At 47.6% G+C, this 72,089-nt stretch overlaps 2 protein-coding genes across 3 annotated transcripts in view; both read right to left on the bottom strand.

Annotated features, from left to right (window-relative positions):
• Positions 1–1,441, bottom strand: part of LOC134354138 (serine protease 27-like) — a 49,782-nt gene extending 48,341 nt beyond the window's left edge. Inside the window, exon 1 of one of the 2 annotated variants that reach the window (XM_063062940.1) lies at positions 1,093–1,441. In XM_063062940.1, coding sequence (XP_062919010.1) covers positions 1,093–1,132 — 40 coding nt within the window. In that variant the 5' untranslated portion in view covers positions 1,133–1,441. The remainder of the gene's footprint in view (positions 1–1,092) is intronic. The other variant, XM_063062941.1, reaches the window with a different exon arrangement.
• A 13,529-nt stretch (positions 1,442–14,970) lies between these two features.
• Positions 14,971–69,473, bottom strand: LOC134354137 (3 beta-hydroxysteroid dehydrogenase type 7-like). Its single transcript, XM_063062939.1, has 6 exons — positions 69,249–69,473; positions 27,727–27,882; positions 23,186–23,294; positions 21,329–21,428; positions 17,919–18,081; positions 14,971–16,951 (listed from the first exon to the last, which is right to left on the bottom strand). The coding sequence occupies exons 1-6, from the start codon at positions 69,403–69,405 to the stop codon at positions 16,533–16,535; spliced, it is 1,104 nt and encodes a 367-aa protein (XP_062919009.1). The 5' UTR covers positions 69,406–69,473; the 3' UTR covers positions 14,971–16,532.
• Positions 69,474–72,089: the final 2,616 nt, after the last annotated feature.

Raw genomic sequence — 72,089 nt, 5'->3', positions numbered from 1 at the left:
ATAACTGCCATCAGGGTCCTTTTACCCTTACAGTTTCTCAACCCAACCACAAGGATTCAACAACTTCTGATCCTACGTCACATCTTTCTATTGATTTGATGCCATTCTTTACCAGTAGAGCCACACCACCCCCTTTGCCTATCTTCCTATCCCTCCGATACAACGTCCCCTCCTCCACCCTCGACCCTCTCCCTTCCCCTCACACTCCCCAATTCCCACTCCTTTCCTCCATCCCACTCTCTCCCTTGATTGCCTCTTACTGCTCTCTCCTCTCCTCTCTCCTCCTTCTTTATTTCTCTCTCATGCCTTCCATCTCCCCTTTCTCTTCCCCATTCTACTTCACTCTCCCCTCTCTCCAACATTCTTCTCTCTGCTGTCCTCTCCACCCCATTCCTTTCTGCCCTTCCCCTTCCCTTCTCTTCACTGCCCCTCAACCCTCCTATTCCCTCCTTACTTCCTCTCCCATTCCCCCTTCCCTTACACCTCTCCTTCTCCTCCCCTTCCCCATACCTATTCCTCTCCCCCTCTCTCCTTCCCCTCCCCTTCCCGTTACTACTTCCCCTCTATGCCCCTTCCTTCTCTTCCCTCCCTCCTCTCGCCCTCCCTTCCCCTTTTCTTAACCCCTCTCTCCCCCTCTTCTCTCCCCCTCCCTCCCCTTTACCCTCTGTTTCTCTCCTCCCCCTCCTTCCCTCTCTCCCTCTCTTCCCTCTGTCCTCTTCTCCCTCTCCCCTCCCTCTTTCCCCACCTTCTTTCCATCTCCTCTTTCATCCCCCCCCCCTTCCACTTTCACTCTTTCCCCTTACTCCCGTCTCTTCTCTCTTCCCTTCCGGGACAACTGCTCCCCTCTCTGCCATCATAATCTTGACGGACCAGGAACATGGTCTCGTTGCTCTTAATTTTGTACTATCTGGTAACCCTCAGTGATTTTCATGTCTTTGCAGTGTTCTGCAGTTTCACATCATGTTAAGACAGTGACTATAAATGGGATTCTTCACCAGTCCCTTGAACTGCTCCCCCCTCCCCACCGACCCAGCCCTCTCCCTCACTCACATCTCACCCCGAGTGACAGAAAGGTAAGACAAGAAAACTCACAACAAGCCGCAGCAGACAGCAGGAGGAGGAAGGTGTTCATGGCTGGATACGGATTTAGTGTTCTCCAGGTGTTGGTTTCGCTGTAAGAGGTTTCCCCACCTCCGCCTCTGGGAGGAATGAGGGAGGGGCAAGAACAATGTAGTCAGCAGGGCTGAGGTATCAGTCACAGGAGCGGGCTGTTTAGACAGCTCGAATTTCTGTTGCCGGCTCAGTCAAAGCCTGGTAAAGTTTTCCTGCGGCTTGGTTCCTGAGCAGGGCTCCCGGCTGGTCCCAGGGGTCGGGGAGGCTGTGTGGCCCTTTGGGTCTGTCCCACTCATAACGTGTTGGCTGATTTCTTCTGCAACCACCCCCCAGCACGTTCCCTTCTCCCTGTAATCACCAAATTTCAAATTTACGACTTACGTCATTGACAATAAACAAAACAATCGGAATCAGGTTTGCTCAAGGTTCAACGTAAATGTATTATCAAAGATCATCTACAGTACGCTCCGGTATGCAAAGCTGAGATTCATTCACAACCCGTGACAGTTACAACACAGATGAAAGAACACTACAATACAGAAACAGGCCTTTCGGCCCAGCTAATGAGCAAATCTAAAACACCAAAACACTAATCCCTCCTCCATATCCCTCCGTCTTCCTCACATCCATGTGCCTATCTAAACATCAAGCCTCTAATGTATTTGCCTCCACCGCCATACCAGGCGTCCACCTCTCTGAGTGAAACACTTACCCCTCACATCCCCTTTGAACCTATCCCCTCTCACCTTCAGTGAATGCCCTCTGGTATGAGACGCTTCTACCCTGGGCAACAGATACTCGCGTCTACTCTATCTCTGCCTCTCATGTTCTTGCAACCCTCTTTCAGACCTCCCCACAGCCTCAGCTGCTCCAGAGAAAATAACCCAAGTTTATCCAGCCTCTCATGATAGCCCATGCCCTCTAAACCAGGCAGCATCCTGATAAACCTCTTCTGCACCCTCTCCAAAGCCTCAACATCCTTCCTGTAGTTGGGTGACCAGAACTGTATGCAATACTCCAGATGTGGCCTAACCAGAGTTTTATAAAGTTAGGACTCAATGCCTCGACTAAAAAACAATCATTCCATAAGCCTTCTTAACCATCCTATTGACCCGTGGAGCCACCTACAAGGAGCTCTGAACTTGGATCCCACGATCTCTCTGCTCAGCAACACTGTTAAGGATCTTGCCCGTAACAGTGAACTGTCTCCTTGCATTTGCCCTACCATAGAATGACTTGGGATTCACCTTAATCCTACTTGCCAAGGGCTTTTCACACTCCTCATGAGCTCCAGTTGATCCTGACTTCTGAAGCTTTATATTCTTTTCCTTTTTCTTCTTGTCTAAATTCATCACCTCACTGGACATTCAAGGTTCTTTTACCTTTCCATCCTTGTCCTTCCTTCTGACAGGAACATACCTTTCCTGTACTCTGTGTAATTGATCTTTAAACACCCTCCACACATCTGATGTGGACTTCCCAGAAAAAAAGGAGTTCCCGGTTAACTCTCCTTAGTTCCTGCCCAATGCCCTTGTAATTTGCCCCACTCCAGTTCAAGACTCACCAGCAAGGACCATTCCTATCTTTATCTATAACTATCCTGAAAGTTAAGGAGTTGTGGTCACTGTTCTGTAACTGCTTATCCACTGAAATCTGTAGCAATTTGGAAAAGGACTTATTAAATCTCCCCAGTCTCCCACTGAAGTGTAGCCGCTCTCATGCTTTCTTCATGATTGCATCAAAACGTCTGGCCCAGGACAGATCCTCCAACATGTTAACACCCAGCAAATTGAAGCTTGAGCGGGAGCTCACCCTTGCCATCGCTGCCCCCTCAATGAGAACAGGCGTGTTCTCCCCACCGCACCTTCCAGAAGTCCACAATCCATCCCTTGGTCTTGCTGATACCGAGTGCAAGACTTGCTCCGACAGTATTTGACCAGTGGTCCTCCGCACCCCTGTACACCTCCCCGTGGAAGGGGGCAGGTTCAAAGGAGATGTGCGGGGTGAGTTATTGCTTTTTACATAGAGAGTGGTGGGTGCCCACAATGGACGCCGGAGCAGTGGTGGAGGTAGAGATAATATCACCATTTTTTAAATTAAAGAAACAACGTGGAACAGACCCTTCTGCCATCAGATAGAAAGTACAAGAGTCTCAGGACTCACGCCACCAGGTTCAGGAACAGTTACTACCCCTCAATCATCGGGGGATAATTACACTCACTTTCCCATCTATTGAGATATTCCCACAACCAATGATCTCACATTAAGGACTCTTTATCTCATTATCTCATGTTGTTGTTATTTATTGCTATTTATTTATATTTGCATTTGCACAGTTTGTTGTCTTCCGCACTCTGGGTGATCTCCCATTGATCCCGTTATAGTTACTATCCGATAGAAAAAGAATCTCAGGGTTGTATATGGTGGCATAAATGTACTTTGATAATAAAATTTATTTTGAACTTTTGGCCCAATGAACTGCACCCCCCCCCCCAGCAACCCACCTATTTAACCCTAACGCCTAATCACAGGACAATTTACAGTGGCCAGTTAACCTATTAACCCGTGTGGCTTTGGTCTGTGGGAGGAAAGCAGAGCACCCGGAGGAAACCCACGCGCTTCACGGGGAAAATGTACACATTGCAGGTGATGCCGGAATTGAACCCCAAACTCTGGAACACCGCGAGCCGCAATAGCGTCGGACAACCCGCTAAGCGATCATTGTTTTAGAAAGGCACATCATCAGGCAGGGAACAGAGTTATGGACAGGCAGGTGGGATGACTCTAGACCAGGGGTTCCCAACCTGCGACCCGCAGACTCCTCGGTTAATGGCAAGGGTCCATCGCATAAAGAAGTGGGGAAATGCCGGACTGGACTGTCATTGGGGTTAGCACAAATATGTGGGGCTGAAGGGCCTGCTCTTGTGCTACACTCTTCTCTGTTTTGTGTTAGCACCCTGGGTTGCACTCTCTGTAGCTTCCAGGATTACTCAGTAAAGAGAGGAGTGGGGTTAAGGTGTTTATTGATTACAGCTTAGCATCCCCTCAGTATTAATGAACACACTTCAAAACCAGGGCCTCTGTACCTCACTCTGCAAATGGATCCTCGATTTCCTCATTGGGAGACTCTAGCAGGGATCACAGCAGAACAACACTGGCTGGAGTTCCTGCAAGCAATTCAGAAGGGGTAGGATAGATTCTTCAGTCTCTCACCACTGCACCTGGAGGTTTCCATCTGCCCAGGAAGAGCATGGTGAGCAGCCTCTACAGCTATCACCCAGTGACACTCACCTCTATTGTGGTGAAGTGTTTTGAGAGGTTGGTCATGGCCAGAATCAACTCCAGGGATGAAGGGGTTAACCTATGAGGAGAGGTTGAGTCGCCTGGGACTATACTCTCTGGAATTCAGAAGAATGAGAGGGGATCTTATAGAAACATACAAAATTTTGAAAGGGATAGATAAGATATAAATAGGAAAGTTGTTTCCATTGGTAGGTGAGACTAGAACTAGGGGACATTTGCCTCGATGTTCAGGGGAGAAGATTTGGGACAGAAATGAGGAGAAATTGTTTTTCCCAGAGAGTGATGGATCAGTGGAATTCTCTGCCCAGGGAAGCAGTTGAGGCTTTTTCACTAAATATATTTAAGAAACAGTTAGATAGATTTTTACATAGTAAGGGAATTAAGGGTTATGGGGAAAAGGCAGGTAGATGGAGCTGAGTTTATGGACAGATCAGCCATGATCTTATTGAATGGCGGGGCAGGCTCGATGGGGCGGATGGCCGACTCCTGCTCCTATTTCTTATGTTCTTATGTTCTGCCTAAGCAAGGACCTGGACCCACCGTGATTTACCTATCACCTCAATAAATCTACAGCGGATACAATCTCACTGGTTTGCCACTCGGTGCTAGACCATCTGGACAACAACAGTACCTATGTCAGGCAGCTGTTTATTGATTACAGCTCATTGTTCTGCACCATCACCCCCATAGTACTAATCAACAAACTTCAAACCTGGTCCTCCCTCTGCAACTAGGTCCTGACTTCCTCACCAGGGGATCACAGTCTGTGCAGATCTTCTCCTAATCGACAATCTATACCGGCACACCTCAAGGAAGTGAGCTGAGTCTGCTGCTCTACTCCCTCTACTCTCATGACCACGTAGCTAAGTGCTACTCGAAGCTCGTCAATAAATTTGCAGGTGACATCACTATTGTTGATAACGTCTCGGGTGGCGTTGAGGAAGTGTACAGGAGTAAGATAGATTGGCTGGGTTGAGTGGTGTTGCAACAAAATCATTGTACTCAACGTCAGCTAGGTCAGAGAATTGATTGTGGACTTTAGCAAGGAGTGTTTGGGAGAACACACACCAGTACTGTTTGAGGGGCCAGCGATGGAAGAGGTGACAGCACTTCGGAGGATGTGTCCTGGGCCCAACATAATGATTCAATAATGAAGGAACATCGGTAGTTCCAACTTCATTAGGAGATTGACGAGATTTGGTACATCACCATAGACTTTGTAATTTTCTACAGATTAGATTCAACTTTATTGTCATTGTGCTGAGTGCAGATACAAAGCCAATGAAGTGCAGTTAGCATCTGATCAGAAATGCAAAGAATAGTGCTATTACAAAATAACTGTGAGTATAAAGTAAGTGCTACCGATGTACGGCAGAGAGCATCGTGACTGGTGTGGTGGTTCCAATGCACAGGATGGCAGGAAGCTTCAGAGGACTGTGGCCTCAGCCAGGTCCATCACAAGCCTCCCCAGCATCGAGGACATCTTCACGAGCCAGTATCCATCACTAAGAAGAAGGTGACATCCACCCCTAAGGACTTGCATCATTTTCCTGTTACAACCACTGGGAAGGAGAAAGGCCACGGCTAAGAAAACTCACCAGTTCCTCTACTTCCTTAGAAGGGCTGAAGAAATTTGGCACTTCACCAGTTCTTTGTCCTTGCACCGTGGAAAGCATCCCGCCTAGACACAGTACAGCTTGGCACGGCAAGCGCTCTGCCCGTGGCCACAAGAGGCTGCAGATTTGTGTGGACGCAGCTCAGCCCATCTCGGAAACCAGCCTCCCCCCCTCCCACAGACTCTGTCATTCGCTGCCTTAGTAAAGCAGAACCCCCTCCCACTCTGGGCATTCTCACTTCTCTCCCCCACCTCCCACCACCACTGGGGAGAAGGTAAAAAAGACCGAAAGCAGGTCAAAGGCCAGCTTATACTCCACTGTTACACAAACTGCAAAATGGTTCCTGAGCACAATATGTCCGTGCGATTTATTTCTTTTTCTTTGCATGTGGGGCGGTCTTGATGATTTTCCTTGAACGACTTCCATGGTTTTCTGAGTTTTGTGGCTATCTGGAGAAGATGAGTCTCAGAGTTGTATACTGATGAGGCCTCCGTCAGTCAGGGTCGACCATGGATGTTGCATTCTAGCAGTACCGGACAGTACGATACGGAGAGTGAGCTGTTGTCCATGTAGAAAGCTCCCCGTCTCTACGTATCTGATGAACCCAAAGGAACGGCGGAGACCGATACGGTTTGGCAGCAGCAGCGTCACAGGAGTTGCCAGTCAGCGTTGAACTCTGTAGGACTGCCTTGGGGACCCCAGCTCCAGATTTTTCCCCGCGGTTTACCTCCAAAGCCTTCCCCATGAGTGGGTGTAGCCGAAAGAGATCAGAGCTTCCCTTTACCTAGACGAGCTGCCAACCACGGCTGATGAGCCCCATCTGCCCAAAGCGATTGGTTTTAAGGCGCCACTCACCTGCCTTTGCCCCTTCTCCTGTCAGTAGAAACTGTTCCACCAGGCTTACTAGCTAAGCCACACGTGATGGCCAGGAGCTGGACTTGGTGGTCAGAGGCTAGTTGAGACGCACGCCATCGGGAGCATTTAATAGGCAGTGGGATCTCATACCCAACGCCATCGGCTGTAACAACCTTGATATGGCATACATACGTTGATAATAAATGTACCTTGAATCTTGAGCAATCTATGTCATTATGATCTTATACCTTTTTTTTTACTGGCATCGTACATTCTCTGTAGTTGTTACACTTCATTCTGCATTGTTATTGTTTTACCTTGTTCTGCCTCAATGCACTGAGTAATGATTTAATCTGTGTCAACAGTACGCAAGACAAGTTGTTCATTGTATCCTCGCATGTGTAACAATAATAAGTCATTTCTAATTAGACCATAAGATCATAAGATACAAGAGCAGAATTAGGCCATTTGGCCCATCGAGTCTGCTCCACTATTTCATCATGGCTGATCCGATTTTCCTCTCAGCCCCAATCTCCTGCCTTCTCCTCATATCCCTTCATGCCCTGACCAATCAAGAATCAATCAACCCCTGTCTTAAATATACCCAATGACATGGCCTGCCTAGCCACTTGTGGTAACAAACTCCACCAATTCACCAGCCTCTGGTTAAAAGAAATTCCTCCTCGTCTCCATTCTAAAAGGACGCTCCTCTATTCTGAGGCTGTGTCCTCTGCTCTTGGGCACCCCCACCATCAGAAACAGCCTCTCCACATCCACTCTAACAAAGCCTTTCTAGATTTGTTAGGTTTCAGTGAGATCCCCCCCTCACTCTTCTGAATCCTAGTGAGTACAGGCCCAGGGTCATCAAATGCTCCTCATATTACAAGCCTTTCAATTCTGGAATTATTTTCGTGAACTTCCTTTGAATTCTCTCCAATGTCAGCACATCCTTTAAGGGGCCCGAAACAGCTCTCAATATTCGAAGTGAAGTCTCACCAGTGCTTTATAAAGCCTCAGTGTTACATCCTTGCTCTTATATCCTAGTCCTCTCGAAATGAATGCTAACGTCACATTTGCAATTAAATGATTCAGGAACAGCTTCTTCCCCCCCGTCATCAGATTTCTGAATGGTCCATGAACCCACGATCGTTATTCATCTTTTACACTCTATTTATTTATGCAATTGAATTTTGTGGCTTTAGTGTCTTTGCATAGTGGGAAGCGTCCTAACATGCTACATTAGAGCCTGGTACGAAACTGCCCTCTAGTGGTCAGGAAGGCTCAACAACAGGCAGTCAAAACTGCCCAATGCATTACCTGCATCCACATACAGTATATAGAGAAAGGTGCTGAAAAAAGATCAATAACATCATGACAGATCCCACCCACCCTGCTCATGGTCTGTTGTCCCACTCCCATCAGGGAGGAGACTACATAACATCCTTGCCAGGACCACCAGACTCAAAAACAGTTACTTTCCCCAAAAGCAGTAACGCTGGTCAACATCCCCACCCACCAATCCAGCCCTCCACACCCCCCCCAGCACTACTTTACCATTTCCTGTCAGTCACCCTATGTGGGAGGAAGAGTTAACAGGCTGAAGAAGGAATCTGATTGGAGAGGAGAGTGGAGCATGGGAGAAAATGTTGGAGGAGGGGAGGCGATGGGCGGGTTAGGAGAAGGGAAGGGGTAAGATAGGAGCCAGAATGGGGAATGGAAAAAGAGAGAAGGGGGAGAGGGGATGAAGGTGCAGCACAGGAGGCTGTTAAACAAGTTAAGAGCCCATGGTATTACAGGAAAGACACTAGCATGGATAGAGCATCGGCTGATTGGAAGGAGGCAAAGAGCGGGAGTAAAGGGAGTCTTTGCTAGCTGGCTGCCGATGACTAGTGGTTTTTCACAGAGAGCTGTATTGGGACCACTTCTTTTTACGTTACATGTCAATGATTTGGATGACAGAATTGATGGGTTTAAGGCCAAATTTGCAGGCAATACGAAGATAGGTGGCGGGGCAGGTAGTTTTAAAGAAGTAGGGAGGCTATAGACGGATTTAGGCAGATTAGGAGAATGGGCAGTGTCGGGAAATGTATGGTCATATACTTTGGTAGGAGAAATGAAAGGGTTGACTATGTTCTAAATGGTGAGAAAAGTCAAAAATCTGAGGTGCAACGGGACTTGAAGTCCACGTGCAGGATTCGCTAAAAGAAAATTTGCAGGTTGAATCGGGGGCGAGGAAAGCAAATACCATTAGCATCCATTTCAAGAGGACTAGAGTAGAAAAACAAGGATGCAATGTTGAGGCTTTATAAAGCTCCAGTGAGGCTTCACTTGGTGTCTTGTGAGCAGTTTTATCTAAGAAGGGATGTGCTGACATTGGTGAGGGTTCAAAGGAGGTTCATGAAAATGATTCTGAGATTGATGGCTCTGGAATTCAGAAGGTGGATCTCATTGAAAACTATCGAATGTTGAAAGGCCTTGACAGACTGTATGTGTAGAGGATATTTCCTATGGTGGGGAGGTCTAAGACCAGAGGGCTCAGGCTCAGAATAGAAGGCCATTCATCTAGAATGGAGATTAGGAGGAATTTGTTTAGCCAGAGGATGGTAAATCTGCAGAATTCGTTTCCACAGTTGGCAGTGGAGGCCAGGTCATTGGGTGTACTTAAGGCAGAAGTTGATAGATTCTTGATTGGTCAGGGCATGAAGGCAGGAGATCGGGGCTAAGGGGGAAAATGGATCAGCCATGATGAAATAGCGGAGCAGACTTGATGGGCCAGATGGTCTAATTTTGCTCCTACCTTCTGGACTAAGTTGATATTTGTGCCTTCAGGTTGGAATCTATCCAGACAGAACATAAGGCGTTGCTCCTCCATTTTGAGAGTGGCCTCATCATGGCAGTGGAGGAGGCCATGGACCGACATTTCAGAATGGGGAAGGGGATTGGAATGAAAATGGTTGGTCACCAGGAAATCCTGCCTGTTGTGGATGGAGTGAAGGGGCTCTACAAAGCAGTATCCCAATCTATCCCATTGGGTCTGACCAATGTTGAGGAGGCCACACCAGCAACACTGGATACAGCAGACGACCCTAACAGACTTGCAGGTGAAGTGTTGTCTTGTCTAGAAGGACTGTTAGGGGCTCTGAACGATGATGGGGGAACGTGAGTGGGCAGGTGTAGCACTTTTTCCACTTGCAGGAGTAAACACCAGGAGGGAGATCGGTGGACAAGTGATCCGATTATACCGGGAGTCACGGACAGAGCGATCCCTGCATAGAGTGGAGTGTGGAGGCTGGGGGGAAGTAAAGATGTGTTTGGTGGTTGGATCCTATTGAAGATGGTGAAAGTTGAGGAGAATGATGTGCTGAGTGTCACGGCTTGTGGGGTGGTAGGTAAGGACAAGGGGAACTCTGTGGTGGCAGGAGGATGGAGTGAAGGCAGGTATCTGGGAAATTGAGGAGACATGGGAGAGGGCAGCATCAATGGTGAAGGAAGAGAAACCCTGTTCTTTGAAGGAGGAGGATATTCTGGAATGGAAAGCCTCGTCCTGGGAGCATATGGAGTGGAGGCAGAGGAAAGGGGATAGCAAAGAGGTATAGTCAAGATAGATGTGAGAGTAAGTGGGTTTATAAAAGATATCAGTAGACAGTATGCTTCCAGAGGTGGATAAGGAGAAACTGGGAAAGGGGAGAGAGGTGTTAGAGATGGACCAAGTAAATTTAAGGGCAGGGTGGAAGTTAGTGTCAAAGTTGATGAAGTCAACGAACTCAACACGGGTGCATGAAGCAGCACCAATGCAGGCATCAATGTCGTGCAGAAAGAGTTGGGAAGCAGTACAGTGTAGGCTTGGAACATGGAGTGTCCCACGTAGCTGGGACCCATGTGTGTTCCACGGCTACCCCTTGGGTCCGGAGAAAGTGGAAGGTGTCTAGGGAGAAACTGTTGAAAGCGAGGACCAGTTTCACCAGACAGAGGAGGGAAACTAGTTTGGTCTGTGGTCTAGAAAGAAACAGAGAGCTTTAAGGCCTTCCTGATGGGGAATAGAAGGGTGTAGGGGTTGGACATCCATGGTGAAAATAAGGTGGTCAGGGCCAGGGAATTGAAAGTTAGTGAGGAGATCGAGAGCATGAGAAGTGTCTTGGGTCTTGGTCAGAGGGCACCGAATCAAAGGGGAACAAAATAGAGTCAGGGTATGTGGCTTGGGTTAAGTGGGGCAAGAGTAGACTATCCAGACAGTCAGGTTTGTGGATCTTGGGTAGGAGTTAGGGCAAGGAAACTACGAGGCTGGTGGTAGTGTTGGGAGAGTTCCAGGGTTGATGAGGTTGGTAATGGTGTGGTGTTCTGATCGTGCTGAGCGAGATCCTTTTTAAAGGGTAAGTAAGAGGAGGTGCCTGAGAGTTGCCACTTGGCCTCAGCAAGGTTGAGGGCATCCTGTTTTGTGCGGGTTTGGGATTGGTGCGCAGAGAGTGGAGGGCAGTGTGTTCAGAGGGGGTAGGGTTTACATTGGAGAGGGGAGTGCTGAAGTCGAGATGGTTGATGTCTCAGATGAAAAGGGCTAGAGCAGCGTGTCCAGGAAGAGGAGGAGGGATGAAGACAGGACAGTGCTGGCGAACCCTTGTCTAAGGAGTAGGCTTGCAGATGCCGGTGACGGATGGCGTGTTCGACACCGTGGCAGGCGTGGAACTCACTGAGGTGCGGGCGCAGAGGGACAAAGGTGCGGCCCTGACTGAGGACAGAGCAGAGGGGAGGGTCAAAGGGGATGGTGTTGGACCTCCAGAGATAGCGTTGCAGTCACATCTTTATTCGATGTGCTGGACGGGGTGGAGCCTCTTCCCACACTCAAGATCCACTGAGTGGATCTAACTCCAGTGTCAAACATTCCCACAGCAGTACGTCTTAGCTTTAGATGAAAAACAGTGTTCATATCAATACTCTGTAATATCCTGTGTATGAAGCATGCTCCTCCAACAACACAGTCAGATGAGTTTGGGTGTGGTTATATCTGGATAATCAAGAACACCAAGAATTAATTAATACTTAATGAGCAGAACTGGAACTTGCCTTCCTCTCATGCCAGGGCTAAAGTCCTCACAGATATACTGTATCACTTTATAACTTCAAAAGCTCCATGACCCTCCCTCCCTGTTTCTGTAACACCCTTCCTCTCCTATATAACTCCCTGTCTCTGTGACCCCCCTCCCTCCCTGTCTCTGTAACCCTTCTGGTTCCAAACCACCACCCTCCCTCCCCTACAGCTCTCCCTGTCTCTGTAATCCCTCTCTTCCCAACATCCCTCTATATCTCTGTAATCCCCTCCTCCAGCCCCCACATCCATTAATATCTGAGCAACCCCATTTCTCTGGAAATGACTAGGTCTTTGCACTAATCCATTCCATGGGGACATTCTGCTAATCCAGGCCAGGTTTTGCAATAAACCCTTTCTCCAATTAAACAAAAGAGGACAAGATTCCTTCGCGTGTGTCAAGGTTAATTTAAAACAGTCAGCTTGGGGAATGCTCCTTATGTAATCAACACATTCGGAGGATAAGCTGAAGTACTGTGCCCTTTGCTTGATGGTCACAACTTTAAATATTATTTATTGTTTTTTCAGTATGACAGTACATTTAAAACATTGGATAGATCCCTTAAACAGATGGGGAGGGGGTTACAGAGATGGGGGGGAGTTGCAGGGAAGGGAGGGTTTACAGAGTTGAAGACCATCAGCAGCTTTAAATTCCTTGGGGAAAGCAGGTAAATGCCCTTACAATGAAGCCATGGCAGTGTCTCTGCATTCTTCTGAGTTTGCTCAGTTTTGGTGTGCCATCTGACAAACTATGGATGCAAGTGGAGAGTATGCTGGCTGGTTGCATCACAGCCTGATGCGGAAACACCAATACCCAGCAACGGATAAGTCTATAAGAAGTAGTGGATACTGCCCAGTACATCTCCGGGTGAGCCCTTCCACCACTGAGCACATCTAAAGGAATGGAGCCACAAGAAAGCAGCAACCAGCATCAAACAACACCCACCACCCAGATCATGCTCTCTTCCCACTGCTGCCTTCGGATAGGACACACAGAAACCTCAGGTCCCACACCACCAGGTTCAGGAACAGTTATCACCCCTCAACCATCAGGTCCCACACCACCAGGTTCAGGAACAGTTATCACCCCTCAACCATCAGGTCCCACACCACCAGGTTCAGGAACAGTTATCACCCCTCAAATATCAGGTCCCACACCACCAGGTTCAGGAACAGTTATCACCCCTCAAATATCAGGTCCCACACCACCAGGTTCAGGAGCAGTTATCACCCCTCAACCATCAGGTCCCACACCACCAGGTTCAGGAGCAGTTATCACCCCTCAACCATCAGGTCCCACACCACCAGGTTCAGGAGCAGTTATCACCCCTCAACCATCAGGTCCCACACCACCAGGTTCAGGAACAGTTATCACCCCTCAACCATCAGGTCCCACACCACCAGGTTCAGGAGCAGTTATCACCCCTCAACCATCAGGTCCCACACCACCAGGTTCAGGAGCAGTTATCACCCCTCAACCATCAGGTCCCACACCACCAGGTTCAGGAACAGTTATCACCCCTCAACCATCAGGTCCCACACCACCAGGTTCAGGAACAGTTATCACCCCTCAACCATCAGGCTCCTAAACCAGTGTGGATAACTTCACTCACCTCAACACTGAACTGATTGCACAACCCATAAACTCACTTTCAAAGACTTTACCACTTACCATTTAATTGATTAATTAATTAATGATTTATTTATTTGTTTATATTTGTGTATTTGCAAGTTCGTCTTCGTTTTCACATTGTTTGCTTGTCAGTCAGTCTCTGTGTGTAGCTTTTCATTGATTCTATTGTATTTCTTTGTTCTACTGTGAATGGTTCTGTAAGAAAATAATCTCCAGATGGAGATGCTTGCCCCATACCCAATCCTTCTCCTCTCACAGCCGGGTTTAGCACTGTCCACAAACACAATAAATTCTGCAGGTGCTGGAAATCCAGAGCAACACAAACAAAATGCTGGAGGAACTCAGCAGGTCAGGCAGCATCTATGGAGAGGAATAAACAGTCGATGTTTCAGCCGAAACCTTTCTTCAGGACTGGAAAGGAAGGGGAAAGAAGGGCAATTGGGTGCCAATAATCCACTGGGCAGTTTTCACCACACGCTGGAGTGCTTTGCGGTCCGATACGGGACAATTGCCATACCACACTGAGATGCAGTTGGTGAGTATGCTCTCAATGGTACAGCAGTAAAAGTCCGTCAGTATCCTGGGACAGAGGTGAGCTTTCTTGATGCTCTGCAGGAAATAAAGGCACTGTTGTGCCTTTTTGATCAGGATGGAGGAGTTCAGATTAACTTTATTGTGGGCATTCTCAGTAAATCCCTAACAATAACCATTATAGGATCAATGAAAGACCACGCCAACTTGGGCATTCAACCAGTGTGAAAGAAAATAAACTCAGCAAATATAAAAATAAATAATAATAATAAATAAATAAGCAGCAAATATTGAGAGCATGAGATGAAGAGTCCTTGAAAGTGAGTCCATTGGGTTGTGGAAGCATTTCAATGATGGAACAAGTGAAGTAGCTGCTTTGGTTCAAAAGCCTGATGGTTGAGGGGTAGTAACTGCTCCTGAACCTGGTGGTGTGAATCCTGAGGCTCCTGTACCTTCTTCATGATGGCACAAGCGAGGAGAGAGCATGGCCTGTGTGGTGGGTGTCCCACAGTAAGTGTGCTTGCAACACTGTGTGTCCGACAGAGTGATCAGCAGCACTGGGGCTCCACAGGGGACTGTCTTGTCTCTCTTTCTCTTCACCATTTACACCTCGGACTTCAACTACTGCACAGAGTCTTGTCATCTTCAGGAGTTTTCGGATGACTCTGCCATAGTTGGATGCATCAGCAAGGGAAATGAGGCTGAGTACAGGGCTACGGTAGGAAACTTTGTCACATGGTGTGAGCAGAATTATCTGCAGCTTAATGTGAAAAAGACTAAGGAGCTGGTGGTAGACCTGAGGAGAGCTAAGGTACCGGTGACCCCTGTTTCCATCCAGGAGGTCAGTGTGGACATGGTGGCAGATTACAAATACCTGGGGATACGAATTGACAATAAACTGGACTGGTCAAAGAACACTGAGGCTGTCCACAAGAAGGGTCAGAGCCGTCTCTATTTCCTGAGGAGACTGAGGTCCTTTAACATCTGCCAGACGATGCTGAGGATGTTCTACGAGTCTGTGGTGGCCAGTGCTATCATGTTTGCTGTTGTGTGCTGGGGCAGCAGGCTGAGGGTAGTAGACACCAACAGAACCAACAAACTCATCCGTAAGGCTGGTGATATTGTGGGGATGGAACTGGACTCTCTGACGGTGGTGTCTGAAAAGAGGATGCTGTCTAAGTTTCATGCCATCTTGGACAATGTCTCCCATCCACTACATAATGTACTGGTTGGGCACAGGAGTACATTCAGCCAGAGACTCATTCCACCGAGATGCAACACAGAGCGTCATAGGAAGTCATTCCTGCCTGTGGCCATCAAACTTTACAACTCCTCCCGTGGAGGGTCAGATACCCTGAGCCTGGTCCTGGATTTATTTCATAATTTACTGGCATAATTTACATATTACTATTTAACTATTTATGGTTCTATTACTATTTATTATTTATGGTGCAACTGTAAGGAAAACCAATTTCCCCCAAGATCAATAAAGTATGACTATGACTATGACTATGACTGATGATGGATGCTGCTTTCCTGCGACAATGCTCTGTGCAGATGTGCTCAATGGTGGGGAGGGCTTTACCCGTGATGGACTGGGCCATATCCACTACTTCTTGTAGGATTTTCCGTTCAAGGGCATTAGTGTTTCCACACCAGGCCGTGATGCTGCCAAGCAATAAAGTGTGGCATGTTTGCTTTTATCAGTTGAGACACTTGAGTTCAAGAGTTGGACTTTAACTTACAGCTGTATAACACTGGTCAGTCCGCACCCAAAGTATTGGTTGTCCCATTGCAGGTAGGCGTGGGGGCTTTGGAGAGTGTGTGGGGGCTTTGGAGAGTGTGTGGGGGCTTTGGAGAGGGTATGGGGGCTTTGGAGAGGGTGTGGGGGCTTTGGAGAGGATGCAGAAGATGTTCACTAGGATGCTGCCTGGATTAGAGAGCGTGAGCTACAAGTGGGGTGGTGGGGGGGGGGGGAAGACTAGGGTTGTTTTCTAGGTAGAAGGTGAGGGGAGACCTGATTGAGGTTTATAAGAACATGAAAGACAGTATTTCTACCCCAGGGTAGAAATGTCAAGAAATAGAGGATGTGCATTTAAAGCAAAAGGGAGAAAGTTTGAAGGAGATGCAGGTGATACGTTCTTCTTTACACACAGTGTGGTGGCTGCTTGGAATGTGGTGCTGGGGCAGGCGTTGGAACCAGATATGTCAGAGGTGTTAGAGGCTCTTAGATAAGCAGAGGGAAGGGGGCATTGTGCAGGTGGAAGGGTTTAGTTCAGTCCGCTTGCTTTAACCAATTAGCTTGGCGCTGCATCACGGGTGAAGGGCTGTACTGTCGTCGGGAGAGTCCGGTTTAGGGAGAAGACAGAACCCAAAGCGCAGGGAGGTGTGGAGCGAGGGGCTACCCGACATGTGTCCCTGCCAGGGTTTGGACCCAGTCGAGGGTTCGGACCCAGCTCTGTGCCCAGGGCACCAGTGGGCTGTAACCAAAGTGACGGGCGGCCTTGTTGGTGTGCACGCTGAAGGAGGTGGTGATCATGGCCAGGGTGTAGCGGTTGAAGATGATCTCCTTCCTGGCCAGTGGCCGCATCAGGAAGTGCAGACCCTCGCCCAGCAGTGCCAGCAGATACAGGGCCCAGTAAGGAAGCAGAGGGGTCCGTCCGATCAGCTGAACTCCGACCGGGCCCAGAAACAGCGCGTCGAAATCCTCGTAGCACAGGTAGGGCGAGTCGTCATAGCAGAAGTAGACCTCACCGCCCACAATGGCGGGTGTCTGCTGGAGGGCGCGGGCTGCCAGCACGTGCATCCACGCAACGTTGCCTGTGGGCAGAGAGGGCAGAGATGGGTCATTGCCTGTGGGCAGAGAGGGCAGAGGTGGGATCATTGCCTGTGGGCAGAGAGGGCAGAGATGGGATCATTGCCTGTGGGCAGAGATGGGTCATTGCCTGTGGCAGAGAGGGCAGAGGTGGGATCATTGCCTGTGGGCAGAGGGGGCAGAGATGGGTCATTGCCTGTTGGCAGAGATGGGTCATTGCCTGTGGGCAGAGAGGGCAGAGATGGGATCATTGCCTTTGGGCAGAGAGGGCAGAGATGAGTCATTGCCTGTGGGCAGAGAGGGCAGAGATGGGTCATTGCCTGTTGGCAGAGATGGGTCATTGTCTGTGGGCAGAGATGGGTCATTGCCTGTGGGCAGAGAGGGCAAAGATGGGATCATTGCCTTTGGGCAGAGAAGGCAGAGATGGGTCATTGCCTGTTGGCAGAGATGGGTCATTGCCTGTGGGCAGAGATAGGTCATTGCCTGTGGGCAGAGAGGGCAAAGATGGGATCATTGCCTTTGGGCAGAGAGGGCAGAGATGGGTCATTGCCTGTGGGCAGAGAGGGCAAAGATGGGATCATTGCCTTTGGGCAGAGAGGGCAGAGATGGGTCATTGCCTGTTGGCAGAGATGGGTCATTGCCTGTGGGCAGAGAGGGCAGAGATAGGTCATTGCCTGTGGGCAGAGAGGGCAAAGATGGGATCATTGCCTGTGGGCAGAGAGGGCAGAGATGGGTCATTGCCTGTGGGCAGAGAGGACAAAGATGGGATCATTGCCTGTGGGCCGAGAGGGCAGAGATGGGATCATTGCCTTTCTCAGGGGCCCCGAGGAGATGGTGTGTCTGACACCCAGTCCCGGGGGAGTGGGGAAGAGGACGATGTTGAAGCCTGCTCCCGGGAGTGGGGGGGGGGGGAAGAATGGTGAGTCAGAGGCGGGGCACAGGACAGGGTTTCCCTGATCGGCCAGTACTCACCCACGTAAACTCTCGCGTGCTCCACCCCCTTCCCTGCCAGCCGCAGCCTCCAGCCGCCGAAGCTCATAATCATCTGATACACCTTTGCCATGATGGGGTTACCCTCTCCGTAGATTCCTGTGGGGCGGAGCGAGCACGTGACTAGGGTCTTCCCGCCTGCAACCTGAGAGAGTTTCAGAAACTCTGTCAGTTCATGTACGGACCCTCCTTCACTCCCCCAGACCCTCATCTCTCTCCACCCCCTCTTTCATCTATCTTTATCACTCTCTCTATCCATCTCACCCTCTCTCTATTTCTATCTATATCTATCTCTCTGTCTATCTTTATCTATCTATCTCTCTCTTTCTATTTCTCTAGCTATCTATCCATGGTCCACTAACACCACAACAGTAGTTAAGAAATCACAGCAATGCTTGTTTTTCCTCAGGACGCTGAAGAAAGCTGGTCTACCTGAACAGATGCTGGTGACCTTTTACCACTGCACCATAGAGAGCATCTTAACATACTGCATCTCTGTGTGGTATCTCGGTTGTACAGCAGCTGATAGGAAAGCACTTCAGCGGGTTGTCTCTAGCGTACAGAAGATTTTTGGGACACAGCTCCCAGCCCTGGAGGACACCTACAGCTCTCGCTGCCTAAGGAAAGCTACAAGCATCTGTAAGGACAATACACACCCATGCAATCATCTGTTTGAGCTTCTTACGTCTGGCAGACTTGATAAGATTTTCTATGCCCGCACTTCCAGACTGAAAAATAGCTTTTTCCCCAGAGCTATAATTGCTCTGAACCAATCGATCAAGCATCATCCATAAATTTGTTATATTGCCACTTTAATATGGTTTTATGGCTGTCATGTATCTGAGTTGTGCTTTTGTACTGCTGGACGTTGCTTGTACTGGCTGGTTACTTGATTTTATTTATTGTTTATTTATTTTATTTGTTGTTTTATAGCATTGAGTACGAGAGATGCAAACTCATTTTCGCTGTATTGGTGCATGACAACTGTACTATGCAATAACAATAAAGATATTTCAATTTCAACTTCAATACTGCCAGAGGAGGTGATGGAGCATCCATCTGTGTATACATACGATATTACAATATACTCCTCGGGGTGAGCAACACCAACAATTTGTGCTTTTTCAAACATATTGATCCAAGATAGCCCACCGACGCCTCTACTTCCTCAGGAGCCTAAGGAAATTGGGAGTGCTCCTGTTGACCCTCGCCAATGCACCCTCGGTAGCATCCTGTCTGAACGCATCGCCGCTCGGTGCAGCATCTGCTCTGCTCGTGACTGCTAGACACAGCAGAGAGTTTTGGACATACGGAAACTGGCCTCCCCTCCGTGGACTCTGTCCACACTTCCTGCTGCCTCGGTAAGGCAGCCAGCATCATCAAAGACCCCTCCCACCCCAGACATTCTCTCTTCTCCACTTCCCCTCCTTCCCCCACTTTCCATCATTCGGCAGATACAAAAGATTCAAAGGTTCATTTAATATCAGAGAATGTATACAGTTTACAACCTGAAATTCTTACTCTTCACAGACATCCACAAAACAGAAAAAAAACAAGAATGGATGACAGAAACATTGAAGTCCCCCCTCCACCCACCACACAAGCAGCAGCAGAATTATCGACCTCACTCCCCCCCCAACCATGCATGCAACAGCACAACCCTGAAAGCATAACTGTGTACTACCAGGCTCACGGACAGCTTTTACCCCATGTAACGGCCCTGGTTAAGATTTGTTCTGCTATGCTGTAGGCATTTCATTTGGGTAGTCCTGTAAGAGCAGTCTATATTGCTCTCAGCTAGCTTGGGTTTGAGCTGAGATAAAAAGCTTTGTTATTCGACTTAGGATTGTGGTGTCAGCCAATCAGGATGGTAGACTTGGGGGGGGAGGTTCTAGAGGATGCGGGTGGAGAGGCATCTGTCGGCAGGACCTGGAGGAAGACAGGGGAAAAAGATGGCAGAGGATGCCCTCCGTGTTGCACAAGGTGCTTCATGCAGCTGAACGTCTTCAAGGAGGAAGAACCAACACTCCTGTGGGAGACTGTTTGTTCGAGATTTCACTTCTTTATAATAGTAGGCAGTGTACGATTTGTTATTTCTTGCTGGGGCCAGTAAATCACACAGCATTCACACAAACACGAGGAAATCTGCAGGTGCTGGAATTTCAAGCAACACACATCAAAGTTGCTGGTGAACGCAGCAGGCCAGGCAGCATCTCTAGGAAGAGGTACAGTCAACGTTTCGGGCTGAGACATTCCCACAAACCGGGTTTGGGTGGGTGAGACATCCCAACCTCATAGGTCTGGCAGGACCACAGTTGTATATGTCCTAGACGTACGAAGCCAGAGAAAGGTGGGTTTATCGCCACGGGATCCCGTGGCTGTCAGCGAGGGGTTAACCAGCCGGATTTCCAGGGACGCCCAAAGAAAGGGGGTTTTACCCGCATTTGTAAGACTTTTAGGATGGACTCGATCTCACAATCTACCTCGTTATGGTCTCGTATCTTATTGCTTGCCTGCACTGCACTTTCTCTGTAGCTGTTACACTTTAATGTGCATTTCATTGTTGGTTCCACCTCAAAGTACTGTGCGATTTATTTATTTATCAAGCTACAGTGCGGAATAAGCCCTTCCGCCTTTCGAGCCATGCTGCCCAGCAACCCCTGATTATATCCTAACCTCGTCACGGGACAATTTACAATGACCAATTAACCTACCAACCAGTACGTCTTTGGACCGTAGGAGGAAACCAGAGCATCTGGAGTAAACCCACGCAGTCACGGGGAGAACGTAGAAACTCCTTACAGGCAGCAGTGGGAATTGAACCTGGGTTGGGGGTACTGTAAAGCGTTGTGCTAACCACTACGGGGACAAGATCTCATCTAACATTTGGGAAGGTCCCAAAATACCTGGGTCAGTCTCAAAATCAAAGCATTCTGATATCTTTCCTGTATCGTGGTTAGGGAGGGGAGTCGGGGTCGGAGGGGCTCACAGACATGGGGAGGAAGCCACAGAGACAGGACAGAGTGTAGGGGAAGGAAGGGGTCATAGGGACGGTGTGAGGTATAGGAGAGGAGAGGGTTATAAAGTCTGGGCGTAGGAGAGGGAGGAGGTTATAGAGACAGGAGGGGTGTAGGAAAGGAAGGTGATACAGAGTTATAGAGGAGGGAGGGTGTTATAGGGAAGTGGGGGATGTAGGAGAGAGTTGGGCTAAAGAGATGGTAGGGTGTAGGGGCCAGAAGTGGAGGTTACAGAGACAGAGAAGGGCAGTGCTGAGGAAGCATCTGTGCTGGGATCCTATAGCGTTGACCCCAGCTCACCGAACTGATCCACAGTCACTGTCCCAGGACAGATCTCCTTGTGGTCTGCCTTGAGAATACACAGACGCTCCTCACCCTCATCCCGTTGGCACTGAGAGCCAGCTTCTCTGCTGCCGCCTTGCTCTGCGCGTATGCACCCTCGTGGTAGATTCTGTAGTTGGTGTCCTCGTTTCCCCTGGCGAGGTGGAGAGTAGAGGGACAGTGAGGAAGTGGGCAAGGTGTGAACGATCCCTTTAAGTGCTCACAGGCTGCAGACTAATCGTGTCTGTTTCCTGTAAACGAATGGACTGTCCACAGGATCAGGGTCTGGAATGAGCACAGAGCTCTCAACATGATATTCAGTGACTAGAAATGCACACAGGGCTCTCCGTGTGGATCTGACCCAGGGGATACAGAGATGGGAACTGTGCACGGTTCTGTCGGTGTGGGTCTGATCCAGGGGATACGGAGACGGGAACTGTGCATGGTTCTGTCGGTGTGGGTCTGATCCAGGGGATACGGAGACGGGAACTGTGCACGGTGCTCTCGGTGTGGGTCTGACCCAGGGGATACAGAGATGGGAATTGTGCACGGTGCTCTCGGTGTGGGTCTGACCCAGGGGATACGGAGACGGGAACTGTGCACAGTGCTATCGGTGTGGGTCTCACCCAGGGATACGGAGACGGGAACTGTGCACGGTGCAGTCGGTGTGGGTCTGACCCAGGGATACAGAGACGGGAACTGTGCACGGTTCTGTGGGTGTGGGTCTGACCCAGGGGACATAGAGAAGGGAACTGTGCATGGTGCTATCGGTGTGGGTCTGACCCAGGGGATACGGAGACGGGAACTGTGCACGGTTCTGTCAGTGTGAGTCTGATCCAGGGATACAGAGACAGGAACTGTGCACGGTTCTGTTGGTGTGGGTCTGATCCAGGGATACAGAGATGGGAACTGTGCACGGTGCAATCGGTGTGGGTCTGATCCAGGGATACGGAGACGGGAACTGTGCACGATTCTGTCAGTGTGGGTCTGACCCAGGGGATATGGGACAGGAACTGTGCATGGTGCTATCGGTGTGGGTCTGACCCAGGGGATACGGAGACAGGAACTGTGCACGGTGCTCTCGGTGTGGGTCTGACCCAGGGGATACGGAGACAGGAACTGTGCATGGTTCTGTCAGTGTGGGTCTGACCCAGGGATACAGAGATGGGAACTGTGCACGGTGCTCTCGGTGTGGGTCTGACCCAGGGATACAGAGACAGGAATTGTGCATAGTTCAGTGTGGGTCTGATCCAGGGATACAGAGACGGGAATGGGGCATAGTTCAGTGTGGGTCGGACCCAGGGATACAGAGATGGGAACTGTGCACGGTGCTCTCGGTGTGGGTCTGACCCAGGAGATACGGAGACAGGAACTGTGCATGGTTCTGTCAGTGTGGGTCTGACCCAGGGATACAGAGATGGGAACTGTGCATGGTTCTGTCGGTGTGGGTCTGACCCAGGGGATACGGAGACAGGAACTGTGCATGGTTCTGTCAGTGTGGGTCTGACCCAGGGATACAGAGATGGGAACTGTGCATGGTTCTGTCGGTGTGGGTCTGATCCAGGGATATGGAGATGGGAACTGTGCACGGTGCTCTCGGTGTGGGTCTGATCCAGGGGATATGAGACAGGAACTGTGCACGGTGCTCTCGGTGTGGGTCTGACCCAGGGGATACAGGACAGGAACTGTGCACGGTGCTCTCGGTGTGGGTCTGACCCAGGGGATACGGAGACAGGAACCATGCATGGTGCTCCTGGAGTGGGTCTGACCCAGGGGAAGATGAGATAAGACGTGTTCACGGTGCTCCCATTGTGGGTCAGTCCCAGGTGGAGAGGTCAGAGACAGACTCACTGAATTCCAGTTCCTGTCCTGGGACAACCATTGCCCTCTTTCCTCGTGGCTGACGCTCACCTGATGAAATGGTCCCCCTTCATGTTTGGTCCCACCACCTCCATACTACTGGTGTACAGTAGGTACCTGATGCCCAGTTCCTTGCAGGCAGCGAGGACATTCTGTGTCCCTGTGGATGGAGAGAACATTTTAGTCAGGATGGCCGGGGTCTGGCTGGGCACAGGGTAGAGTTTGATAGAGGGAGGTTCTGTCTCTCCCACTCTCTACAAGAGCCAAGACCTAGAAGCAGAATTAGGCCATTTGGCTCATTGTGCCTGCTCTGCCATTCCATCATGGCTGATTTGTTATCCCTCTCAATCTAACTTCTCTGCCTTCTCGTCGTAACCTTTGACAGTCTGCGTCCACCTTAAATGTACTCAACAATGTGGCTTCCACAGGCGACTGTGGCAAAAAATTCCACAGGTCCACCAGCCTCTGGCTAACGAAATATTTCCTCATCTCTGTTCCAAATGGGCGTCCCTCAATCCTGAGGGTGTGCTCTCTGGTCCTAGACTCACCCACTCTTGGAAACATCCTCTCCACATCCACTCTGTCCAGACCTTTCTGTATTCAATAGGTTTCACTGAGATCCCCCCAGTTTTTCCAAGCTCCAGCAAGTACAGGCCCAGAGCCATCAAACGCTCCTCATATGTTAACCCTTTCATTCCTGGGATCATCATTCTGTACCGCCTCTGCACTCGCTCCAATGCCAGCACATCTCTTCTTAGATAAAGAGCCTAAAACTGCTCACAGTCCTCCGTGTGGTCTGACCAATGCCTTACAGAGTCTGAGCATGACATCCTTGCTTTTGTATTCTAGTCCTCTCGAAACGAACGCTACAACTGCATTTGCCTTCCTGTGGCCAACTCTTTATATGCTGTATCTCTGTCAATCTCCCTCTCTCTCTCTATCTCACCCATTCCATCGAGTCGGCCAACCAGGAAGGTGTTGGTTGGACCACATTTGGAGTATTGCGAGCAATCTTGGGCCTTATATCTAAGTAAGGATGCACTGGAGAGGGTCCAGAGGAGGTTTACAAGAGTGATCCTGGGGATGAAATGGTTAACGTATGAGGAGCGTTTGGTGTCTCTGCACCTGTACTCGTTGGAGTTTCGAAGAATGAGGGACGGGGAAATCCAATTCAAACCAATCGAACATTGAAAGGCCTAAGTAGAGTGGATGTGGAGAGGATGTTTCTTACAGTGGGTGAGTCTAGGATCAGAGGGCACAGCCTCAGAATAGAAGGACGTCCCTTTAGAACAGAGATGAGGAGGAATTTCTTTGGCCAGAGGATAGTGAATCTGTGGAATTCATTGCAGCAGACGGCTGTGGAGGCCGAGTCCCTGGATATATTTAAAGTGGAAGTTGATGGATTCCTGATTAGTAAAGGTGAGAAGGCAAGAGAATGGGGCTGAGGGAAAAATCAATCAAAATGATTGATGGTGGAGCAGACTTGAGGGGCTGAATGGCCTAATTCTGCTCCAATGTCTCATCGGCCAACTAAATGGCCAAGCTTAATTAAGAACTCAACTAAGTGTTGAATGAAATGGCCGGAGGTGACCACAGTGCTTGGCAGTTTCTGACAGGAGCCGGGCAGCCTCTGCAGAGCAGCACCCCTGAGGCCCGCCAGAGGAAACAATGTCTCTTCGCGAAGACAGCGGCCTCTCTGGAGAAAGTACTGCATTAAGTGCCTCCTCGGAGGGTGCTCAGCATACAGGAATCTCCACAGGGCTCTGAGGATGTGCCGTGTCCGCCCTCTCCAATCAGGAGACTTGCAACCACTGCAGATGCCCAGTGTTTCATGGTGTGCACTGACTTCCTCTGCATCCTATAGCAAGGTGGATGTGGTCAAGGTGACCATCCCGGACCAGAACATGGAGGCCACCAGCCTGAGGTGGCCTGACCAGCGCCCCCTACTGGACCACGACTTTCAACTCCAGGTCCTACCAGTTTGCCAGCCAGGTCTGCCGAGAGGGACACAGGTAGACTCTCAGGTATAGGAGACGCGCAGTGTCCCATGCATACGGGGAGTCCACCTGCCACTGACCCACAAGGAGTCCGGAGCAGTTTTACCTGGATGAGGACACTCACACACCCTACGAATGTCTTCGGGTTCTGTCACCATTAGGGCCACGTCATTGACGTAAGCCGTGAGGGTGACCTCCAGCTCACGCAGAATTAGACCCATCAAACCTCTTCCAAAGAAGAAACTGGAATGGTTAATCACAGATGGCGTACAGCTGGCCAGACACACGTCAGCTCCGACGCACTCTTCTCCTGTAGGGAGTGGGCGCCGTCAACGATCGACTGGCCTTGACCAGGCACACTGCGCTCCCTTGGGTATGTTAATGCAAACAACGCATTTTACTGTGTGTTTCAATATACACTAATAAATAAATTTGAATCTTGAATTTTCTGCAGTGTGTATAGGTGAGTGGTGAGTTTGGATGGGGGTGGTTGGCTTTTTCGAGCAGTCCATGCTTCATTGAAAGGGGCTACACTGATAGGTGGTAAAGAAGGCATTTAGCATGCTTGCTTTCACTGGGTGGGGTGCAGAGTTTAAGAGTAAGGATTCCACTAAGGAGCAACAGGCCATTGTCTCCCACACACTGTCACCGACCTTATTAACTCTGGGGATCTCCCATCCACTGCCACCATTAGTTCCCTCACCCCACACCTCATATTTCTATCACCTACCCAAGATCCATAAACCAGGAGGACCCATTGTTTCTGCTTGTTCCTGCCCCATTGAACTTACCTCTGCATACCTTGACTCTGTTTTATCCCCCCGGTTCAGTCCCTTCCTACCTACATCCGTGGCACTTCACATGCTGTGGATCTTTTCGATGATTTCCTGGCCCCGAGCATTTTATTTTTGCCATGGGTGTCCAGTCCTTACACACCTCCATCCCCACCAGGAAGGCCTCAAAGCTCTCTGTTTCTTCCTGGTGACCAAACCCAACCAGTTTCTCCTCCACCATCACTACACTACATCGACTGCATTGGCGCTGCTTCCTGCACACGTGTGGATCCAGATCGTCGACTTCATCAACTTTGCCTCCAACTTCCACCTTGCCCTCAAACTTACCTGGTCCATTTCCGTCATCACCCTCCCCTTTCTTGATCTCTCTGGAGACAGCTTATCTACTGACATATATATTACAAACCCACAGACTCTCACAGCTACCTGGACTATACCTCCTCCCACCCTGTTACTTGCACAATTGCCATCCCCTTCTCTCAATTCATCTGCCTCCTCTGCATCTGCTCTCAGGATGAGGCTTTTCATTCCAGAATGAAGGAGATGTCCTCCTTCTTCAAAGAAAGGGGCTTCCTTGCTCCACCATCAACACTGCCTGCAACCACATCTCTTCTATTTCATGCTCGTCAGCTCTCACTCCATCCTCCTGCCACCCCACTAGGGACAGGGTTCTTCTTGCCCTCACCTACCATCCCACCAGCCTCCACATCCAGCACGTAATTCTCCGTAACTTTTACCATCTCCACTGGGATCCCACCACCAAGCACATCTTTCTCTCTCCCCACTTTCTGCTTTCTGCGGGGATTGCTCCCTAGGCAACTCCCCTGTCCATTCGTCCCTCCCCACTGATCTCCCTCCTGGCACTTACCCTTACAAGCAGAGCACGTGCTACATCTGCCCCTACACCTCCTCCCTCACTACCATTCAGGGGTCCAAACAGTCCTTCCAGGTGAGCCCCGACATAGATTGGGAGACCGTCTCGCCGAGCATCTATGCTCCGTCTGCCAGGAAAAGTAGGGTCTCCCAGTGGCCACCCATTTTAATTCCACTTCCCATTCCCATTCTGACAAACATATCAATCCATGCCTCCTCTACTGCTGCGATGAGGCCACACTCAGGTTGGAGGAGCAACACCTTATATTCCGTCTGGGTGGCCTCCAATCTGATGGCATGACCATCGATTTCTTGAACTTCTGCTAATGTCCCTGCCTCCCCTTTCACCTTTTCCCTCTCTCTCCTGATCTCCTTACCTGCCTCTGGTGTCCTTCCCCCTTTGCTTTCTTCCATGGCCTCCTGTCCTCTTCTATCAGTCTCCCCCTTCTCCAGCCCTGGATCTCATTCATCAATGAACTTCCCAGCTCTTGACTTTACCCCCTCCCCCTCCCAGTTTCACCTGTTGCCTTGTGTTTCTTCCTCCCCTCCCCCAACCTTATAATTTTGACTTTTTTTCCCCCCAATCCCAATGAAGTGTCTCGGCTGAAACGTTGACTGTACTCTGTTCCATAGATGCTGCCTGTCCCGCTGAGTTCCTCCAGCATTTTATGTCTGTTGATCTGGATTTCCGGCATCTGCAGATTTTCTCCTGTTTCTAAGAGTAAGGGAGTTATGTTGCAGCAGTCGGACCACGCTTGGAGTGTTGTGTCCAGTTCTGGTCATGGACACAGGGACTGTGCAATAAGAGAGAGTAGAGGATGCCGCCTGGACTAGAGGGTATTGGCTAAAAGACGAGTATAAGAACCAGATTCGGGCAACAAACTGTGGTCTGAGCGTATCCCACGAGCGATTCCTGCTGTTTCATTACCTTGGTAGTTCACGGCCCAGATCCTTTTGGAAGGGTGTTTCATCCACACGTCGACAAGCCCTGCTGTGTGGATGATGAGGTCCACGCCCCTCGCTGCCTCCAGTACACTTGCTGCATCAACAATATTCCCCTGGATGAATTTCACCTGCAACTTCTCTGAAAAGGAAAGGGGGCGTTAATTTAGGGAGGGAGGGTGAAAACCCGAAATGTGGTGTGGGGGGCGGGGGGAGGGAGCGGAGCGACAGCTTGCGACTGGACAGGCAGAGAGAGAAGTGCGAGAGCACGGCGGTGGGTGACGGGAGGGGGAGAGAGAGGGATGGGACGAGATTGAGAGAGGAAGAGAGAGGGGTGGAGGGAGTCAGAGAGAGGAGGCCAGACAGAGGGAGACAGTGAGAGAGACAGGGAAGGAAAGTGAAAGGTGGAAAGTTACAGAGGGAGAGGGAAAAAAGACTGAAGGAAAAGGGGAGAGAGGATGGAGGAGAGCGGCAGAGAAAGAGGGAGAGAAAGACATAGGAGCAGAATTAGGCCATTCAGTCCATCAAGTTTGCTTCGCTGAAAGAGAGAGAGAAGGAGAGTTTGGGCGTTGAAAGGAGAGAGAAACTCAGTTTGAGGCATCAATTGTTTGGGTGCGTTGGCTGTGTGAAAATTCAGGAGCTAAATCTCATGTATATACACACCCACACCCGCAAAAACTGAGACATACACAAACAAATTAAGACATACCCCCACACACCACACACACACACAACACGCTGGAGGAACTCAGCAGGTTGGGCAGCATCCGTGGAGACGATCAGTTAACGTTTCAGGCCAGAACCCTGACTGATCGTCTCCACGGATGCTGCCTGACCTGCTGAGTTCTTCCAGCGTGCTGTGAGTGTTGCTTTGACCCCAGCGTCTGCAGAGTATTTTGTGTTTACCACACACACACACAGACTGTGCTGGAACTTAAATCTGTCTGTTTCTGTTTCATGAGGGCAGCAGTCAGTTCCCTGACTCTGACCTGTTATCCTCTGGATCCTCTCTGGCTGGGCCAGATGCCAAGGGAAGGGGTTATTCCTTTCCCAAGCTCCAGACAATGGATCGGAAAGGGAGGGGGAAGCATTTTGCTTCGTGCAGTGTCTGCCAATCCAGGATGCCCAAAAAACTCCCTGCGTCCCTGAGACGGCCTCTTAGATTCCCACACCCCCCTCCCTCATCGTGGACACATCCCTCTCCACCATCGGTTGTATATATATATAGGAGGCGCTGCGTTAAGGTGGCAACATTCATCTACAAAAATCCTCATCATCCAGGCTATCACACCTTCCTGCAGCTACCGTCAGGCAGGAGGTACAGAAGTCTGAAGTCCCGCACCAACAGGTTCAGGATTTGCTACTTTCTTCATCTGTTCAGTTCTTGAACTAACTGGCTCAACTTTAATCACCACCACGGTTCAGCAATGCTGTGAACATTGTGATTACTTACTTACTGCCTGTTACACCGCCGGTGCTTGGGACAGCAATGAAGGTCCTCCATCTCTGTCTGTCCTTGGCCATCTCCTGTATTGTGCTCCAGGTGTGGTTCAGGGTCCTCATTTCTGTCTCTACGCTACGGCCCCAAGTTGTCTTTGGTCTCCTGTGTTTCCTCCGTCCTTCAGGGGACCAATGAAGTGCTGTCTTGATGATGGAGTCGGCCTCTCTTCTCATCGCGTGCCCAATCCGTCTCCAACGTTTCCTCATGATGATTGTGGTCATGTCCTCTTGGTGACACTGAAGGAGTGGGGTGTTGTTGGAGATCCTTCTTGGCCGGAAAATACGGAGGATCTTCAGGAGGCTTGTGGTGTGGAATGACGACAGCTTGGCAAGGTTATTTTTTGTCATGCACCAGCACTTTTTCCCATTCAAGAACGTGGACAGAACACAGCTCTGGTATAGCGTCACCTTGTGTGGACGCTGGACTTGGTTGATCTGTATATGTTGCTCATTGATCTGAAACACCATGATCACTTTGCACTAATATGACTATTTTTTGTTGTAAGTGGGGTACAGTATTCTTCTGTAAACATTATGTACAATTTATGTCTATGATTTCCTTGTGAACTTTGTTTACCCATGCCTGTGATGCTGCTGCAAGTAAGGTTTTCATTGCACCTGTGTCAACGTTCCTTCTAATATACTTTTTACAGCTGTGTGGACCAACCATTGCTCCAAGGAGGAAATTTATACACGGCCAATCCAAACCGAGTGGCACTTTAAATGTTTTTTTCGTAATAGTTCAGTGCGTTGTCAGTTCATTAACAGTGAGCTACCGACTTCCATTCTGTGTTCATTGTTACAATTTGTAACACTGTTGTAACTTGAAACACTGACAATGTAAATATGTTGAAGCTCTAAAATGTTTCAAAGTAAAAGTTGTGGTATGTTTATTATTTTGGAAATATATGGATTATATTCATCTTCTTCATCATTACGCGCCGTGTCATATGACATAGGTGATCATGGTCTTTTGACCATGATTGCTCTTGGCAAATTTTTCTACAGAAGTGGTTTGCCATTGCCTCCTTCTGGGTAGTGCCTTTACAAGACAGGTGACCCCCAACCCATTATCAATACTCTTCAGAGATTGTCTGCCTGGTGTCAGTGGTTACACAGCTACCAGCTGCGTGGCAACAAAGGCTATGTACACGGGAGCATTTCAGTTATTGCGCAGCCACACGTCCACGCAGCTTAGAGGGAACAGTGACCTGTGTACACATGTACTTGTGTGTTTGAAAATAAACTTGACTTGGACTTTAAATATAAACAAAAATAACACAGCAAGATCAGAACAAGTTCAGGGAAATATACAGCAGTCAGAGGTAGAGTTAAGGTTTTTCAAGTCCATTAAAAAACCTGATGGTAGTAGGGAAGAGTCGGAATCAGGTTTTATTGTTACTGACATCTGTCATGAAATTTGTTGTTTTGCGGCAGCAGTACAGTGCAATACATAGAAATTATAAGTTACAATTAAAGCCTCTGAAAGTTCAACCCTACTTCCCAGTCATGAGAGGTGGAACCCAGCTGGGCCCCATATGGCTCTGGTGAAGCTGTATAGGGCCCAAGAAGGAGAAGTTGCCCTAATAAATAAATAAATAAATAGTGCCAAAAAAAGAGCAAAACAGTGAAATAGTGATCGTAGGTTCATGGACTGTTCATAAATCTGATGATGGTGGTGGGAAGAAACTATTCTTAAAATGTTGAATGTGAGTCTTCAGGTTCCTGTCCCTTCTCCCTGACGGTAGTAATGAGAAGAGGGGATGTCCCGGAAGATGGGGTCTTTAATGATGGATGCAGCTTTCTTGACACACCACCTTTTGAAGATGTCCTCGGTGGTGGGGAGGGTTGTGCCTGTGACGGAGCCGGCTGTGTCTACAACCCTCTGCCACCTCTTGCCATCCCGTGCATTGGAACCACCATCCCAGACAGTGATGCAACCAGTCAGAATGCTCTACAGAAATTTACGAGAGTCTTTGGTGACATACCACATCTCCTCAAACCATTAATGAAGCAAAGCCACATGCCGTCTTCATGATTGCATCAGTATGTAAGGGCAGGATAGACCCTCTGAGATACTGATTTCCAGGAACTTGAAATGGCTGACCCTGTCCACCGCTGACCCCTCAGTAAGGATTGTTCCGTGTCTCCTGACTTCCTCTTCCACCGCTGACCCCTCAGTGAGGACCGGTCTATTCTCTTTTGACTTCCTCTTCCTGAAGTACCTTGGTATCACTGATAGTCAGTGCAAGAATTTTTTTTCTGACACCACTCAACCAGTTGATCTAGTTCACTCCTGTATGGCTCGTCACCGTCTGAGATTCTACCAATAACAAAATGTGTTAACAGCAGACTTGTAGGAGGTGGGGAGGGAAGGAGGGAGGGAGGGGAGAGTGAGCGGGGAGAGGGGAACGAGGGGGGAAGGTGAAGGAAGAATGAGAGAAAGTGAGAATGAGAGAGGGAGAGGGGGAGAGTGAGAGGAGGAGAGAGAGGGGAGGGGTAGGGGGATGGGGAGGGAGAGAGAGTGAGTGAGAGAGAGAATGAGAGAAAGAGAATGAGAGAGAGGAGTGAGAAAGGGAGAGAGAGAATGAGAGGGTGAGAGAGAGGGAGGGGGTAGGGAGAGAGAATGAGGGAGAAAGAGTAAGAGAGAGGGAAAGTGAGAATGAGAGAGAGGGAGAGAAACGGAGGGAGAGGTAGAGGTAGGGGGATGGGGATGGAGGGAGAATATATATAAATATTAAAGTTGTGATTGATGCTTGTTGTTAGGTGAGTGATGAAGGTGTGTGCACCAGAGAAATGAATTGAGAATTGTTGAGAACTGGGCTTTGATCACTGACCTTGACAAGATTATGAACTTTGTCCATGTCCTTTGGGCTTCACCTGCCATTGATCTGAAGAACAATCTTCTGTGGTTTCATTATTTTATTTGGACATGTACCTGTGGGGTATGCTGGTGCCTTTCGCTTCCTCTTCCTCTATTCAATACGAGTGTTCAGAACCTTCTTTGACCTGCTCTCATCTTCCCGAATCTCTGAATTGATTTTCACTAGCTATTGCAGACATCACTTAATGGAACTTTGTTCAACTTGTGCCAGCCATTCATGAAAGTTTATAGGGTGGAAACAATCAAAGCATGTTTAAGCAGGTTATTGGCATTTTGATGAAATGGTGGGAGCATAGATTTTATATTCATCTTGCACCAGTTCATGGATTTAAAGATATTGTTCTATCATTTGAAGAGGCACACGCCATATCCCTGGTAACTGTGAGGGACAAAGCTAACTAGAATTTTATTCATTGCTATTTATAGGGCTCATGTTTCAGAGTAACATTTATTATCAGGGTACATACATGTCACCACATACAACCCTGAGATTCATTTTCCTGTGGGCATACTCAGCAAATCTATAGAATAGTAACTATAAACAGGATCAATGAAAGAGCAAGAACACAGAAGACAACAAACTATACAAATGCAACTATAAATAAATAGCAATAAATAACAAGAGCATGCAATATCAAGATAAAGAGTCCTTAAAGTGAGATCATTGGTTGCGGGAACATCTCAGTAGATGAGTGTAATTATCCCCTTTTATTTAGAGCCTGATGGTTGAGGGGTAGTAACTGTTCTTGAACCTGGTGGTGCGAGTCCTGAGGCACCTGTACCTTCTACCTGAAGACAGCAGCGAGAAAAGATCTTGGCCTGGGTGGTGAGGATCTCTGATGATGAATGCTGCTTTCCTATGGCAGTGTTTCATGTAGATGTGTTCAGTGGTTGGGAGGGCTTTAACTAAAATTTTCTTACAGTGCAATATACAATTTAAGTTTTTAACTGTGAAAAAGTTTGGGTATGATGGAAGTGGGCCTGTGTAAAAATTTATGTTCATCCTTATTATTCTGTAGCTAGCTGTAAAAATCTCTCAACATATCTTGCCTATTTGTTTTTCTCTATCTATGTGGCACACTTGCTGACTAATAAGACTAATATTTGAGAAGCTACTTCTGGCATTACATGGTGTCTCTGGATATTCTGGATTGGCTGACACTGCCCAGAGGAAATGTTTCCTCCTCCCCTCCCATTCCATTATCTGGAGTTTGAAAAGAAATAATTCCTTTAATTAAAGTGAGATAATTGGTTTGGTATTGTGAGCCTAGCCAGAAGCAACTGCTCGCTCAGTCCAGCAGAGAGGGCCAGAAATGTTGACTGTTCTCAAGGTTAAATTTGAGTTTATTGTCACGCACACAAGTGCTTGTATGCAGAGGTGAAATGGAAAAAGCTTACTTGCAGCAACATCACAACCGCATAGTATCAGATAAAGCAGCACTCACAAGAAAAAATGCACACATTAAACATAAATTATACATAATTTTTACAAGAAAGAACACAATTAGAATAAAAACAAGGTCTACTTTATTGCAAAGTGGTCATGGTGTTGCTTGGGGTGGTGACTAGGGTTGGTTCCAGAACCAAATGGTTGAAAGGAAGTACTGTCGCTGTTCCTGAACCTGGTGGTGTGGGACTTCAGGCTTCTGTAACTCCTTCCCGATGAGAGCTGAGAGAAGGCAGAGTTGCCCCATGGCGGGGATATTTGATGATAGATGTTCCCTTTCTGAATTAGAGCCTCCTGAAGATATAGTGGGTGGTGCGTTGGTGTTGGTCTGGGACCGCTGCTCTCTGCGGCTTCATACTGTACATTCCTGCACGTTCAAATCACCATACCAGGCCGATCAGGACACTTCCAATTGTACATCTGTAGAAGTTTGTTAGAGTATTTGGGAAAAGCTGAAACAATTTCCCGTCCAAGGAAAGTAAAGTCTTTGGCTCGGCTTCCTTGCGCTTGCAACTGTGTGCCGGGCCAGGACGATTTTAAGCTGTTGACTCTGTCTACCACCAATCCCCCAATGTAGACAGGCACATGTTCACCCTCCTGAAGCCAACCATCAGCTGTTTAGTTTACCTCACCTTGTGAGGCTGTTGTTGGGGCATCACTCAAGCAGGTGTCCTACCTCACCCCTGTGTACTGACTCATAAATCTTGATGCCCTGACTAATCAAAAACCCATAAACTTCTGCTTTAAATATCCCCAATGACTTGGCCTCCATAACCATCTGTGGCAAGGAATTCCATCGATTCACTGGCTAAAGAAATTCCTCCTCATCCCTGTTCTAAAGAGATGTCCTTTTCTTCTGAGACTGTGCACTCTGGTCCTAGATCCCCCCCATTACAGGAAATATCCTCTCCACGTCCACTTTACTAGGCTTTTCAACATCTGGTAGACTTCAACTAGACCTCTCTCTCATTCTTCTAAATTCCAGTGAGTGCAGGTCAAGAACGTATCAAGTGTTCTTCCAATGTTAACCATGGATGACTCTCATAGACATTCCCTGGATCCTTTCCAATGTCAGCACATCTTGAGTGTATTCTATGTTACACTGACTGTTCTATTTATTTTAAATTGTTATAAATTACTATGATTGCACATTGCACATTTAGACGGAGATGTAACATCAAGATTTTTACTCTTCATGTACGTGAATGATGTAAGAAATAAAGTTAATTCAGTTCAGTTTAATTCTTTTCACAGGGGCCAACACCATCACAACCATGGACTCCACTGTGGCGTCTACACATCTGCAGATGTTGACTATGTGGCAGGTTCAGCAATTGCGTTTGTGAGCATGCACATTCCAGCTAATTACAGTCTCATTACGTCAGCATTTTACTTTTCGTTCCAGTCCTGTCGAGACTTGAGCAACAGCACAGCAATGTTTACGCTCCTCCTTGCCCGAGAAAGAGGATAACCGTTTCGACTGACGCAGCAAGTCATTGCTTCCAGCACAGTGTTGACATTAACTTTCACTTTGAGAGCTTTAGTTAACGGCCCTGTTGGCCTGTGTATATTGATTTTTTTTTCTTTCAATTATGTAACAGTTCTTATTAAAGCCAGTAAACTGTTGGCCCGCTTCAATCTCTCTCTGTGTACTTGGGGCCATATCCAAATGTTTTGACAAACACCTTCCACAGCTTCAACATTAAATCCTTGCTTTTATATTCGAGTCCTCTCGAGATGAATGCTAACATTGCATTTGCCTTCCATGACTGTGCCACATTAAACTAAACCTCCTCTGCCTGTTGTGATCCATATCTCCATATTTATGTGTTTGTCTAACAGGCTTTTAATCTCCTTTATCCTACGCGCCTAGACCTCCACTCTTGCCAGCTCATTCCACGCATTCATCACTCTCTGTGTAAAACCTCCTCTGAGCTTTCTCCTTTTGCCTTAAGTACATGCCCTCTGGTATTAGATATCTCAACTCTGGGGGAAAAAAATTTCATTGGCTACTCCATCTACGTTTGTATATGTCTCATAATTTTATGAACAAATGTCTCTCTCCCTGGTTCCTTACAGCTGGGGGTGGTAATGGGAGTAAGTTCCCACTACTTATTAAATACTCCCAGTGGTGTGTGTCTCAAATAGCCTCTGACAATCAAGTCCAGCTCCTGGCCTTCACGTGTGGCCTAACCACGAAGTCTGGTGGAATCATTTCTACTGACGGGTGAAGGGGCAAAGGCAGTTTGCTGGAGCCTTCGGGCAGATGGGGCATGTCAGTTGTGGTTGGCAGCTCATCTTGGAGAAGGAAAACTCTGATCTCAAACCCGACACGCGGGACAGAAGCAAGGTCGCATTGTGTATTCCAGGGACCAGCTGTTTGCGCTAATGCCGGCTGGTTTAGCGAGCAGAGCGGCGGACACCCTTGCTGAAATCTGGAGGAAAACACACAGAGAATGCAGAGGGGATCACAAAGGCGAGGAAAGAGGACTGGGTCGAGACAACAGAGACTTATGGAGAAGAGGAGTTCGGTGGGTGATAAAATGGATGAGTTCACGGCACTAGCCAGGCGTCAGAGAACATTTCGGGAGTGCAGTGTCACATGTTTCACTGGAACGGGGCTGCACGAGGACATACCCGATCAAAACTTCTCCATGGATGACTTCCAGACCGTTCGGGCTGACCGGAAGTGCACTGAGGGCAGTAAGCGTAAAGGAGTTGGGGGCTTGCTGTTCTGGTTGACAACAGATGATGCAATCCGGGTCATATTACGATCGAGGAACGTGTTTGTAGACCGGATATTGAACTTTTTACTGTTGGACTTTGGCCATATTCCACCGAGATACAACACTGGGCGGCACGGGAGGTCGTTCCTGCCTGTGGCCATCGAACGTGCAGCTCCTCCCATGGAGGGTCAGACACCCTGCGCCAATAGACTGGTCCTGGACTGATTTTCCATCTGGCATAGTTTGCATTTCATTGTTTGATTGTTTGTGGTTTTGGTATTGCTATATTTACGCTCTGTTCTTGGTTGGTGTGGCTGTAACGAAACCCAATTTCCGTCGGGATCAATAAAGTATACCTATCTATCTCCACTGTCTTGCAGCTATACCCACTGATGGGGAAGGCTTCAGGAGTAAACTCCGAGGGAAAAATCCAGAGACAGTCCAATGTTGAGTTCAATACAATTGGCAACTCCTGTGACACAACTGGTGCCAAACCTAATTGGTCTCTGTTGTTCCTTTGGATTCATCAGCTGTGTGTAGAGGGGAAGGGGGAGCCTACTGCGTGGGTAACAGCTTACTCGCCATATCGTACATCCCTGGCTCGCATACTGTCTAGTGTATCATATAGACAGCTAGGACACAGTATCCATGGATGACCCTGACCAATGGAGGGCGCCCTAGGCTTGAACATGGGGCAACATTAGCTACTCGCCAGTCCTCTGGGACCTTGTCTGAGGAAAGAAAGATCTCGGTCAAGGCACCTCACAATCCTGCCTCTGTTGGTGACATGGGGTAGATTCCTTCCGGCCCTGGGGACTTATCCACCTTAATGCACCTCTGTTTATCTCAAACTGCCCAAGCATATTAGCACGTCCCACTCTATCCACCATGTCCTTTTCCTTGGTAAATACTGATGCAAAGTACTCCTTTAGCACCTCACCCACATCCTTCACCTCGACGCACAAGTTCCCTCCTTCTCCTCCCCTCTCCTTAGTTATCCTCTTGTTCGGTACGTACAGAATGCCTTGAGATTCTCTTTAACCCTACTTGCCAAAGACGTTTCATGGCCCCTCTTGGCTCTCCTGATTCCCTTCTTTTCTGGCTTTGTCCTTGATTCTCAAGGGCTCTGTGATACTTTAGTTTCTTTTAAAACCTACATATTGTTTCCCTCCGTCCTCAGCATGGGGAAGCAACTCCCAAGTTCCCTCTGGGAATCTGTGGCCTTCTCTTGTGTTAAGACGAGGCCCCCCTCAGGGTGGAGGAGCAACACCTTATATTCCATCTGGGCGGCTTCTAACCCGAATGGCGCGAGCATCAGTTTCTCCTTCCAGCAGACAAATCCTCATCCCCATCCTCTATTCCTACCACTCCCCCCAGGTCCCCTCCTCCCCCTTTCCCCGGGTCCACTGTCTCTCCAATCAGATTCCTTCTTCTCCGGCCCTTGACCTTTCCCACCCACCTGGATTCACCTATCACCTTTTAGCTATCCTCTGTAACATTCCCCACTTTTTTTACTCTGGTATCTTCCCCCTTTCTTCTCAGTCCTGAAGAGGGGGCTTGGCCCTAATCATTGACTGTTCATTCTTTCCCATAGAAGCTGCCAATGTTTTGTGTGATATGTTTCCTTGGTCTTCTTGACTAAATGCACCACCTCTCTCGATGTCCAGGTTCCCCTGTCCCTGCATCCTTGGCCTTTCTTTTTACTGGAACATACCTATCTGGTACTCCGTGCAGCTGGTTTTCAAACACCCTCCACATGTCAGACGTGGACTTGCCCAGACAGAGATCTTCCTCTAGAAACGGCCGACAGTTGTGGACATAGCCCAGGACACATGGAGACCAGCCTTCCCTCTGCGGACTCTGTGTACACTTACTGCTGCCTCAGTAAAGATCTCACCCATCCCAGGCATTCGCTCCTCTACCCCTGCCACTGGGCAGAAGGTCATAAAGTCTGAAAGCATGAATCACCAGGCTCAAAGGGCAGCTTCTGCCCCTCTGTTATCAGACCAACAATTGATCCCCTAGTACATCAAGGTTAGGCTCTTCACCTCACAGTCTGCCTGCACTGTACTGTCCCTGTATCGGTAACGCTTTATTCTGCATTCTGTTATTGCTTTACCTTTTCACTGACTTGCTGTAACGCAGTGATCTGTGGAAACAGCATGCAGAACAAAGTGTTTCACTGTACCTCTGTACACGTGACAATAATAAATCAATTTACCAAGGGCCCCAGTAAACAGTCCCAAGTTCCTGCCTCATATGCTGGTCCAGCATCTTCACTTTTCCGTGTCTTTCATCCCTGGTGAACCTCTTTTGGACACGTTCCCAAGTCTTTTTATAAACAAGAGGTCAAATTACTCCAGGAACAGCTTCTATCCCTCAACCATCACACTCTTGAACCAAAGTGGATAACCTCACTCAACTTCTCTTGCCCTATCACTGAACAGTTCCCGCAATCAATGGCCTCACCTCAAGGACTCTTCATCTCAAGTTCTTGATATTTGTTGCTTATTTATTCATTATTGTTGTTTCTTCTCTTTGCATTTCCATAGTTTGCTTTCTGCACTCTGGGTTGAACGCCCTAGTTGTGCGGTCTTTCAGTGATTTTGTTATGGTTATCATGGTCCAAATATCCGGACCTGCCTCTCGGTTTTTTTGCACTACCTTACTTTCCTTTTTCTATTTATGATTTATAATTTAAATTTTTAATATTTACTATCGATTTGTACTCAGGGAGCACGAAGCGCAGAATCAAATATCGTTGTGATGATTGCACGTTCTAGTATCAATTGTTTGGCGACAATAAAGTATAAAGTATTCTATAGATTTGTTAAGTATGCCCACAAGAAAATGAATCTCAGGGTTGTATATGGTGACATTTATGCACTTTGATAGTAAATTTACTTTGAACTTTGAAATTGTTCAGAGTATTCCAGCTGTAATATTCCTGACATCCTGCACAACTGTGCCAGTTCTTGGCCTATGCTGAAATTCTAACTGTCTTGAAATAAAAGCCACTTTAGTACTTCTCTCACTAATCATCTAATCGGGGAATTTATCAATAAGTTTGAAAAAGAGTCCAGAGAAAACTTACAAGGATGTTGCCTGGACTTCAGAACCTGGGTTTTTCGGGAAAAGTTGTACAGGTTAGATCTTTATTCCCTGGAGTGCAGGAGTATGGGGGCGATCTTACAGAGGTATACATAGCATGAGGTGTATATATAGGGTTACAGTTTCTTTTCGTATGCCATCAGTCTTATGAACACTTGAATTTTAGTCTATTATAAACCAAGTGCACCTGTACATACATAGGTACACCTCGTTGTATATAGTTCACGATTATTTGCACTATTGTTTTGTTTGTTTTTTGATTCTGTACAGCAAGAGCTCAGAGAAGCCGGCATCAAATTCCCTGTATGTGTCCACATACTTGGCGATAATAAAGGATTCTGATTCTGATTCTGATTAAAGCAGGTAGGTTTTTTCCACTGAGGTTGGATGAGACAAGAACTAGACCTCATAGGTTAAGGGTGAAAGGTGAATTTAATAGTGGGAGAGTCCGTGTGGAGTATTGTGTGCAGTTTTGGTCTCCAAATTTGAGGAAGGACATTCTTGCTATTGAGGGAGTGCAGCGTAGGTTCACGAGGTTAATTCTCGGGATGGCGGGACTGTCATATGTCGAAAGATTGGAGTGACTGGGCTTGTATACTCTGGAATTTAGAAGGCTGAGAGGGGATCTGATTGAAACATATAAGATTATTAAGGGATTGGACACGCTGGAGGCAGGAAGCATGTTCCGGCTGATGGGTGAGTCCAGAACCAGAGGCCACAGTTTAAGAATAAGGGGTAGGCCATTTAGAACGGAGTTGAGGGAAAACTTTTCCACCCAGAGAGTGGTGGATATGTGGAATGCTCTGCCCCTGAAGGCAGTGGAGGCCAAGTCTCTGGATGTTTTCAAGAAAGAGATGGATAGAGCTCTTAAAGATAGCAGAACCAAAGGTTATGGGGATAAGGCAGGAACTGGATACTGATAGCGGATGATCAGCCATGATCACAGTGAATGGTGGTGCTGACTCGAAGGGCTGAATGGCCTACTCCTGCACCTATTGTCTATTGTCTATAACTAGAGAGCACACCCTTAGAATTGAAGGACATCCTTGTAGAAAAGAGATGAGGAGGAATTCATTGCCATGGGCAGCCGTGGTGGCCAATGTTCCCTCCAATTTGTAATGACCAGTGTGCGCAAAAATCTTATGCAGTGCAACTTCTTTTGTCCAGTGACAACAATATGTGCGCACTGAGTTTTTAAGTGGAACTAAACCCAGAGCTATTCAAAGGATAATAAACTACTAAGTCCAGTTTGTTGATCATTGTTTAAAAGAAACAACATGATACCCATCAATAAGTCTCATTTCTCATACGCTACACAACCGCATGGTCAAAGGTTCAATTTCATGTCAGAAAAATGTATACAATATACATCCTGAAATGTATACAATATACATCCTGAGATGTATACAATATACATCCTGAGATGCTTTTTCTTTGCAAAACATCCACAAAAACAGAGAATAATGTTATTAATCTTTTCACATATTATTTAGTTTGTTTGAAATGGTCATAAATTCATTCAATTACAAATCTAGTTGACTAAATATCCAGATAGGCATTTTATTTGGAAATCATTGCATACAGCACAGATTTTGTAGCTTAATTACACAAAGTTGAACAAGATACTGAAGTTGCTGGTTTCATTCTGCCTTCTTGACTTTCATATAGTGGAAGACAGTGTTTTATTTTGATAAATAGTGTATTCATCAAAATGAAAGAGTTTTACTTATCTGAGATGCAATAGCCTGGGACTTTTTGACAAAAAAATGGCATATCCCGGCATCAAAAAAGGCCAGCCCTGGGCTTCGGGCTGTACGATTTCCACAGCCCTGCACAGTGACAGCTGAGAACATGCAAGGCTTGCTACCAGTCGCAGAGTGATACATTATAAGAAGTGAAATAGATTAGGTGAAGAAATCTGGTTAATTTGTTGAAATTTGAAATATGTCTTCAATATGTAGAAGTATTTTTAACATGCCTACGAGGTAGAGGGTGACAACTTTTTGTGTGCAGTCTAAATTCCTTTGTGGGCTATTAGCAAAAGATGTGTGCATGCGCACGCCTTACAGGGAACATCGTGTGGAGGCCAAGTCATTGGGTGCATTTAATGCTGAGGATGATAGGCACTTAACTAGTGAGGGTGGCAAAGGTTATGTTGAGAAGGTAGGGGAATGGGGTTTGAGAGGGAAAATTAATCAAGCACAGCTGGACAGTGGAGCAGACCGTTGGTTTCCCCCGGGGTCCCCCGAGGACAAGGTTTGGTTGGAAACAGGAGATAGCAGGTACTCTGTAACTTTTTCTCGTGACCCCTGTGGGTGGAGTTGTGGGATTGTCTTCATGACAGATCCTTGGATCTAAAAAGATTCCATACTGGGGAAATGAGACAAAAGCTGGGGACAGAGACCCTAAATGGGATTTAGAGTATATGGTGTGGTCTTCTCACAAATGGGAAGAGGTGTTTAAATGGCACCAGCTTCCGAAGGTTAGACCTAAAAAAAAGGAAGAACAAATTGCATAGAAGGCCAAGGTGCCCCATCAAGACCCTCAGCTCCGACTGCCTCAGGCACTGGACTATATCCTCGAATAGCACCCTTCCCCCTTCTTTGGAACTTTTGGATGATATGGAAATAATACAAATACTGTCCTGCCAACAGCAGTGGCAACAAATAGCTTAGACTCTGTTCCAGGCTCCTTGCATAATGGTAGGGAATGTCCTGATACATAACCCCTGGATCCCGGCGGAGGCACGCAGCATGATGAGCGAAGAAAACCGGTAGCTTTCCACAGCTGGTCGGTCCAGACTTGCCAAGTTTTTAATCTATTACCTGGGGATGTCCAGGCATTGCTCAGGGTAGCCTATGGAACTTCCTGGCCGGGAGTTAGAACAGGATTTCCCAATATGCCCCAAGGGGACAGGGCCCCTCCACCCAGGGAATGAGGAGATTGATGACAGGAGTCCTACTGATGGAATGAATGATTGGCTGAACAAGAGCAAAAAAACGCCACTCTTGCAGGAGCCAGGTAACTCGGCGACTTTGGAGAAGTAACTAAATGTCTCCAAAAGAAGGGGGAGGTTATTACTGATTTTATTGCCCAGTTTAAAGACACTTGGGAAGCTTGCGCAGAAGTAGCCCCAGCAGGAAACAACCCATTAGCAACAGCAACATATGAGGAGCGTTTGGCAGCTTCGGGCCTGTACTCACTGGAATTTAGAAGTATGCGAGGGAGATCTCATTGAAACCTATTGAATGTTGAAAGGACTAGATAGGGTGGATGAGGAGAGGAAGTTTCCTATGGCAGGGGTATCCAGCACAGCCTCAAAATTGAGGGGCGACCCTTTAGAACAGAAGTAAGTAGGATTTCTTTTTTAGCCAAAGAGTAGTAAGTCTGTGGAACGCTCTGTCCCGGAGTGCGCTGGAGGCCAAGTCCGTGCATACACTTAAGGCGGAAGCTGATTGTTTCCTGATCAGTCAGGGCATCAAAGGATAGGACGAGAAGATGGGTGTATGGGGCTGAGTGGGATCCAGGATCAGCCATGGTGGAATGGCGGAGCAGACTCGACGGGCTGAATGGCCTAATTCTGCTCCTATGCCTTATGGTCTTACCCCTAGCAGGAAAGAACCCACTGACAGCGCAATCATTTATAAACTGTCTCTGACCAGAGGGAGCATATTCTTTTAAACTGGCCGATCTGAAGAGGCAAGACGAAAAGGCAGACAAAGTATTAAGACCGTAGTAATAGCCAGAATTTCTATGATAGAACCCCTGTCCGAGTCCGTTGAAGTAAAGCTGGGGAAATTTCTGACTGATGAAACATTCGTTATAGCAGAGAACTCGCCTCTTAATTCGCTTGGACGCAAAGCACTCTGTAAATTAGATGCCGTTATTCATTGTACCTCCGAAGGTTTGTACCTTGAAATCCCTGAGAATAGATTATCTGAGCTCCGCACTATAAAACGGAGCAAACAGAAAGTCCAGCCGCTCTCTACCGCTGGCAAGTTGGGGAAAACTCTGGGCAGGTTCTGGCTGCGAATAGAAGTCGCCATTAAAGTTGGAGAATTCGTGGCTGATTTGATCGGAACTTGTAAACTAGCAACTGCACTACATTGGGATACAGATCCCGATGGCGATGATAGTAACCAAGTGAATCTGCATGAAGGCAAGAGGGGGCTAATATTTCTATCGGGTAGGGCAATTTTGGCCCTGAGGGAATAGCAACTGAGGTTCAGCTCAAAAGGAAACACTAGGAACTCTTTCTCGGGGCCCCACATTCAGCGTCCCGTGTCTCGCTGGCAGGGAAACCTTTTAAGCGTAAAGTCTTGGGGGCTATGGTGAGACGGGTATTAGAAAGCAGAACGTCACCTAACTAAAGAGGGGTGACTTATTATGGACCAGATACAAGGGTATCAGCAGCAACTGCGTTACGTTCCGACTTGAATTCCATAGACAGGGACCCCTACGCTAATCATGTAGGATTGGTGATGGTAGCTTTCCTGGGAATGACGAATAACTGCCGAAGTTGGGTACCCGAATACCGCATCTTTGGTGCTGCCTTACAAGTCGCAGTAACCCAGGTACATCTGATACAATCCAAAGAACTGAGGATTGCCCGAATACAGCAAGCCGTCCCAGATGTACGTGGGTTTCGCAAGTGGGCAGTATTAACCCAAGAACATGGCGGCTTACTAAAACCAGTGTGGTATTATTCCACCCTATTGCCTCCGGTGGTTAGAGGAGCGTCAGGATGTTTAAGGGCGGTGGTAGCGGCCGGGAAGGCTGCCCCGTTAACACTCGACCAAGCCTGCACGGTACGGACACCTCCTGCTCCGCCGCCCGCAGCGCGGGATACCAAGCCACCCTACTCAACAAGTCGAATTTGACTTTTCAAAGAGCACCCGCACTCAACCTGGCTACAAACAACAGGAATTCTGCAGATGCTGGGAATTCAAGCAACGCACATTAAAGTTGCTGGTGAACGCAGCAGGCCAGGCAGCATCTCTAGGAAGAGGTACAGTCGACGTTTCAGACAAAGGGTCTCGGCCTGAAACGTCGACTGGACCTCTTCCTATAGATGCTGCTTGACCTGCTGAGTTCATAAGCAACTTTGATGTGCGTTGCTGAACCTGACTACCCTGGTTCCTATGACGGAGTCCTCAGAAACCCATGACCGTGTAAAAGTAGTAGAGATAGTTACGTCACTATCCACTGTACCCCAGATTTAATCTTCTTTACGGACGGCTCTTCTTGCAAGCCTAACGATCACACCCTATTGGCAAGCTATGAGATGGCGACTGCCTTTGAAATTTCCCCAAGGGTCAGGCAGCGGAGCTTTTAGCTCTATCACGATGGGTACACAGCAAACGTCTGTACAGACTCTAGGTATGCCTTCGGGGTGCTACATGGTTTTGAATCATTGGGGTTCACTGCGTCTGCGGGTAGACCCATTCAGCACGTGTCTCATAACAAATTGCTACAAGCTGTGCAGTCGCCCAAGCAAATTGCTGTAATTAAGTGCAAAGCTCACGCTAATGCCCCAGACCCCAGAACCAAGAGAGAAACGGCTGCGGACGCATGCTACCGCCCAAACTGGACCCCCCCCCCAAAGCAATTTGCCTACTGACACAACCAATTACCAGACCACACAATAGCCACTGCTCTACGTACCGTCCTTACACATCAGGAGAAGAAGGATGTTTATGTGAGAATGCTGTTCTTGGACTACAGTTCAGCATTCAACACCATAGTTCCATCCAGGCTCGACAGGAAGCCCAGAGACCTCGGCCTTGACCCTGCCTTATGCAGCTGGATCCTGGACTTCCTGTAATCTTCCTGTTGGGAGATTTTAATTCCCCAAATATCGATTGGCATTTCCCTAGAGCAAGAGGTTTAGATGGGGTGGAGTTTGTTAGCTGTGTTCAAGAAGGTTTCTTGGCACAATATGTAGATAAGCCTACAAGTGGAGAGACTGTACTTGATTTGGTTTTGGGAAATGAACCTGGTCAGGTGTCAGATCTCTCAGTGGGAGAGCAATTTGGAGATAGTGATCATAATTCTATCTCCTTTACAATAGCATTGGAAAGAAATAGAAAAGTGTTTAATTGGAGTAAGGGGAATTATCAGGCTATCAGGCAGGAACTTGGAAGCTTAAATTGGGAACAGATGTTCTCAGGGAAAGGTACGGAAGAAATATGGCAAATGTTCAGGGGATATTTGTGTGGAGTTCTGCATAGGTACGTTCCAATGAGACAGGGAAGTTATGGTAGGGTACAGGAACCGTGGTGTACAAAGGCTGTAGTAAATCTAGTCAAGAAGAAAAGCTTACGAAAGGTTCAGAGAGCTAGATAATGTTAGGGATCTAGAAGATTATAAGGCTAACAGGAAGGAGCTTAAGAAGGAAATTAGGAGAGCCAGAATGGGCCATGAGAAGGCCTAGGTGGGCAGGATTAAGGAAAACCCCAAGGCATTCTACAAGTATGTGAAGAGCAAGAGGATAAGACATGAAAAAATAGGACCTATAAACTGTGACAGTGGGAAAGCGTGTATGGAACTGGAGGAAGTAGCAGAGGTACTTAATGAATATTTTACTTCAGTATTCACTATGAAAAAGGATCTTGGTGATTGTAGTGATGACTTGCAGCGGACTGAAAAGCTTGAGCATGTAGATATTAGGAAAGAGGATGTGCTGGAACTTTTGGAAAGCATCAAGTTGGATAAGTTACCAGGACTGGATGAGATGTACCCCAGGCTACTGTGGGAGGCGAGGGAGGAGATTGCTTTGCATCATCAATGGGGACAGGAGAGGTTCTGGAGGATTGGAGGGTTGCAGATGTTGTTCCCTTATTCAAGAAAGGGAGTAGAGATAGCCCAGAAAATTATAGACTAGTGAGTCTTACTTCAGTGGTTGGTAAGTTGATGGAGAAGATCCTGAGAGGCAGGATTTATGAACATTTGGAGAGGTATAATATGATTAGGAATAGTCAGCATGGCTTTGTCAAGGGCAGGTTGTGCCTTATAAACCTTATTGAATTTTTTGAGGATGTGACTAAACACATTGATGAAGGAAGAGCAGTAGATGTAGTGTATATGGATTTCGGCAAGGCATTTGATAAGGTACACCATGCAAGGCTTATTGAGAAAGTAAGGAGGCATGGGATCCAAGGGGACATTGCTTTGTGGATCCAGAACTGGCTTGCCCACAGAAGGCAAAGAGTGGTTGTAGGCTGGTCATATTCTTTATGGAGGTTGGTGACTAGTGGTGTGCCTCAGGGATCTGTTCTGGGACCCTTACTCTTTGTGATTTTTATAAATGACCTGGATGAGGAAGTGGAGGGATGGGTTGGTAAATTTGCTGATGACACAAGGGTTGGGGGTGTTGTGGGTAGTGTGGAGGGCTGTCAGAGGTTACAGTGGGACATTGATAGGATGAAAAACTGGGCTGAGAAGTGGCAGATGGAGTTCAACCCAGATAAGTGTGAGGTGGTTCATTTTGGTTGGTCAAAAATGATGGCAGAATATAGTAATAATGGTAAGATTCTTGGCAGTGTGGAGGATCTTGGGGTCTGAGTCCATAGGATGCTCAAAGCAGCTGCGCAGGTTGACTCTGTGGTTAAGAAGGCATACGGTGTATTGGTCTTCATCAATCATGGAATTGAATTTAGGAGCCGAGAGGTAATGTTGCAGCTATATAGGACCCTGGTCAGACCCCACTTGGAGTACTGTGCTCAGTTCTGGTCGCCTCACTACAGGAAGGATGTGGAAACCATAGAAAGGGTGCAGAGGAGATTTACAAGGATGTTGCCTGGACTGGGGAGCATGCCTTACGAGAATAGGTTGAGTGAACTCGGCCTTTTCTCCTTGGAGTGACGGAGGATGAGAGGTGACCTGATAGAGGTGTATAAGATGATGAGAGGCATTGATCGTGTGGATAGTCAGAGGCTTTTTCCCAGGGCTGAAATGGTTGCCACAAGAGGACTCAGGTTTAAGGTATTGGGGAGTAGGTACAGAGGAGATGTCAGGGGTAAGTTTTTTACTCAGAGAATGGTGAGTGCGTGGAATGCGCTGCCGGCAATGACGGTGGAGGCGGATACAATAGGGTCTTTTAAGAGACTTTTGGATAGGTACATGGAGCTTAGAAAAATAGAGGGCTATGGGTAACCCTAGTAATTTCTAAGGTAGGGACATGTTTGGCACAACTTTGTGGGCCAAAGGGCCTGTGTTGTGCTGTACGTTTTCTATGTTTCTATATATTATTGCTGTTTTTGTATGATTTTTGATCTAGTCAATATACGTATACTGTAATTTATTTACTTATTTATTATTATTTTATTTCCCCCCTTTCTCTGTATTATGTATTGCATTGAACTGCTGCTGCTAAGTTAACAAATTTCACAACACATGCCAGTGATAATAAACCAGATTCTGATGTGGTAAAGGGTTAACTGTATACCGAGGTCTAGTATTCATTTCTGTTTGATAATTGCGTAAAATCTCTCACAGCAACTTGGCAATGAAATTCCTTTACAGTAAACTACAGTGAAACTGGGTAAATTCTTCAATGGAGATAATTTTTACCCTGTGCTTTTAGTTATCTCATCCATCCCTCTCATCATTGTGTCCACCTCCACTATCTTGCCCCTCAGCCTCATCTGCTCCAGGGACAATAAACCCAGCCTAGTTTTGACCTTGAAATGTAATCTGCAGATTAGTTACTGCAATCAATTGTGAAATGAGGTGACCGCATGAGCCAGATAAATCTGCTGATCTATTGATCGATTTTCCAGTCTGATCCAACCATGTTGACAATGTGGTTTCTAAGGTTCGTTTATTATCAAAGTGTACAACTGTAATAATTCTTCTTCTCTGGGTAGCCATGAAACCAAGAAAGAAAAAAAAACAGGTGGCACCATCATCATCCCCTCAAGTCCCTCCTTCCGCGCAAAGAAAAACCAAGATTGGGCAAAATACAAAGAATATGAAAAAACTATAAGATCGAAAGAAGTCTACAGTCCAAGTCCACATCCAAAGTGCAGAAAACCTGGCTAACATTCTCCGGGCACAGTGGCAGACTCTCCCCTCACTGGTAATGCAGCAGAGCGATCCTCAGCGATCAAAAGGCAAGCAGCCAGCACTCACCTTCCACACTCGCCTCAAAGGCTTCAGTTTCCCCTGTCAGTTTAATCGGTGAAATGGAGTCAAACATCAGCTTGACTTATGATAGGATCGTCAACAGTTTGAGACCATTTGATGGCCTAGAGGATTCTACATTGTCAGTCTAATCCTAGAAAATACCCTTCTGGATGGTGAGGGGTAAAGATCACTACCAGTTGGGACGCGCCATCTTCTCTCAGCTACCATTGGGCAGGAAGAAACTTGAAGTCCCATCCCACTGGGTTCAGGAATGGCTTGTTGGATTAGGGTGTAAAAAGTATGTATACTTTGTATAACCTTGAGATTTGTCTCCTTACAGGCAGCCACAAAACACAGAAACCCAATAGAACCCATTAAAAACAGAAGACCGTCGAACACTTGCTGTGCAGCGAGAGAAAAAAACAAATCGCGTAAACAATAAAAGTAAGCAAATAGTTGCATTCAGAACCGAAGCTCACAAAAGTGTGTCACAGTCACTGAAGCCAGGCCTCACTACAGCTGATTCATGAGCAGGCCGCAGCCTCAGTTCAGCGCAGAGCAGAGTAAACGTCACAGAGCAGCAATCTGACCTGGCCTGTTCCTCACCTCTGCCCCCGACACCCTGATCTTTTCAATCTGGCTCTGTGCTTAAAATGTTTAAACATCGTGTTGGTCCTTGCTCTTGAACCAGGGCCCTGCTTCCTTGATTTGTCCCACACCCGGCCTTTCCAATTCAGCCAGGCGCTTAAATTGATCAAACTTTGAGTCTTTCCTCACCCTTGGGCGTGGTCCCGGGCTCTGCTTTGTCTCAGTTTTGCAGCATGGAATCCCCTGGATTCTGCCACCTCGGTTCAGTCTGTGCTGCCGCAATTGTACTGCACCTTCAAGGCTTCCGTTCACAGCACAAAAATGCCAGGCCGTACAGGTGCCTCGAAAGCTCAGTTGCAGAAGGGGAGTTATCGTTTGCAGTCAACAGTCGGAGTTTCAGCCCAGAACTTCGACTGTTTACTCTTTTGATGAAAGTGATTAAACAATGTATAGGGAGGAGGTCAAACACCTAGAGAGCTGGTGCAGGGATAACAACTTGATGCTTAATGTCACCAAAACCAAGGAGATGATCGTTGATTTCAGACGGTCTCAGCCTGAGCACACACCCCTCAGCATCAGCGGCTCCACAGTGGAGAGAGTGGAAAACATCAAGTTCCTTGGGGTGCAGATCTCGGACAATCTCACCTGGTCCAGGAACACCACTGGGATTGTAAAACGGGCCCAGCAGAGATTGCACTTTCTGAGGAAGCTTAAACAAGCATCACTCCCCACTAACATCTTAACTACATTCTACAGAGGCGTGGTCGAGAGTGTGCTGACCTTTTGCATCACAACCTGGTACTCCAGCTGCAGTGCTGTCGACAAAAAAGCCTTGCAGAGGGTGGTTAGGGGAGCAGAGAAGGTTACTGGGGTCTCCCTACATTCTGTCCAAGACCTCTTTCAGAGTCGATGCCTCCAGAAAACACAGTACATCATTAAAGACCCCTCACACCATCTCCATGAACTGTTTGTTCTTGTGCCATCAGGCAAACGTTACAGGAGCATCAAAACTAAAACCACAAGGCTACTAAACAGCTTCCTCCCACAGGCAGTCAGACTGCTAAATAGCTGCTCTACCTGACTCTGCTTTGGACACTTTTAACTTGCACTGGACACTTATAACTTGATTTTAACTGACATATGGCTGTTGTGTTTTACTAGTTATTGTTATGTTTATTATTTAGTGTTGCGTTTGTTATGTTATGATTGCACTGCTCCTGGGAAACGCTGTCTCATTCTGCCCTGCAGAGCTGATGTATGGTTAGAATGACAATAAAGTTTTTGAATTTTGAATCTTGAATCTTTTCCAAAGATGCTGCCTGGCCTGCTGAGTTCCTCCAGCATTTTGTGTGCATTGCCTTCGATTTCCAGCATCTGCAGATTTTTGTGTACTGCTTGCCAAGATCATTTACCAGAAAATAGTTTTATTAATAAAGTCTTTAGTTGCTCTCTTTGTCTTGTTTGCCACCAATTGGTAGTCGCTGAGCTTCACCAATTCCATCTTAAACTGTAAGTTTTAACAGCTAGTGGGATGGCAATACAATTTTCATCAGACTGTATCGTCCAGGTTGACAGTAAGAGTGAGCACAAAGTGACAGTCCTCCTCGCGAAACGCCCCCTACATTGGACAGGCCTCCTCGCGAAACGCCCCCTACATTGGACAGTCCTCCTCGGGAAACGCCCCCTACATTGGACAGTCCTCCTCGCGAAACGCCCCCTACATTGGACAGGCCTCCTCGCGAAACGCCCCCTATATTGGACAGGCCTCCTCGCGAAACGCCCCCTACATTGGACAGGCCTCCTCGGGAAACGCCCCCTACATTGGACAGGCCTCCTCGGGAAACGCCCCCTACATTGGACAGGCCTCCTCGGGAAACGCCCCTTACATTGGACAGGCCTCCTCGCGAAACGCCCCCTATATTGGACAGGCCTCCTCGCGAAACGCCCCCTACATTGGACAGGCCTCCTCGCGAAACGCCCCCTACATTGGACAGGCCTCTTCGGGAAACGCCCCCTACATTGGACAGGCCTCCTCGCGAAACGCCCCCTACATTGGACAGGCCTCCTCACGAAACGCCCCCTACATTGGACAGGCCTCCTCGCGAAACGCCCCCTACATTGGACAGGCCTCCTCGGGAAACGCCCCCTACATTGGACAGTCCTCCTCGGGAAACGCCCCCTACATTGGACAGTCCTCCTCGGGAAACGCCCCCTACATTGGACAGTCCTCCTCGGGAAACGCCCCTTACATTGGACAGGCCTCCTCGCGAAACGCCCCCTATATTGGACAGGTCTCCTCGCGAAACGCCCCCTACATTGGACAGGCCTCCTCGCGAAACGCCCCCTACATTGGACAGGCCTCTTCGGGAAACGCCCCCTATATTGGACAGGCCTCCTCGCGAAACGCCCCCTACATTGGACAGGCCTCCTCGCGAAACGCCCCCTACATTGGACAGGCCTCCTCGCGAAACGCCCCCTACATTGGACAGGCCTCCTCGCGAAACGCCCCCTACATTGGACAGGCCTCCTCGGGAGACGCCCCCTACATTGGACAGGCCTCCTCGGGAGACGCCCCCTACATTGGACAGGCCTCCTCGGGAGACGCCCCCTACATTGGACAGGCCTCCTCGGGAAACGCCCCCTACATTGGACAGGCCTCCTCGGGAGACGCCCCCTACATTGGACAGGCCTCCTCGGGAAACGCCCCTTACATTGGACAGGCCTCCTCGGGAGACGCCCCCTACATTGGACAGGCCTCCTCGGGAGACGCCTCCTACATTGGACAGGCCTCTGTGGCAGCACCAACATCCAAACTCGGAGGAATTATGAGACAGACATGTTGTGGCCCCTACAGCAACCTCTAGAAACTCATGTGAGGATGACAATGATGAAGGCCAAGGCAGTCAAGCCCATGACAGAAATAGGGAACCGAACCTCCAGTTTTTATGTATGAACAGATGGTTGAGGGTTTTGGCTCCTACCTGAACTAAGTATTTTATGTAAAGTTAAAATTAGTGGAAAAAACACAGAAATAAAAGAAGTGGAGAGGTGGTGTTCATAGATTCAATGTCCAACCTGAAATCAGATGGCAGAGGGGAAGAAGTTGTTCCTGAATCGCTGAGTGCGTACCTTCAGGCTACAGTACCTCCTTGCTGACAGTAGCAATGAGAAGAGGGCATGTCCTGGGTGGTGGGATCCTTCCAAAGGCACCGCTCCTTGAAGATGTCTTGGACACCACAGGGGCCAGTACCCATGATGGAGCTGACTAATTTTCCAAGTTTCTGCAACTTACTTCTGTCCTGTGCAGTAGCCTCCACCGCGCGCCCCCACCCCGTCCACACCAGACGGTGATGCTGCCAGTCAGAATCTCTGCACGGTACATTTGCAGAAGTTTTCCAGTGTTTCAGTTGACAAACGAAATCTCCTCAAACTCCTAATGAAATATAGCCACCGTCTTGCCTTCTCCACAGCTGCATCGATGAAGATGACATCGAGGAATCTACTTGTGGATCCTCAAAGTCAAATTTTACGGATGGCCTGAAAGCAGATGTTATCATAATGGTGACGCTGACGAAATTGGATTGGAGTGAAGCCAGCGTCTCATACAGTGAGCTAATACAAGTTGCCAAACAAGTAGCATGATACAAGTAGATAGATATTGAAATCCAAATGAGGTCTAAATTACAGGTGGGGTTGTTATCTGTTAATTGACAGACAACACCAATTAGCCTACAGAAACAGCAGGACTGGAATTCACAGTGTGCATCGCTGCAACCTCGGTCTGAGCCACACTGCCGAGACAGACACTCTGTGGGGCTTCCCAACCTGGGCCCCCTGGACCCCTTGCCTAATAGTTTTGGTCCATGGCATAAAAAAGGTTGGGAAGCCCTGATGTGGTAAAAGAAGGCATTGGACAAAAAATTGTTGGCATAAAAGAACAGGATGGACAATAGGGACAAACTGAAGTTCAACCATCTGACCCAGAAACACCAGGAGATCTTGATCTGACGACACGGATTTAACGAGCAGTTTCAGATGTATCTTTGACAAGTGGATTACATCAGGTACTCAGACATTGGCCAGCTTTTCGAGATGGGTGAAACAATTCCAGTAAGGAAAAAAAAAACACTGCCGCAAACACAGCAAAAACTCTGAGCAAGGACTATATTCCTTGATGGGGATTGTCATGTCACATTGACGCCGAAGAAGGAACACATTTCACTGGGAGTGTTTGTCAGGGATGATGTCAATGGACAGATGCTGAATTGTCCCTCCATGGTTCACATCATCACATCACATCACATTAACAGGGGAAGTAGAACAAAGAATGGATTCATCAAACAATGACTGACTAAGTATCACGAGGAAGTACCATGAGCTATGACAACTTCCTAAGCAGCACAGCAACTCCAAACAAGAAAACTAGATTAAGTTCATCCAAGGGAGTAACAGAGCGATTCAAGCCATTACCAGGAGCTTTTGATCTCAGAGAGGCTGAAATAAATAACGAGTAATGAGTCCTCATAAAAGGTCTCAGGCTTTGATTCCTTCTTCCTTTCCACAGATGCTGCCTGACCTGCTAAGTTCCTCCAGCATTTTGTGTGTGTGTTACTCTACATATCGTGATATTTAGATAAGTTAACTATTGTAAGAAATTAACCCAAAGTGTACAGTCTGCTTTCTGCAGCTTGGGGTGAACCGACGAAAGGTGGACACATCTTGGTTCCAGATGAGTGGGTCCTGATCAAAAAACCACACAAGGAGCCACAGGGTGCTTGATGGGAAGGTCCTTATAGAACATAGAACATAGAATAGTGCAGCACAGTACAGGCCCTTTGGCCCACAATGTTGTGCCGACCCTCAAACCCTGCCTCCCAAATAACCCCCCACCTTAAATTCCTCCATATATCTGTCTAGTAGTCTCTTAAATTTCACTAGTGTATCTGCCTCCACCACTGACTCAGGCAGTGCATTCCACGCACCAACCACTCTCTGAGTAAAAAACCTTCCTCTAATATCCCCCTTGAACTTTCCACCATTACCTTAAAGCCATGTCCTCTTGTATTGAGCAGTGGTGCCCTGGGGAAAGAGGTGCTGGCTATCCACTCTATCTATTCCTCTTATTATCTTGTACACCTCTATCATGTCTCCTCTCATCCTCCTTCTCTCCAAAGAGTAAAGCCCTAGCTCCCTTAATCTCTGATCATAATCCATACTTCCTAAACCAGGCAGCATCCTGGTAAATCTCCTCTGTACCCTTTCCAAAGCTTCCACATCCTTCCTATAGTGAGGTGACCAGAACTGGACACAGTACTCCAAGTGTGGCCTAACCAGAGTTTTATAGAGTTGCATCATTACCTCGCGACTCTTAAACTCTATCCTTCAACTTATGAAAGCTAACAACCCATAAGGTTTCTTAACTATCCATCTACCTGTGAGGCAACTTTCAGGGATCTGTGGACATGTACCCCCAGATCCCCCTGCTCCTCCACACTACCAAGTATCCTGCCATTTACTTTGTACTCTGCCTTGGAGTTTGTCCTTCCAAAGTGTACCACCTCACACTTCTCCAGGTTGAACTCCAACTGCCACTACTCAGCCCACTTCTGCAGCCTATCAATGTCTCTCTGCAATCTTTGACAATCCTCTACACTATCCACAACACCACCAACCTTTGTGTCGTCTGCAAACTTGCCAACCCACCCTTCTACCCCCACATCCAGGTCGTTAATGAAAATCACGAAAAATAGAGATCCCAAAACAGATCCTTGTGGGACATCACTAGTCACAATCCTCCAATCTGAATGTACTCCCTCCACCACGACCCTCTGCCTTCTGCAGGCAAGCTAATTCTGAATCCACCTGGCCAAATTTCCCTGGATCCCATGTCTTCTAACTTTCTGAATAAGCCTACCGTGTGGAACCTTGTCAAATGCCTTACTAAGATCCATATAGATCACATCCACTGCACTACCCTCATCCATAGGTCTGGTCACCTCCTCAAAGAACTCTATCAGGCTTGTTAGACACGATCTGCCCTTCACAAAGCCATGCTGACTGTCCCTGATCAGACCACGATTCTCTAAATGCCCATAGATCCTATCTCTAAGAATCCTTTCCAACAGCTTTCCCACCACAGACGTAAGGCTCATTGGTCTATAATTACCCGGACTATCTCTACTACCTTTTTTGAACAAGGGGACAACATTCGCTTCCCTCCAATCCTCCGGTACCATTCCTGTGGACAATGAGGACATAAAGATCCTAGCCAGAGGCTCAGCAATCTCTTCCCTCGCCTCGTGGAGCAGCCTGGGGAATATTCCGTCAGGTCCTGGGGACTTATCCGTCCTAATGTAGTTTAACAACTCCAACACCTCTTCTCCCTTAATATCAACATGCTCCAGAACATCAACCTCACTCATATTGTCCTCACCTTCATTAAGTTCCCTCTCATTGGTGAATACCGAAGAGAAGTATTTATTGAGGACCTCGCTCACTTCCACAGCCTCCAGGCACATCTTCCCACCTTTATCACTGATCGGTCCTACCTTCAATCCTGTCATCCTTTTGTTCTTCACATAATTGAAGAATGCCTTGGGGTTTTCCTTTACCCTACTCACCAAGGCCTTCTCATGCCCCCTTCTTGCTCTTCTCAGCCCCTTCTTAAGCTCCTTTCTTGCTACCCTATATTCCTCAATAGACCCATCTGATCCTTGCTCCTAAACCTCATGTATGCCGCTTTCTTCCACCTGACTAGATTTTCCACCTCACTTGTCACCCATGGTTCCTTCACCCTACCATTCTTTATCTTCCTCACCGGGACAAATTTATCCCTTACATCCTGCAAGAGATCTCTAAACATTGATCACATGTCCATAGTACATTTCCCTGCAAAAATATCATCCCAATTCACACCCGCAGGTTCTAGCCTTATAGCCTCATAATTTGCCTTTCCCCAATTAAAAATTTTCCTGTCCTCTCTGATTCTATCCTTTTCCATGATAATGCTAAAGGCCAGGGAGCGGTGGTCACTGTCCCCCAGATGCTCACCCACTGAGAGATCTGTGACCTGACCCGGTTCATTACCTAGTCCTAGATCTAGTATGGCATTCCCCCGGTCGGCCTGTCCACATACTGTGACAGGAATCCATCCTGGACACACTTAACAAACTCTGCCCCATCTAAACCCTTGGAACTAATCAGGTGCCAATCAATATCAGGGAAGTTAAAGTCACCCATGATAACAACCCTGTTATTTTTGCACTTTTCCAAAATCTGCCTCCCAATCTGCTCCTCGGTATCTCTGTTGCTACCAGGGGGCCTATAGAATACCCCCAATAGAGTAACTGCTCCCTTCCTGTTCCTGACTTCCACCCATACTGACTCAAAAGAGGATCCCGCTACATTACCCACCCTTTCTGTAGCTGTAATAGTATCCCTGACCAGTAATGCCACCCCTCCTCCCCTTCCCCCCCCAATCCCTTTTAAAGCACTGAAATCCAGGAATATTGAGAATCCATTCCTGCCCTGGTGCTGTTGATTACTAACTTGCTGGCGAAACTAAAAGTTAGGGGATACACGTTAGCCACTAACCACTGCAAGTAAGCTCATGTGGTCAATGACTAAGACAACAAACACTGAGGTTTACATGCTGGTAACCTCTGATTCAGAGCCTACGCTGCTGCGGGGGGGGGGGGGGGCGGGGACACTGAGCAAATTACGATCCAGCCAGAAGACTTTGAATGGAGTTCATAACTACTAGACATTAAGTTTATTCTGATTGTTTATTGTTGTTACATTTTTACCAATTTTATACTTAACATAGGTTCCACAAGTTTTTCTGTCTCTGAATCCTCAGATGTAATGGTCCGAAATGTGTGATTTAGAATCGGCGGGGGGCGGGGAGTAATATGTTGGATTGGGGTGCAAAATTGTTATTTTCCTTATAGCTTAACTTATGCTTGTTTGCCGTTGAGTTATAGAAAAGTACAGCACAGAAACAAGACTTTCGGCCCATCTAGTTTGTACCAAAGCATTTAAACTGCCTAGCCTCGTCGACCCGTACCCAGACCTTAGCCCTCCATTCCCCTGCCATCTATGTACCTACTCAAACTTCTCTTAAATTGAGTCCACTGGCACCACGTGTGCTGGCAGCTCGTTCCACACTCTCAGGTTCCTCTGAGTGAAAAGTTTCCCCTCATGTTCCCCTTAAACTTTTCACCTTTCACCCTCAACCTATGACCTCTAGTTGTCGTCCCACCCAACTTCAGTGGCAAAAGACCAGTTGTATTTACCCCATCTATACCCCTCATAATTTTGTGTACCTCTATTAAATCTCCTCTCAATCTTCTACGTTCCAAGGAATAAAGTCCAAACCTATTTAGTTGTTACTGAAAACTCAGGCCCTCAGCAACGTCCTTGTAAGTTTTCTCTGTATTCTTTCAACCTTATTTACATTTTTATATAAACTATGAGTTTTCCAGTGGTTACAGCTGCTGCTGGCAACTTCTTGGTTTCAATGGTGGGTGTCACATTGCTTAAATGTCACCATCTTATTGGGTGATTGTTATCAACGGAATCTCACTGATCAGTCATCTGGTATGAGACCACCCTATTTCTAAGTCTCTCTGCTTTCGTTTGTTGCTTTTGCCTTGTTTCTTCTTCCTCTCCTCCTTTGCTCTTGTAACACTTAATAAAATGATTGTAAGCATCAAGTTTATGCCTCATTATTAACTTCTGAACCTCCAAATGGACCACAACTTTGTCATGGTGTTTTGGAGGATTGCGTGCCTTGATAATCTGGAGAGCTATTTTGGCTGGAGTCAGGGCATTTTGCTTTGGCCCTTGGTAGGGTCACCCATGCCAAAGAGGTCAAAGGGTAGAGGGCAGACAAAGAGTAGTCCACCAGCCCTCCAGGTTTGGGGGTTCAGCCCAGAGCTAACAACCCTGACTGGTCAAACAAAATTGGTATGGGAACAACAATGAAGAATCCTTCTGCAACTGTGTGTGACAGTGTTCCCGAGTATCCACCGGGCCTATCCCTCATCACTCCTCCATTCCTCTGATCCCTCATCCTCCCCTAACCCCGCAGTCCCTGAACATCCCAACCCCCCTCTCCCTCCTGAGAACTCCCACTCTTCACACTCCTCCGACCCCAGCCCCAACCCTTTCCGTGTCTTCACCATCCCCTCTGACCTTCCCCTCTCTGAGGCAGAATGTTCTGTCCTTAGCAAGGGCCTCACTTTTGTCCCCTTCCGTCCACACCTCAGTGAGTTCCGTGCCCGCCATGACACTGAACTCTTCTTCCGTCGCCTACGTCTCTGAGCCTACTTCTTTGGCAAGGATTCCCCTCCCCCTACTGATGACCCCTTCTCCCATCTTCAACCCTCCTCCTCCTCCTGGACACCCTGCCTGGGCCTTCTACCTGCACTTGATCTTTTCATCTCCAACTGTCGCCGAGATATTAGGGTCTTTTGGCTCTTCCCACTTTCTTCAGACCAAGGGTGTAGCTATGGGCACTCCACTCGCATGGGCCCCAGCTATGCCTGCCTCTTCGTTGGTTATGTGGAACAGTCTGTGCTCCAGACCTATACTGGTACTGCTCCCTAACTTTTCCTTTGGTACATTGACGACCATATTGGTGCTGCTTCCTGCGCCCATGCTGAGCTCATAAATTTCATCGACTTTACTTCAAACTTCCACCCAGCCCTGAAATTCACTTGGTCTATCTCGGACACTTCTCTCCCCTTTCTCAATCTCTCGGTCTCCATTTCTGGAGACAGACTGTCCACTGACATCTTCTACAAGCCCACTGACTCTCATAACTACCTCAACTATACCTCTTCCCACCCCACCACATGCAAAAATGCTATTCCCTATTCCCAGTTCCCCCGTCTCCACCGCATCTGCTCCGAGGATGAGGCTTTCCATTCCAGGACATCTCAAATGTCCTCTTTCTTTAAGGAGTGTGGTTTCCCTTCTGCCATCAATGATTATCCTCACCCACATCTCCTCCATTTCCTGCACTTTGGCCCTCACCCCATCCTCCTGCAACCACAACAGGGACAGAGTTCCCCTTGTTCTCACCTACCACCCCACCACCCTCCAGATCCAGCACATTATCCTCCGTACCTTCCGCCACCTCCAACAGGACCCCACCACTAAGCACATCTTTCCCTCGCCACCCTTGTCCGCTTTCCACAGGGATCGTTCGCTCCGTGACTCCCTGATCCAAACGTCCCTCCCCACAGATCTCCCACCCGGCACTTATTCCTGTAAGCGTAAGTGCTACACCTGTCCCTACACCTCCTCTCTTGCCACCATTCAGGGCCCCAAACAGTCCTTCCAAGTGAGGCAACACTTCACTTGTGAGTCTGTTGGTGTCATCTATTGCATCCGGTGCTCCCGGTGCGGCCTCCTCTACATTGGTGAAACCCGACGCAGATTGGGGGACCGCTTCGTCGAGCACCTCCGCTCAGTCCGCCAAAACAGACAGGATCTCCCGGTTGCCACCCACTTCAACTCTGCTTCCCATTCGGATATGTCCATACATGGCCTCCTCTACTGCCATGATGAGGCTAAACTCAGGTTGAAGGAGCAACACTTCATATACCATCTGGGTAGTCTCCAGCCCCTTGGCATGAACATAGAATTCTCCAACTTCTGGTAATTCCCTCCCCCTCCCTTCCTCTATCCCAGTTTCACTCTGCCCCTCCCCCAGCTGCCTACCACCTCCCTCATGGTTCTGCCTCCTTCTACTACCCATTGTGTTTTCCCCTGTTCCTTCTCCACCTTTCCTGCCTATCACCTCCCTGCCTCCCCTCCCCCACCCCTTTATCTTTCCCCTTACTGGTTTTTCACCTGGAACCTACCAGCCTTCTCCTTCCCACCCTCCCCCAACCTTAGGGCCTCTGCCCCCTCCCTCTTCAGTCCTGACAAAGGGTTCCGGCCCGAAACGTTGACTGATCATTTCCACGAATGCTGCCCGACCTGCTGAGTTCCTCCAGCGTGCAGTGAGTGGGCCTCACGTAGCTTCTGAAAGGAGGCTACTGACACAACGAAGGAAGCCCGGAACACCACCAGAGATGGAGGACCTTCATTGCTGCCCTGAACACCAGCGGTGTAACAGGGAGTGAGTTAGTTGGCTACTGAAGAACTTTCAGATCGCAAAAGCATCGGGATCCAACAAGCCACTCCCCTTCAACGGTTCAGTTCCCGAGCAGCCAACACAAGCCTAATCAGTACCTCAGCAGGGCAACCCTTTCCACTTGGCGCAATGAATTTTTAACATCTGTTCTTTCTTGTAAAAACAGGGTATAATTTGTGTTTAATTTATGTGAATGCAGTTTACCTTATGCACAAGGCCGGATTTAGTGGGGCCGGGGGCCCTGGGCTGGAGGCCCTGATGGGCCCCTGCCGACACGGTAAAATGCTGCTGTAGCAAGCAAAAAAAGGCAAGAACAAGAGCAAAGTTCGTACTGGTCTAAATATCAAAGCTGTGGACCAAGACATTGGTTTAGTACAATACGTAGGCTGTAAACTTAAAGGCCTTAAGAGGGAGGACAGAAAGTAATGCAGATTCTTAGTTTGAAGGACAGCATCTAAAGCACTCAAAAATTGACCTAGGCTTAGTTGGCTTAGTAAAGTTATGAGGGAGACGAAGCTTGATATACCCAATCTTAAATCTTTAATCAGCTATTGCTGCGAGGCCTTATTTCTCAAACTATGCCAAAGCATTTTTAACTCGGTATTTTTCTCAACCGTGTGTTCTGAGAAAGTGAAACACAAATGAGAGACAAAAAGGCCACGAGAGATGGCACTATGGCAAACTAGGAAACTTGACAATACTCCAACAATCCTTTTGAAAAATGAGATCCAGCACATACTAACCTATTGCTGTACTGTGTGGCTTGCAGAGTAAAGACCACTTATTACTTACTAAGATTGCAAACAGTCAACTATTAGCCTATTGCCCCAAAAACAGGAACAGCGCTGACACACAAGCCTAGATATTTTCAAAGTCAGATGCTTGTTTTTCAAAATTAAAGCCCAGTTCTTCTGGATTTCTTTGCAGCAATGTCCTGGAACAGATCACTAAAATCCAGTTTCTGAACAAGATCACTTTCAAGTGACATCAGAGTAAGATGACTCAGCCTGTCCTGTCCCATTGTGGATCTGAGCCTATGTAGTTGCCATTATCAGACCTGCCAAATATGTCACTGGAGCCTCGGATAGCCCGTCCCCTCTCGACCAAAAACTTCACAACCACCAACACTCTCCTCAATACGTCGGTCCAGTAGACACACTCTGACTCGAACTGTTTTTGTAGTTCTGTATCTATTCTTCCGCTGTCAGACGCTAGTGTAACGTAGGTCAGTATCGTTTTCCTGTGGTGTTCGCTATTTTCATGCTCTCCTATGCGTTCAGCGGCATGTTTCCAGTCGCTAAAGCCAGTTTCGAAGATGGACTGACAGTTACCATCACTGAAGATGCAGCATGCAAAACAAAACACACAGCCGGTGGAAGGGGAATATAAGAGGAATTGCCTTGATATGTACTGACCATTTACGAGCCTGCGTTTGAAGTGAAATTCGGAGAAAAAACGTCTCTGCTGTTTGTATACTCGTTCCAAAGCTTTGATATTCCACATCCTTATTCTGGCAGGACTCCGGCCCTTTCGTAGCCCAGTACGCTCGGACTGAATCATCTAACATTTCCTTTCCCGTGCGAGTAGGATCAGTGCTGTAAGGATCCTCAGTAGCGGTAATGTTAACGTTAATGGCAGCCGGACTTGGTTATTCGGAGGCCTCTGTGGTCAGGAATCTCAAAGTCATGCTCTCTGCCTCTTCAGCGTTAGCTGCTGACTGTGGCAGGGACGGTGGTCCTGTGCTAACACTGGTGCTAGCGCTAGCTGTTGAACAAGTCTCCGTTTGTCCACCGGTCTCGGACTGTGACAAGAGCGATGGTACTGCTGCATCATCGAGAACAGGTTTAAAAAATTCTGTCAATTTCAATGACTTTTTTAACCCTTCTTTCTCACGGTCCTCTTTTTCTTGTTTCTTGTTTCTATTCTGTGCTCCACTCTCGTATTTTTTTTTGTCCGCCATGATGATAGCTACCTATTTTGGGCCCCTGGGCCGCAGCCCAGCCTAGCCCTGCCTGAAGTCTGGCCCTGTGCTCACCCCATCACTAGCAAATGCTACAAGGTTCTGTTTGAAGTAACAGTCATCAAACCCATGGTTATTGAGACAGTTCAATAGATGCTTAGCAATAATTGCAGCTTTCTGATCAGGCAGTTCAATTCGATCTAAAAACATAAAATAGGGATCCCCTTCCTTATCACTTTCACATTTTAAATCTCAGGATTGCTACCCGTGCCATGTGCAGGCGGGTTTAGAAATAGTAAGATACCGCAGATCAACATGTGGCTGAAGACATGGTGCTGGAGGGAGGGCTTCAGATTTATAGATAATTGAGCAGTTTTCCAGGGAAGGTGGGACCTGTTCCGACGGGATGGTTTTCATCTGAACTGGAGGGGGACAAATATTCTTGCAATTAGGTTTGCTAGAGAGGCTCCAGTGGATTTAAACTAGATACGAGGGGGGAGGGGAACCAGAGTGTAGGAACAGATGTAGGGGAGAAGGAAGAAAAAGAAAATAGTAAAGTTGTTTGCACCGTTAGTGATATACAGAGAGTAGGAGGTGAAAAATGATGATGAACCCATAGGGACAATGTCATCATCATTGCTATTTGCCTTGTCGTGTGACGGAGGTAATCGTAGTCTTTGACTGTGATTGCTCTTGGCATTTTTTTTTTAACTGAAGTTGTTAGTCATTGCCTTCTGCTGGGCATGGGTGGCGGGGTGGAGATACATCTCTACCAAAGGAGGCGTAAGGTGCTCCTTCCCTCTATATATGCCACACCCAATTTGTTTACCTGCTCATTTCATGTCCTTGCCCCATTCATGTAATGAGCAGGGTACACTGACCTGCTCAACATCAACCAAACAATACTAGGGTGGCGGCTGGCTGTCTGGTGTGACAAACTATGATGATGACTCACTAATTATCATAAAATATAATTACCAAGCAGGTAAAGAAAAAGATGGTAATCATGAATTTTACCAATTTAAAAATAATTACCTACTTGCCAAATGCCACCAATGAGAAGTTTCACACTAATTTTCACAAAGGGTCTGGCATAATGTGTGTTTGGGGGTGTGAAGCAACTCTTGTCCTGCTGTCATCCGTTGATCTGTGGTACCGCAGCCATGATGTGACGTACGGCTCAGGATTCCACTGAACTAGCGGAGGTCCATGTAGTTTAACAAACATAAGTGCTGATAGGTGATTTATGAGAATTCTTGAGCGTGTTGTTGTTATTATCAAGTTCATGTGACTGATTCCTCTCTCACACTCAGCAGTACTAATAGGAATAAGCAACACTCACAACGCGCTGGGGGAACTCAGCAGTTTGGGCAGCATCCGTGGAAATGAACAGTCAACGTTTCGGGCCGGAACCCTTCATCAGGACTGAAGAGGGAGGGAGCAGGGGCCCTATAAAGAGATGGGGGGAGGGTGGGAAGGAGAAGGCTGGTAGGTTCCAGGTGAAAAACCAGTAAGGGGAAAGATAAAGGGGTGGGGGAGGGGATAGACAGGAAAGATGAAGAAGGAAAATGGGTAGTAGAATGAGGCATTGACTGTTCATTTCCACGGATGCTGCCAGACCTGCTGAGTTCCTCCAGCGTGCTGTGAGTGTTGCTTTGACCCCAGCATCTGCAGAGTATTTTGTGTTTACTAATCGGAATAACTTGTGAACAGCTCAAGTAACAAGCGTAAATCTTGGGAGATGTGGTGTCCCTGATCCTCCACATAATCTCTGAAGGCATTTATTACAGAGGAGGAAGAAAGCTTAAACCTCTTACAGAGATGATATTGCAGCTTCTCCATAATTAGGCAGTGTTTCAGCAGGCCCGTTATCTTTATCAAGGGCACACATTTCATTTAGCAGGGATTTATATATACTTTGAAGTTGAGAAGTTTGTTTTTCAAGTATGTTGCCTTGAACATACAGTGCTGCAAATTGTTTATAAGTCTAGGAAGAAACTGTAGATAATTAATGGAGACAATTTTGTTGTTGCTTGTTAAGGTAGTTTCTCCAAACTTCCCCTTTTCAACTGCCTCTTGAGCTTCTAGAGTTTTTGTACCAGGTTGCTCTTTCACTCCATGCAGTGATCTTATGCTCTGTTGGATCAGTTTGTCAGCATAAACAATCGTAGTACTGCATTTCTGTAAACACTCTGACAGTAAACCAAGTTCATACAATGTGAATCCAATAGAAACTATTCTGAAGAGAGTCTTTTCAACAGACCTTCATAGGTTTTTCTGTCACTTCCAGATCTTGTTTCATCCTTCATTGCTTTTTCAAAACGAAAACACAGTGCTTCATAATTTTGCCGCACTGCTGAAACTGTTGGAAATGAGCTAGCTACCCACCTGGTGCCCAGAACACAGCCTATATTTCAAATTTGTTGTTCTAGTTGAGAGGCACGTTCAGACAGTTCCTTTTGATTTAGAGGTGATCTACTGTAAACAGAGTACAATTTGTCCATAAATGATTGGAAATGATTTATTCCATGAACTTCTCTCACCGAACCACCTACTGCAAGTTCTAATCTGTGATTAAGACAGTGCTAAATTATCACATCAGGGTAATGTTCCTTGAGAACTGTAGCAACACCAGATTTGACACCAAGTGTTACGCTCACCCAGAGCCGGATTTAGTGGGGCTGGAGGCCCTTACGGGCCCCTGCCGACACGGTAAAATGCTGCTGTAGCAAGCAAAAAAAGGCAAGAACAAGAGCAAAGTTCGTACTGGTCTAAATATCAAAGCTGTGGACCAAGACATTGGTTTAGTACAATACGTAGGCTGTAAACTTACAGGCCTTAAGAGGGAAGACAGAAAGTAATGCAGATTCTTAGTTTGAAGGACAGCATCTAAAGCACTCAAAAATTGACCTAGGCTTAGTTGGCTTAGTAAAGTTATGAGGGAGACGAAGCTTGATATACCCAATCTTAAATCTTTATTCAGCTATTGCTGCGAGGCCTTATTTCTCAAACTATGCCAAAGCATTTTTAACTCGGTATTTTTCTCAACCGTGTGTTCTGAGAAAGTGAAACACAAATGAGAGACAAAAAGGCCACGAGAGATGGCACTATGGCAAACTAGGAAACTTGACAATACTCCAACAATCCTTTTGAAAAATGAGATCCAGCACATACTAACCTATTGCTGTACTGTGTGGCTTGCAGAGTAAAGACCACTTATTACTTACTAAGATTGTAAACAGTCAACTATTAGCCTATTGCCCCAAAAACAGGAACAGCACTGACACACAAGCCTAGATATTTTCAAAGTCAGATGCTTGTTTTCCACGCTCTCCTATGTGCTCAGCGCCATGTTTCCAGTCGCTAAAGCCAGTTTCGAAGATGGACTGACAGTTACCATCACTGAAGATGCGGCATGCAAAACAAAACACACAGCCGGTGGAAGGGGAATATAAGAGGAATTGCCGTGATATGTACTCACCATTTACGAGCCTGCGTTTGAAGTGAAATTTGGAGAAAAAACATCTCTGCTGTTTGTATACTCGTTCCAAAGCTTTGATATCCACATTCTTATTCTGGCAGGACTCCAGCCCTTTCTTAGCCCAGTACACTCGGAATGAATCATCTAACATTTCCTTTCCCGTGCGAGCAGGATCAGTGCTGTAAGGATCCTCAGTAGCGGTAATGTTAACATTAGTGGCAGCCCGACTTGGTTGTTCGGAGGCCTCTGTGGTCGGGAATCCCAAAGTCATGCTCTCTGCCTCTTCAGCGTTAGCTGCTGACTGTGGCAAGGACGGTGGTCCTGTGCTAACACTGGTGCTAGCGCTAGCTGTTGAACAAGTCTCCATTTGTCCACCGGTCTCGGACTGTGACAAGAGCGATGGTACTGCTGCATCATCGAGAACAGGTTTAAAAAATTCTGTCAATTTCAATGTCTTTTTTAATGCTTCTTTCTCACGGTCCTCTTTTTCTTGTTTCTTTTCTGTGCTCCACTCTCATATTTTTTTTTGTCCGCCATGATGATAGCTACCTATTTTGGGCCCCTCTGCAGCTCGGGCCCCTGGGCCGCAGCCCAGCCTAGCCCTGCCTGAAGTCCATCCCTGCTTATGCAGCATACCTGTGAAGCTGCTGCAGGCAGGTTTTACATTGGCAGCATACCTGTGAAGTTGCTGCAGGTAGGTTTTACATTGGCAGCATACCTGTGAAGTTGCTGCAGGCAGGTTTTACACTGCACCTGTGCAGACCTGCACTTGTCAATATACCTGACGTTCCACATTAATGAACATGAAACCTTCTCCTCGAAAGGTACAGGGAATGCCAGCAACGTCCAAGGACAGGGTAGGAATTGGTGTTTCAGGACTGGGAATGTTAGGTCAAATCCAGAAAGTATCAGCAGCACCGTTTCCATTCCCACGGAGGCTGCCTAACCTGCTGAGTGTTTCTGACAGCCTCTGGCTTTGCTTTGGGAATGAAGCCCCTTCCTGTTCTCCATCTCCCATCTCCTATCCTATCCACTCTTTCCCCTCCACTCTCCCTCCCCTCCTCTCTATTCTCCATCACCCCTTCTCGCCACACATCTCCTCCCTCATTATTCTCCATCTCCCCTCCCCTCTCCCCTCCATTCTCCCTCACATCACCTCATTCTCCCTCCATTAGAACAGAACAGTACAGGGCCATAACGTTGTGCTGACCTTCTAACCTACTCCAAGATCAATCTAACCCTCCCCTCCTACATAGCCCTCTGTTTTTCTTTCATCCATGTGCCTATCTAGGAGTCTCTTAAAGATAGATATACTTTATTGATCCCGAGGGAAATTGGGTTTCATTACAGCCGCACCAACCAAGAATAGAGCGTAAATATAGCAATAGGAAAACCACAAACAATCAAACAACAAAATGCAAACTATGCCAGATGGAAAATAAGTCCAGGACCAGTCTATTGGCTCAGGGTGTCTGACCCTCCACAGGAGGAGCTGCAAGTTCAATGGCCACAGGCAGGAACGACCTCCCGTGCCGCCCAGTGTTGTATCTCAGTGCAATATGGCCGAAGTCCAACAGTAAAAAGTTCAATATCCAGTCTACAAACACGTTCCTCGATCGTAATATGACCTGGATTGCATCATCTGTTGTTAACCAGAACAGTAAGCACCCAACTCCTTAACGCTTACCGCTCTCAGTGCACTTCCGGTCAGCCCGAACGGTCTGGAAGCTGTCCATGGAAAAGTTTTGATCGGGTATGTCCTCGTGCAGCCCCGTTCCAGTGAAACACATAACATTGCACTCCCGAAATGTTCTCTGACGCCTGGCTAGCGCCGTAAACTCGTTAACTGTTCCTAATGTATCTGCCTCTACCACCACACCTGGCAGTGCGTTCCATGCCCCCACCATTCTGTGTAAAAACTTACGTCTGACAATACCCATACAGTTTGTTAGCCAAGAAGAAGAAGAATGGTGGCAGACATTTTGTGAGACTGTCCTTGCAGCCACCATTTTGTGAACTGTTTGAACAGATTTCTTGCTCTGGGATAATTTAATTATAGCACTGGACTGTGGACACAAGAGAATTTTCTGATAATGACCTACTAAACTTGAGGCCATTCTCAGACAAGCAGCTGTAAAATGGTAGGTTTGTAGGAGGAGTGTTCTGTCATCTCACTGGACTCAGTGCCTGGTTCACCTGCTTTGAACCACTCAGTTGAAAAGGACAAAAAGCACAAGACTGAGGGCAAAGCTATAGGACAATGCAGGGCCAGAGCCAATAAGGAAGTGGCCCATATCAGTCACAGAGTAATAGAAAGGTTCAGCATGGAAACAAGCCCTTCAGCTCATCTAGTCCATGCTGACTCCCATTGATGTACACCGGGAGCATAGCTCTCCATTCCCCTGACCATCCATGTACCTATCCAACCTTCTCTCAACATTGAAATTGAGTTTGCATGCACCACTTGTGCTGGCCATTCGCTCCACACCTCACATCCCTCTGAGTGAAGACGTTTCTCCTCATGGTCTCCTTAAACTTTTCACCTTTCACCCCTGACCCATGTCGTCTCATCCAACCTCAGTGGAAAAAGGCTGATTACATTTACAGTATCTATACCCCTCATCATTTTGTATACCTCCACCGAATCTCCTCTCAATCTTCCATTTTACAAGGAATAAAGTCCTAACTCCTCGATCCTCCAGACCCAGCAACATCCTTGTGAATTTTCCCTGCCGATGTGATATGCACCTTCTCTGTAGAGACTGAGATTGAAATGCAACAATTGAACTGTTTTAAAAGTAAGGAGCTTCGAATGCAAAGCGCGACAACAGTGCGGAGACCAACAATCGCAGACGTAGAGGACCCCACCAACACGTGGAGATTAGACCGGGACCACGAGGAATACCCGGCCAGCATGGATTTCTTTTCCGGGTATTACATTTTCTATTCTTTGGCTGTTCGTGGAAGGTTAGGGAAACTCAGTAGCTGTCCACGCAGATATTTGGTTGTGTAAATTCACATGCTTTCAGTTGAAACAATAAAGATACTTGTCAGTAAATACAGATTCTTTCTCCGTGCCTAATGTTCATTATTACTGAGGGGTAATCTTCATAACATCTTTTCTCCAATCACCTTAATGCCCTCTCACATTAGCCATTCCTGCCCCGGGTGTCTACTACACCTCTCACCTCTCATCCCCCGTTACTCCAAAGCCCTCACTCACTTAACAATTCCTCACGAAACATACTCTCCTGGTAAATCTCCTCTGCACCGTCTCTAAAGCACCAGCACACTTATGTACGTGTGTGTGTGTGTGTGTGTGTGTGTGTGTGTGTGTGTGTGTGTGTGTGTGTGTGTGTGTGTTCTGTGTCTCTCTCCTCTCTTCTTCCAACACTTCTCTCCTCTTCCCTCCCACACCTGTCTCTCCATCCCTCATATCTCTCCTTCACTACCTACACCTTTCCCTCCATCCCTCGTTCTCTCTCCCCCCTCCCCCTCTCTCTGTCCCTCCCTGCCCCTCTCCCTCACCCCTTCCTTACCGGTATTCAGAGACCCCAGGTCCGGGTCCACATTCGGGTCAAACACGCGGATCTCTGCGATGTCCTGCTCAGGTTCGGCCAGAAGGCGCACCAGGTGGCGGCCGAGGAAGCCGGAACCACCAGTCACCATGTACACCAGACCCGGCTCCGTTCGCATCCTGCCCCGGTCCGATCAGCCACTATGACTGATTGCGGGGGTGGCAGGAGCCTGCCCCAAGGGGCGGGGAAAGGAGGGGTTCCCTCTCCCTCTACCACTCCCCGTTCCTAACTGGTCCCTCCCTCTCCGTGTTTGACAGCACACACTCGGCAGAGAGCAGCAACCGGTTGAACAGCACAGGTATTGGCGTCAGTGGCCTCGAGTCGAGGCCTTGAACTGTCCCAGCGGCTGATGGGGTGGGCCTGGGCACAGAGCCAGGCTGTGAGGGAGCAGCAGCGGGAAATGGAGGGGTTCATAAGGGGGGCAGGTAGGAGGATAAAGTGGATAGAGGGGTGGTTACCCCCAGGGGCGCAGTGCTAATTTTTTAGGTGCCGGAGCTGACAAAATGCTTGCCATTTCCTGTATCTCCTCTCTATATATGTTACACCCAATTTCTTTACCTGAACATTTCATGTCTTTGCCCCATTCATGTAACGAGCAGGTACACAAATTGGGTGTGACGTATATATATGACTAGGCTTATTCAGAAAGTCAGAAGGCATGGGATCCAGGGAAGTTTGGCCAGGTGGATTCAGAATTGACTTGCCTGCAGAAGTCAGAGGGTCGTGGTGGAAGGAGTACATTCAGATTGGAGGGTTGTGACTAGTGGTGTCCCACAAGGATCTGTTATGGGACCTTTACTCTTCGTGATTTTTATTAACGACCTGGATGTGTGGGTAGAAGGGTGGGCTGGCAAGTTTGCAGACAACACAAAGGTGTGGTGTTGTAGATAGTGTAGAGGATTGTCAAAGATTGCAGAGAGACACTGATAGGATGCAGAAGTGGGCTGAGAAGTGGCAGATGGAGTTCAACACTCCAAGGCAGAGTACAAAGTAAATGGCAGGATACTTGGTAGTGTGGAGGAGCAGAGGGATCTCGGGGTACATGTCCACAGATCCCTGAAAGTTGCCTCACAGGTGGATAGGGTAGTTAAGAAAGCTTATGGGGTGTTAGCTTTCATAGGTTGAGGGATAGAGTTTAAGAGTCACGATGTAATGATGCAGCTCCATAAAACTCTGGTTAGGCCACACTTGGAGTACTGTGTCCAGTTCTGGTCACCTCACTATAGGAAGGATGTGGAAACATTGGAAAGGGTACAGAGGAGATTTACCAGGATGCTGCCTGGTTTAGAGAGTATGCATTATGATCAGAGATTAAGGGAGCTTTACTCTTTGGAGAGAAGGAGGTTGAGAGGAGATATGATAGAGGTGTACAAGATGATAAAAGGAATAGATAGAGTGGATAGCCAGTGCCTCTTCCCCAGGGCACCACTGCTCAATACAAGAGGACATGGCTTTAAGGTAAGGGGTGGGAAGTTCAAGGGGGATATTAGAGGAAGATTTTTTACTCAAGAGAGTGGCTGGTGTGTGGAATGCACTGCCTGAGTCAGTGGTGGAAGCAGATACACTAGTGAAGTTTAAGCGACTGTTAGACAGGTATATGGAGGAATTAAGGTGGGGGCTAATATGGAGGCAGGGTTTGGGGGTTGGCACAACATTGTGGGCTGAAGGGCCTGTACTGTGCTATACTATTCTATGTTCTATGTTCTATGAATAGGGCTTCTTATAATGTCAAGCACTAAACCAAGATGAAAGAAATATATGAATTCCAGAGCTCCACAGAAATATAGTGATAGTTAAGACATTAGCCTATCACTACATTTCAGTGTATAACTGGTACAATAAAACATATAATACTTCATTTAATAATATGACAAAGTGTTGCACTCACTAATTTGAGGAAAAGCTTTGCTACAGTGGAGGAACTACTGCACGGAACATCCCCCCAGACATACAGGATTGACCTCTGGCAACAAACAGAAGCCAGAACCCCACCAAACAATACAGTGCAAGACCCCACAGAAATGTTACCAGACGGGGCACGGCTTGACAGACGGAAGTGCTGCACTCTCAACAGAGCGAGAGCGGGGGTTTGTAGGACGGGAGACAATATGGTGAAGTGGGGTTTAAAGACCAGCGAATCCCGTGGGTGTGGCGAAAGCGTGCAGAACATTGAACACGTTCTGTGCAACTGCCCACTCTCACCTGACTTAGCTGACACTGACCTGCTCAACATCAACCAAACAACACTAGAGTGACTGGCTGTCTGGTGTGACAAGCTATGATGATGAACCCATAGGGACAATGTCATCATCATTGCTATTTGCCTTGTCGTGTGACGGAGGTAATCGTAGTCTTTGACTGTGATTGCTCTTGGCATTTTTTTTTAACTGAAGTTGTTAGTCATTGCCTTCTGCTGGGCATGGGTGGTGGGGTGGAGATACATCTCTACCAAAGGAGGCGTAAGGTGCTCCTTCCCTCTATATATGCCACACCCAATTTGTTTACCTGCTCATTTCATGTCCTTGCCCCATTCATGTAATGAGCAGGTACACTGACCTGCTCAACATCAACCAAACAACACTAGGGTGGCGGCTGGCTGTCTGGTGTGACAAACTATGATGATGACTCACTAATTATCATAAAATATAATTACCAAGCAGGTAAAGAAAAAGATGGTAATCATGTATTTTACCAATTTAAAAATAATTACCTACTTGCCAAATGCCACCAATGAGAAGTTTCACACTAATTTTCACAAAGGGTCTGGCATAATGTGTGTTTGGGGGTGTGAAGCAACTCTTG

This window comes from Mobula hypostoma, chromosome 11 (genome assembly GCF_963921235.1).
Source record: "Mobula hypostoma chromosome 11, sMobHyp1.1, whole genome shotgun sequence".
NCBI lineage: Eukaryota > Metazoa > Chordata > Chondrichthyes > Myliobatiformes > Myliobatidae > Mobula > Mobula hypostoma.
The sequence above is the reverse complement of the archived record's forward strand: the minus strand, read 5'-3'. Positions and strand labels throughout refer to the sequence as shown.

Coding starts and splice junctions, on each gene's coding strand:
- LOC134354137 (XM_063062939.1), bottom strand. CDS start 69,405: ATGCGAACGGAGCCGGGTCTGGTGTACATGGTGACTGGTGGTTCCGGC. Junction 21,429..23,185: donor AAGGGGGACCATTTCATCAG/GTGAGCGTCAGC, acceptor CCACCTCGCCAG/GGGAAACGAGGACACCAACT. Junction 18,082..21,328: donor TCAGTGCCAACGGGATGAGG/GTGAGGAGCGTC, acceptor AAACTCTCTCAG/GTTGCAGGCGGGAAGACCCT.